At 42.7% G+C, this 72,089-nt stretch overlaps 1 protein-coding gene across 1 annotated transcript; it reads right to left on the bottom strand.

Annotated features, from left to right (window-relative positions):
* Positions 1–38,502: 38,502 nt before the first annotated feature.
* On the bottom strand, positions 38,503–67,328 carry EGLN3 (egl-9 family hypoxia inducible factor 3). The gene is made up of 5 exons (XM_060098175.1): positions 66,759–67,328; positions 43,924–44,043; positions 42,191–42,327; positions 40,340–40,413; positions 38,503–39,473 (listed from the first exon to the last, which is right to left on the bottom strand). The coding sequence occupies exons 1-5, from the start codon at positions 67,113–67,115 to the stop codon at positions 39,442–39,444; spliced, it is 720 nt and encodes a 239-aa protein (XP_059954158.1). The 5' UTR covers positions 67,116–67,328; the 3' UTR covers positions 38,503–39,441.
* Between the last annotated feature and the right edge of the window lie 4,761 nt (positions 67,329–72,089).

Raw genomic sequence — 72,089 nt, 5'->3', positions numbered from 1 at the left:
ATAATTAATGACACTGAGCATTTTTTCATGTGCCTGTTGGCCATCTGTATTTCTTCTTTGGGAAAATGTTTATTTCGTCTTCTGCCCATTTTTTAATCAGGTTCTTTGTTCTTTTTTGATGTTGAGTTGTATGAGCTGTTTATATATGTTGTATATTAACCAAGAAAGAGGAAGATGTAGAATCCAGGAAGCAAGGGATGCAGCTCAGGGAAGAAGCACTGGGAATGCCAGGTTAGTGGTAAAAGGAGATCTGCTCATCCAAGGATGACCACTGTTCTGCTGGCCTGTCCAGATGGGAGCCCATGGACAATGACTTTCGGGATGTCTGTCTCCAAGAAAAAAGTGATTACTTAAATATCTTCAGACACATTGAGAGGAGATTTATCCTTCTATTGGAGTGTTTAGAGGCTCATAGAAAATTAAAAGTAACAATTATTAACTCAAGGGAAAACAAAGTTATACAAGCATGAAAATGCAATCAGAGAATACTGCATGGCTTGGCTTGATTAACATTTCCATAGGCTTAATAATAATTGATCCTTGGGCTAATCAAAAGGCATGATATAAATTTGCTGAGAGGATGGGTAGAGGGTAAGTATGGGTATAATAGTAACGATTGGGGGAGTGGGAGCATTATATAAAATCATTTTAAAAGTGGGAAGCCAATAATATTCCAAACTTAAGTCAAGTAGGAAATAGCAGTGTAAACATGCCATCTAGAAATATGGGAGTAAATATCCAAAGAAACAGCTTTAAAGTAAAAAAATAATTACCTTTTGTAAATATGAATGTACTTTTTTTAGAGACTATCTGACTAAAACTATGTCAATATAATCAATTAAATATAGTTCTATTTTTAAAGAAAGCTTTAAAGGGAAACTGAGCAAGCTAGTATCTAGCTAGGAGAAAGGAAGACACTTCTGCTCAATCCTGTTATGTTTAAAGTAAAATGCTTGACCACAGAGCTTCCCATCCAGTGGGAGAGATGGACCCCAGCTTGGAATGGTGACTGTGAAAAATCAGAGAGGTCAATTTTTTTTTCAGCTGTAAACAAGAATTTGGATTTTATTTTATTTTAAATTTTTTTGGCTCTGTTGGGTCTTCGTTGCTGCGCTCGGGCTTTCTCTAGTGATGAGCAGGCGCTACTCTTCATTGCAGTCCACGAGCTTCTCACTGTGGTGGCTTCTCTTATTGTGGAGCACAGGCTCTAGGCATGCCAGCTTCAGTAGTTGTGGCTCACCAGCTCTAGAGTGAGGGCTCAGTAGTTGTGGCGCCCAGGCTTAGTTGCTCCACAGCATGTGGGATCTTCCCGGACCAGGGCTCAAACCCATGTGGCCTGCATTGTCAGGCGGATTCTTAACCACTGTGCCACCAGGGAAACCCCAGAATTTGGATTTTAGAAGGCTGATAGGGGAGAAAGAAAAAGAAAGAAAGAAAGCAACTCTGGAGAGAAAGAAGAGCATGAAAGAAGGAATGGCTTGGCAATGAGCATGACAAGTGGCCAGACCCTAAGGACTTCAGCCTGGCTGGACGAGTGTTGAGCTGTGGAGTAACATTAGGAAGTGGGGGGTTGGTGGGGGGTAGAGCCAGATTGCAGTCTACAGAGTTTGCCAACACCGGGTCTCTCAGCCAACACCTCATCTGTGGCTCCTGGATGCCAGTATCTCAGAGCCATGCACGGACCAGAAACTTAATCACTAAGCCTCTGAAATTAGATTATTGCAGACACCTAACCCCATCTTCCCTCATCCTTAAGTTTTTCATCGTCTCCTTGCCCCCAATGTGAGGAATTCATTATAAGACTCTCAAAATTCCAGCAGGATGAATTCTCAGCCTTCACACGTCTTCCACATCCAAGTCAGGACCCCGGTAGGGAAGGAGTAGACTTGGAATGGGGCTATCTGGGTAGAGAGGCTTAACAACTTGGAGCCCCCAATTTCCCAGAATCCTTTGGCCTGTAAAAGCAGCTCATTTCCTTTATTAGAGGATAATAATTACCCCTTGTCTGAAGATAATGCAGGGTCTTCTGCGGTGGCAGGTACCTTACAGGACAATGTTTGCCCTCCTCAGGATCTGCCCCATCCTGGACCGAGACTGGGGTCAAATGTGAGCATGGCCCAACGGGAGAAGTCCAGGCCTGCCGAGGGATTATACACTGAAGGAGCTGCAGGGACTAACAAAGATATACCAACAGGAAGGGGTAGAATTTGCCTGGACACAGATCTTGAAGGTCTTGAATCAAGGGGAGTAGAAAATAAAGCTGGATAATCACCAGTATGGGGGGACTCTTCCATGACACAAGACTTAACAACCTGGTAAGACCCCAGGGCTTTTCCTAATTCCCGGTTAGGATAGCTCTTAGAAGCCTGACCCACTTAAATGAAGAAGAGATACAAGAGCTACTGTGGCAGAGTATGGAGGGAGGCTTAAAAGGCTCAGAGGAATGGCCAAGCTGGAATGGATTTAGTATCATCCATATATCAGAAAACCCGCTATATTCCTTGGGAGAGCCCAGAGGTCATTCTGGTTATCACGACAATATGAAGTGTGCTGGGGAGGGAGTGTCACTGGCATCATTAAGAAGCTTCATAATTGCTGTCCTCTGTAAACTGTCCTCTATAGGTAGAAGGTGCTGCTTCAATACTGGACTCCTTATAAGCTATGGGGATCACAGAAGCCCAAAATAGCACAGGCCTGAGAGCAGCACTTACTTGCCAGAAGCTAGGGGGTCATGATTACCACCATGGGCAGCAAAGTCAGAATGGTAGCCAGTGGTAGCTGACCTTCAGGGTGCTGTAGGACATGGTGTCCACAGAAGCAAGATATATAAATAGCCAAGAGATTACTGCTTAATAATATTCAGCAATACCAAGAATGTATAAGCAGAAGGCTGAGGTCAGCTGTCCCAGTAGAAAGTCATGATCCTTTGCCCAATTTCCAAACCCAAGTCAGTTCTCAGATCCAGAATCCAATGATTGAAAGAGAGGAGACAGAAAAATTGGGGACAATTTGAGCATCCAAATAATGATAGTAAGGGATTATAACACTAAATAAAGTAAAAACCCATAGGGGCTACAATGATATAAATAAATAAGGGAGAAGGGAAAGCTCTTTCTTGCAGTAGAAAGCCAATAGAAGGAATAATGAAATCAGAAACCACCATTCAACAAGCACCTTGACTCAGGCAAGAATAACCAATGATAACTAAAACAGTGCATGAAAATTTGGTAAGAAAATAGGAGATAATATTCATATACTCTCAAGTAACACCCCCACGAGATACTTATTAATTGCAGAATGTAAAATAGTAATAATGGTAACCTGGCAGGTACCATTTTAGCCAAATCATCAAACTTAACATCACCAGGATGTTCAGTAGTAGTTCTGCCAAAAATGTGTAATTTGAATCTGATCATGAGGCAAACAAACCCACATTGAAGGACACGGTACAATATAATCCGGCCGTACTCTTCAAAAATGTCAATTTCGTGAAATACAAAGACAGATTTTGCAACTGTTGTAGATCAGTGGAGACAGAAATACGACAGCTGAGAGCAATGCTTGACCCTGGATATTCTTTTAATATAAAGGATGTTATTGAGACAATTGGTAAAATCTGAGTAAGGTCTATAGTTTAGGTAATAGTATTATATCAATGTGAATTTGGGGGTTTTGATCATTATACTATAGCTATTTAAGAGAATTCCTTGTTTTTAGAAAATATGCACTGAAGTATTTAGAAATAAAGGGGAATCATGCTGCAAATTAGTCTTAAACAGTTCGGAAAAAGGTATGTATATGTATGTATATACATACATACTACACACACACATCGAGCCACCAATCCATCCATCTACAGAGAAAAGGATATAGCAAATGTAGTAAAATGTTAACATATGGGGTATCTGGGTAAAAGATATCCAGGAATTCTTTGTACTGTTCTTACAACTTTTAAGTTTTAAATAACGTAAAGATTAAATATAGAGAGAGGAAAGGAAGCTTCAATACCACAAGTGTATATAGCAATGACTGCCAGAGTAGTCCCTGCCTGTGGTCATTTACCCAAATAACCATATATTGGGGGGAAGTCCAAGGTGACACTGATAACCAGAAAACCAAAGCACCACTCTGACCTCCTGTTAGAACAGAGGTACTTGATACCAGGTAATACTTGGATTTCTGAACCAATCCTACCCATCTCACAGGGGGTCTACTGGGTCCACGCAGCTTTCTAGTGGTCATTTCTCCAGTTCCTGAATGCATAAATGGAACGGACATACTTAATCACTTATTAAACTCTTGCATTGGACATTGGTTCCTTAAACAGTAGAGTAAAAGAACTGTAGTAGGAAAGGTCACATGAGAGCCCATGAAACTACCCCTACCTTTAGTCTAAATAATAAAAACCAAATTGCTTCCCAAGGGAATGAGAGAGATTAGGCCCACTCTTGGACTTAAATAATGCAGTGGCAATGGTGTGTATCCCCATTTATATTCTCATTTAATTTGCCTCCATGGCCCCTTACAAAAACCTGATGAATCATGGTGGATAGCAATGGACTAGTAAAAACTTAATCAAGTAGTAGCCTCAGTTGTAGTTATTGTGCCAGATGTGGTTAGCCTTACTAGAGAAGATTAACACAGGCTATAGAATGTGATCTTTAGCTCTTGATCTGGCAAATGCATTCTCTCCCATGCCTATCAGGAGGGAAGATCGAAGCAGGTTGCATTGCCATGTGATGGACAACAAGGTACATTCAAGATCTTGTCCCAGCTTATTACTTCTCTGTCACACCATAGTCCCAAAAGCAACTAAGAACGTCCAGACATTCTGCAGAACATCACATTGATCTACTATACTGATGATATCATGTTATCAGGCATTCGTGATGTCTTTATAAGGGCTCCACAGGGTGGGAAATAAATCCTACCAAGATTCAGAGTCCTTCTACTACAGTTTTTGGGTCCAATGCTCTGGAGCATTCCAGAATATTACCTCCAAAGGAAGGGCAATTTATTATACCTTGTACCTCCTACCACTAAAAGAAAGAAAACACAGTGCTTGATGGGCCCCTTTGGACTTTGTGGGTAGTATCACAACGTCCAGGGGAGTGGGACAAGTATTCTTGGGAATACTGCTCTGACTCATTTATCAAATGATTTTGAAGGCTTTCATTTCCGAATTGGGCCTCGAGTAAGAAAGGGATCAGTGGCAGGTTTAAACCATAGTATAAGCAACACTTGGGCCATACTATTAAGGCAGATTCAATAGTACTAGAGGTAGGAAAAGGTGTCTTGTGAAATTTCAGGCAAGCTATGAGAGTCACAGCACAGATCATTAGGGTTCTGCATGTATAGGGCGTACAGGGAATTAATTATACACCATTTGAGAAACAGCTCCTGGCATGTTAGAGATGGAGCATCTTATCATGGGACAGTAAGTAACCGTGTACTATAAATGCCCACATAGGTCAAGAAGCAATCCACCTATGAATAAAGTGGCACATCTGGGATCAGCCTCAAGCAGGTGCAGAGGTCACAAATAAGCTGCAAGAACAGGTAGCCCAGATTTCCAGCTCACCCAGCCCTACTGCACTGAAGCCTTTGCCTTGGCTCACACGTGTGACCTTATGGGGCCATTCCGTATGATCAGCTGACAAACAAAAGAGAAGGAAAACCTGAGTTGATTCTTGGGCTCAGACCCCTCCGGGATGAGAATTTGGGTCATCCCATCAAGTCATCTAGACAAGCAGAAATGGTAGCTGAGGGAGAGAAGAATCTAGGATCAATGGTAAAGGTTGGAGATGAGTATTAGTTGTGACTTCAGGACCAGCTTGCCATTAACTCTCCTCTTGTATGTTTTCCTAGAAACTGATCAACCAGAATACTAGAGAATCTATGCTTCAGTTAAAAGTGAATCAGAACAGGGTAGATTGTATTGATAATTGATGCTGACGGTGTCCCATCCAAATCTTTTTCTTTTTTTTTACTGGGTTGTACATATTCTCTCAGCTGCTATAAGTGTTGGCTAATAATAGCTCCCAGGCACCCTGCTATGGAAACTTGCCCTCAGCCAAGAGAAACCACCTTGCCCAGAAGGCTACAAAGCCAACCTCCATACTCATCAACATTGCCAAAGAAAAAGAGAGTATAGGATACAAGACAGTGTGATTTATACTCCAGACCATCTCTCTCACCATCCTCATGGATGGGTTACACTTTACTGGAAACTACATTCCTTGCTTTGCCTCTTTCCCTACCTTGTGGCACTCCCCTGCTCTTCTACAGATTTTTCTTCTGAAAACGACTCCTTAAATAAAAATACATGCACCTGAACTCTTGTCTCAGGATCTGCTTCTAGGGTAGCCAACCTAAGACATCTGTGATACCGATATGACTCAAATTTGAAAATCTGTGGACAGAGGGATTTTTTTTTCAAATTTTCTTTGTATTTCTATTGTTTTTTAATGTTTGAATTTTATTTTATTTATTTTTTATACAGCAGGTTATTATTAGTTATCTATTTTATACATATTAGTGTATACATGTCAATCCCAATCTCCCACTTCATCCCACCACCACCACCACCCGCCACTTTCCCCCTTTGGTGTCCATACGTTTGTTCAGACAGAGGGAATTTTTGCTACCAATTTTTGCTCAGATTTTACCTTAGTTAAGAAGTTAGCTGTTCAACAGCATTAGTTCATGCTTTCTCCCAGGGCTAGTGTATATTTTTAATGAGCTTAAAAACAAAAGAAGCCAAAGATGAGGTTGAACTCAATTAACATGCCAGGATTGCCATGAAAGTCACATCCTTGTGTATATCTGTGAGGTGACGGTGAGGAAAGGATTGGAGAATAGGGTGGGGGAGATCGCATGCTCCCTCCACGCCATCCTCTCCATCACACCCCATCACTTATATCCTGAAGCTCCTTTGAGTGTGTCCATCTCCTTATATTCAAGAGTTTCTAATAATATGACAAAAGCAGCACTTTAGATCAATTTGGCAATGAACCAAAATGGACTGGAGCTGACCAAGATGAGGAGAAGGAGACCTGTGGAGAGCCTGTTACAGAGATAAGAGTTAGATATGAGATGGTGAACGCCTACATTTTTATGGTGTCAACCTGAATGGAAAGGAAGGAATAGAAATGATATTTATTTTACCCTGAAGGTTCTCAGGCTCCACCATCCTGTGGATTCAATTAACATTGAAGCAACATTAATACCCCAAGTTCCCTGGATCATCACTGCCACCTGCTGGTGTAAATCTCATCTTCCCCATTCATTCCTGGACCCCCCAAAGGGACCTCTTAGGTGCTCCCATCCTTCTGCCTCAGCCTCCTCCTGGATGTAGGCTTCCTACACACCGCAGGAGGATCCTGCCTCAACACCATTGAACTGGGGCTCCCTGAGTGCTGACTGCTGTTCCCAAGGCTTCAGAACTCTTGAAGTGACAGAGTGCTCCTTGACTGCCAGCTGAAAGTACGCCAGAGCCACACTGTGCTTGAGCAGTGCTGAGGAGACAAACACTCTCCCCACCCATTTGTTCTTTGTGGAGACTTATGGCACACAGAGCCCCAATGAAGAGATTCATTAGAGTGGTTGATAATGTTGATTATATGCCACCGTCTCATTCACTGACTATTTCACATGTATATATGTTGACTAATCAACTAGATTGGACAGCCCTCCAGGGAATCTACTTTTTCTGTATATTCAATAGTGCCTAGAGTGGTACAACTGCATATTGGTCATGCTCAAAAAATCCTGGTTGAGTGATTAACCAATAAAGATGTGGCAAGATTCCCAAGTCATTGCTTAAAGAGAGGAAACTCCTTCATTCTCTACTGTGATAAGAGTGACCATAAGTGAAAGTAGAATCTATTAATTTGATCATACTATCTTCCGTTATTACTGGGGGCAATAGCCTGTGGGCACCCAAGACCTGTGACAGAGTTAAACTAGAAACAAAAACTATCTGAGACAGATGATCGATGCAACAGAATGACCTTTGGACCTGTAAGATTGAGGTAGGAGATAGATGGGCCCCTGGGCCAGACAGCTGGTGTTTGTCACGTGGAGTAAAATTGAAACTTTGTTCTCCCCCAGACACTCCAAGGACAAAGTTAGTGGCGGAAGATGAGCTCTGCTAAAGTAAAGAGATAAGGTGCCTGCTCCTGAGGTCAAGGAAAACTTCCCTGTCTGCACATGCGCAAGAAGGCTCCTTGGGGGTCAGAAAGGGAGGGGGCACCACCCCATAATGTGCGTGGACATGTACCCACAGGCCTCTACTGTGGCATCCACCTTAGCAAAAAGTTGCACGGGCATCTTGGGGAGCATTCTAGGACCAATCAGGTGTGAAAAAAGAAACAAGATAATTGGCCAAATGTAAACAAAGACCTGGAAGGACTGTCCTATGCAAGTGATTTAAATCACCTCTTTACTAAGATCCTCATTCAAGATGCCTGCATTCCTCTACGGGTGCGCATCTCCGCTTAGCTTCTAGCTTCTAACTTACCGCACTCCTCATTAGACAGAACACCTGTACCCTTTCTCTCTGGATGTGTATTTCTGCTTTGCTTCTGTCTTTTTATTATTATTATTTATTTATTTATTTATTTATTTATTTATTCGTTCATTCATTCATTTAGGCTGCTTTGGGTCTCCGTTGCTGCGTGCGGGTTTTCTCTAGTTGAGGCGAGCGGGTTGCGGTGCGGGCTTCTCATTGTGGTGGCTTCTCTTGTTGCGGAGCATGCACTCTAGGCTCATAGGCTTCAGTAGTTGTGGAGCCCGGGCTTAGTTGCTCCGCGGCATGTGGGATCTCCCCGGACCAGAGATCAAACCCGTGTCCCCTGCATTGGCAGGCATATTCTTAACCACTGTGCCACCAAGGAAGTCCCTTGCTTCTGTCTTAAATAAACTGTTTCTCTGTGTGCTCTCCCATACATTGTGCTGTGTCTCTAATAATAACTTTTGTACCTGTTTTTATACTTTTTGCCTCCTTGAAACATTCTTGCTTTCAAATGGGGGAGAGAGCCAGGGCCACTTTTCCTTCTAGCCTCTAGCCCCTGGTGGTCTAGCGGCTAGGATTCCTGGTTTTCATCCAGGCTGCCCAGGTTCGATTCCTGGGCAGGGAACTAAGGTCTCTTTAGGGCTGCTCACTGCTGTCCCTCCGAGATCAAGATTATACACTGGGGTCTTCCCTGGTTCATGCCCCGGTCCGGGAAGATCCCACATGCCGCGAAGCAACTAAGCCCGTGCGCCACAACTACCAAGCCCACACGCCACAACTACTGAGCCCGCGCAGCTAGAGCCTGTGCTCCACAACAAGAGAAGCCAACTACCAAGCCTGCACGCCACAACTACTGAGCCCGCGCACCTAGAGCCTGTGCTCCACAACAAGAGAAGCCACCGCAATGAAGAGTAGCCCTCGCTTGCTGCAACTAGAGAGAGCCCGCACGCAGCAAGGAACACCCAACGCAGCCATAAATTAATGAATTACTTAATTAATAGAGTAGGCCATGGGAAATAGAAAAGGGAAAGTTGCAGAGATGAATGTTGGCAGCACCTCCTCCCAGCCCTCAGACACCAGGGAAAGGTACCCCAAATCATGCTTTAAAACAAAAGAAAATTTCTCTGTGTACACACAAGCCCTAAGAGGGAAGTTAGTGGAAATACACTCTTTTTTTCCAGTGGCTGGTCCAGTAGCTCAGTTGGTGACAGCAAGTTGCTGAATGGTAACAACACTTCAGATTCATCACTTTGATAACTGTGATTTATAAAAGTAAATTTCTATTTGTCTTCCTCCTGTTCCTGGCACAGAGTTCCTAAAACCCTTGGAATTTCCAGTGAGGAGAGCAATCAAGGTAGCTGTTGTTATGGTAATGAGGTGACTCTCAGAAAGCACCTAAGGATGAGGGCTGGTAGCCAATAGAACCAACCAGGGGATTAGAGGGTTGAACTTTTAGTCCTACTGTCCTCACCGCCCATCCCCCAACTTCCTGGGAAGAGAGGGGCTAGAGATTGAGCTCAATCATCAATAGCCGATGATTTAATCAATTGTGCCTATGTAATGAAACCTCCATAAAAACCCAAAAGGAGAGGGTTCAGAGAGTTTCCTTGGTGGACTCACACATGGAGATGCTGGGAGAGAGCAGGGAAACTCAATGCCCCTTTCCCCACACATTGCCCTGTGCGCCTCTTCCCTCTGGCTATTTCTGAGTTATATCTTTTTATAATAAACCAGTAATCTAATAAGTAAACTGTTTCCCTTCCATGAACTACTGAAGCCAATTAATCAAATCCAAGGAGAGGGTTGTTGGAACTTCCCATCTACAGCTGAGGGGTCAGAAGCCCAAGTGACAGCCCAGACTTGCAACTGGTGACTGAATTGGAGGATGAGGGGAGAGAGTCTTGTAAGACTGAACCCTTAACCTGTGGGATCTGATGCTACTTCCAAGCAGACAGTGTCAGAATTAAGTTATAAGACACCCAGCTGGTATCAGAGAATTGCTTGGCCATGTGTTTAAAACACACACACACACACACATTGGAATTGTGGCAGAATCATAGCTGATGATGAAATCCAGCAGGACCCTGTGGGGCCCCTGCGTCCAAAGCCTTTCCGTGTCCCCCATTTCTTGTTTGTAGGAAATAGGCTTCATTCAGCCTCCGTGACCTTCCCTGAGTTCCAAAGGACAGGTTCAAACAGTTGCTAATCAGGGAAGGGAGGGGATGCCGAGACAAGGGAGGAGCAGTCAAGAAACAATAGTGTGTCTTGGGGCAGGGTCCTGGCTCCTTCTCAAGGAATATACATAACAATATTTTTGAGCTCTTCTGCAGAACGAAGGCCGGCACCCAGACGGAGGGGGGCCACTTCCGGCTGAGCACAAGATTCCTGGAACACCGCCCTGTTACCTCAGCACCAACCTATCGGAAGAAAGTCACACACCCTGCAGCCCTCACCCCAAATTTTGCCTATAAAAACTTTTTTCAGAAAACCAACGGGGAGTTCAAGGTTTTTAAGCTCTCCTTTCTCCTTGCTTGGTCCTGCAATAAACCTTTCTCTGCTCCAAACTCCGACGATGTTTTAGTTTATTTGGCCTCACTCTTCAACAGGCACACAAACTTTGTTCCATAACAATGATCAGAATTGGGATCAGAATCAGAATCATAAGCACTCATTTATGCAACTGGTATTAAGTGACTACTTGATAAAAGGTATTCAGCCAGGTTCTTTGTTTCCCCCAAAGATATATACAAAACCACGCAAAACAAAACATGCTCACTAATAGCTACAAAGGCAGTTTGTGATGAATTCCTTGAAATTCATAACATAATGGGAAATTAAGGCAAAGGATAAAATTGAAGTAGCACTGAATTTTGTCTCGAACAGATAAGGTTTTGGTAGGTAAAAGGACAGGAGAGTTAAGGTTTTTCCTCCTAAACCAGCTATATCTGTTTTTCAGATATACTGTAGCTGTTAGGTCAAGAGTCTGTAAAAGCGAACCCATCATCACTACAGGACTGACAATTCAAAAAGACAAATCCAGCTGATGGCGGACCAAAGATACCCTTGTGATACAAAAAAGTTATACAAAAGAAAGCAGACCAAAAACTGTGGGAATAAAAATTCAGAGCTGCGCAAGACAAAGTCTGGCAGCAAATCCACGCCTTCCACTGGTGCAGCACCAAACCCTGCATTGAGCCACCTTGGAAGCCCTTCGATTGAAGGGGAAGGCATTCAAGGCAGGAGGTTCGCACAGGCAGTTAAACGCAGAGGTTGCGCTCCCTTGATTTTGCAGCCTTAGAAAACTGGGCCATTCCATCACTACTAACAATGTAGGCAGAGGAGCAAAGACAAGAACGCTTTGCTTTTGAAGTTAAATCCCCACAGGAAAGCTGCTTTGTTCCATGTGGGTAGAAACAAAGAGTTGCAAGAAAATGGTCACATCCTCTAGCACTTTTATCTCCTTGCTGCCTAGACATTTTCATGTGGAGAGGGAAAATTCTCATGGAAGCCTGAGAATAAGCAGGCACCATGTCTTATGAGCTTGAATAACACTACCTCTGTGAGGTTTAGTAACATGGACTCTGAAGAGCTGCCCCCAACCAAGAAGTTCTGGAGAGTGTTCTTACCTCTTCAGGTCTTTTCATGTAGAAGTGTATATCCGGCTGCTTCTTGGGGCTTTCTCCTCAGGCTGCCAGGAGGAAGAGGAAAGTGGTATTATTGGAAGCCAAAGGAATATTGTGGTTTAAAAATAAGCATGAATAAGCTTAATAGCATCAGCTTCCATAGCCTTCTCACTCCAGCATCTCGACAGGACAGTCCCTGTTTCTGCTGGTGCCAATCCAGTGATGGCAGCACAGCTGGCTTCCACCATCATGGGCTCCTCCAGCTTCCAGAAGGAGCTTCCTAATCTTAAGCCAGAATTTGCCTCTCAGGGATTCTGAGAAAACAGCAATAAGAGAAAGGAGAGGAAAAGGGACAGTTGAATAGAAAAATATTTCACTGAGCAGAAATAAGAAGAATTCACTAACTACCTAACATCAGAGCAGTACTTAAAAAAAAGGGGGGGGTCACAGGGGAGCCTAAATCCAAAATACATGTATCTGGAGATACTGTGGAGAATTTCTGATTTTCAAATCAGGTAGACTTGAAACCAAGCAGGACCATGTGGGGCTCCTGGACATGGAAGCCTTTCCATGTCCCCCATTCCTTGTTTGTAGGGAACAGACTCCAGCCTCCATGACCTTCCCGGAGTCCCAAAGGGGAGATTCAAACAGTTGCTAATCAGGGAAGGGAGGGGATGCAGAGACAAGGGAGGAACAGCCAGGAAACAAGAGTGCAGCCTTGGGGCAGGGTCCTGGTTCTGCCTCAAGGGATGTACATAACAATGTCTTTGAGCTCTCTACAGAACTAAAACCCCCAACAAATGGAGTTAGCATTCTTCATTCCAGAGAAGACCACCAGAGGCCAGATTAAAGGAACCAGAGAAGCTCATTAGGAGATTACCTGAGACCAGAGTAAAGGAGTGCAGGCCCTGTGCACACCCTAATCTTATCAGCGACCTTGCCCTTGAACTATTGCTACAAAAACTCCACCAAATCCTCCCAGGTGGGGACACACAGTTATCGAGGGCAGGAGCCCGCTGTGTCCCCTTTTGCCTGGTAAAGCAATAAAGCTATTCTTTTCTGCTTCACCCAAAACACTGTCTCTGAGATGAGATTTGGCTCGGCATCAGTGCATAGAGGCTGGGTTTTCAGCATCAGACTAAAAAGTGTAGAAAATTAACAAATATGGTTTAATAGACATCTATAGGTACACAAATAACACCGTATTCCTTAGAAAATAGAAATTTTCAAATGCTCCTGGGACAAAATTTGTTTAGGCATTAGATTACTAAAATACTTTTAAGATTATAATATGCAATAAAAACTGAAATAAGTAAAAAAACATAGTGTATATATACACACAAATAGTGTGTGTACATATATATATAATATATATGTACACACACACACTAAAAACTTGAAAATTTTAACAAATTTTCAAACAACCAAAAACAACCTGAAGTTAGAGGTTATTCAGCAATAATGAAAAACTTACTAAGCATAAGCATTTAATTGTAACTTGTGTGTCAAACACTAACCACTTTACACTTAATCTTCATAATAACACTAAGAGGTAGATGCCCTGATCTCCATTTTCCAGGTGAGGAAACTGAGGCACATAGATGTCAAAAAGCTTGCCTAAGATTATATAGATAGTTAGTGGCAGAAGCAGAATTTGAACTAGGCAGCCTGGTTCTAAAGCATACATCCTTAACCACTATACCATGTAATTTCATATAAAAACACATGGGCATGGCCAAAGCCATAAAGAGGAAAATTCATACCTTTTATTTATTTCATACCTTAATAGCTTTTCTTTTGAATTTTATTTTTTATACAGCAGGTTCTTATTAGCTATCTATTTTATACGTATTAGTGTATACATGTCAATCCCCATCTCCCAATTCATCCCACCACCACCACCACTTCCCCCACCAGTTTCCCGCCTTGGTGTCCATACGTTTGTTCTCTACAGCTGTGTTTCTACTTCTGCCCTGCAAACCGGTTCATCTGTACCATTTTTCTAGGTTCCACATATATGCATTAATATACGATATTTGTTTTTCTGTTTCTGACTTACTTCACTCTGAATGACAGTCTCTAGATCCATCCACCTCTCTACAAATGACCCAGTTTCGTTCCTTTTTATGGCTGAGTAATATTCTATTGTTTATATGTACCACATCCTCTTTATCCATTTGTCTGTCGATGGGCATGTAGGTTGCTTCCATGACCTGGCTATTGTAAATAATGCTGCAATGAACATTGTCATACCCTTAATAGCTTTTTATATTAAAAAAATAAGTTATTTAACACAAGATTGCAACATGGTGGCAGACTTTAGTAAATGATCTTCTTGTCTCCTCCTGCACTAAAAACTAGGGCATGGAGTGGGAGAAGGAAAAAAAAAATGGAAATGGTATTACGTTGGCCAAGGATTTACCAGTGTCTATGTGGATGATGTTTAGGTAAGACATGCAGACCTGTGTATATACATTGACACAAGCTAAGAATTGGTGTGAATCATGGCTCTGACTAGCAATGCCACAAGTATTACAACATCTGTGCATATTGAGTTAAAATTAGTTCTGTGCATATTGAGTCAAAATTGAGTTCTAAGTGATTACGTCTCTAATGACTTTGATTACAGAAACTTGCTAAATTGCTATAAATGGGGACCTCTAGGATAAAGTGTTTAAGAGCCCAGGCTGTGGCGTCAGATCTCAGCTTCAGGCTATGGCTTGGCCACCTGATAGCTTTTTGACCTTGGTGGGAAAACAATAGCCACCACTGACTCTATCATTTCCTGGGGTTGCTGTAAGAACTAATTATAAAACACTTGATATGGTGCCTAGCACAGAACGGCTGGAAAACAAGAAACGGTTATTTGCCTACCAAAACCTGACAAACACCCATCTTCCAAAAGTTAAAGTAGGCAGAAATACTTTGTCAGAAGAAATCATAAGACTTCAGATTCTCTGTAGTAATGGGCTAGGATATTTGGACAAGCCCTCTTGAAAACAAAACACACACACACACACACACACACACACACACACACACACACACACAAAACCACTAAGGGAATTACCTGGCGGTCCAGTGGTTAGGACTTGGTGTTTTCATTGCCCAGGGCCCCGGGTTTGATCCCTGGCTGGGGAACTAGGATCCCACAAGCCATGCAGCACAGCCAAAACCACACTCCGCAAAACAACAAACAAACAAGAACAACAAACAAACACTAAAATCTCTGGGTAAAGTGTTAAAAAATAAAAGAAAAGCAGACATATTTCTTAAAAGTAAGAGGAGCTAACACCATAGTTAGAAATAACCAGAACAAAAGGAACTCCAGAGATAAATGAGCGCAGAAGCCACTTTTGTCCTGAGGGGATCTGCCACTCCCACTAGACTTGAACATGCATGTGAATGACTTTTGGCTGCAAATGGTACACAAATCAAAGCTCAGACTCATACCAGGTGGGATGTCTAGCAGGACACTCTCCCCTCAGTAAGCCTGGGGCCCAAAGGTGAGGATGAACCAAAGGAATGGAGGTTTTCTGTGAGATCTTGCATCCTAAATGGACCCAGACATAAAGTCTTAAACTAAGATTAGGGTGGTCCTGGATTAGGATTGTTTTCTGGTGCCAAGCAGAAGCAAACTGAAGCAGAAGCTCTCTGGAGGACCTGTAGCTGTGTTCTAGTTCTCCACTTCTTCCTAGAGATAGTTCCAAGTACAATAGTCCAGAATCAATGATGAAGATGCACGTTAAAGATGTTACCATGAAGGAGAAAAGCAGAATCAGGCATGTGTGCATGTGCACACATGGACACAAACAGATCTACAAAGGATTCAGACTGATGATAAAAGAATTCTGCTTATTATGCTTAGTGAAATATATAAGATATGCTCCATCTGCAGGGAACAGGAGACTTTTACCAAGTGATCTTGCAAGTGAGAAAGAGAATCAAATAGAACTTCTAGAATTTAAAAATGTGATAACTAAAGTTAACTCAGTGGATAAGTTAATAGCAAATCAAGCACGTTCATGAATAGGGATAAAAATCAAAAAGAGTTATCCAGAATGTAGCCCGAAGAGACAAACAGAAAATGCAGAAAAGCTGGTAGGAAATAGGAAGTACAGATGTGAGATCAAGGGTATTCAGTTGGGATCAAACACATTTGAAGAGATGGTGGCTGAGAATTTACCAAACCAATCCAGATTCAAGAATTTCAATGAACTCCAATCGGAATAAATAAAAATAAGTCCACACTTACACACATCATATGAAAACTGATGATAAGCAAACACAAGGAAGATAACCCTTAAATGAAGTCCAAGAAAAAGCAACAGATTTTCTTAAAAGGAGTGTCGAACTAACAGTAACAAGAGAGAAAACAGTAGAATGATCTTTCCTTTTTGTATGTTGAAGATTGCTGTTAAGCTAGAATTCCATTTCCAGTTGAAGTATTTCTAGAAAGAAGGTGAAATAAAGACACTTTTAGAAAACAAAAACAGAATTTATCACCCAAGTAAAGGAAAATCTAACAGATGATCTTTAGGTAGCACATATGACCCAAAGTGAAGATCAGAGATGTGAGAAGGATTTGTGAATTCATCTAAATAAACACTGAATGCATAAACTAGGTCATGCGGGTTTTATATAGAAAGGACATTGCATTTTCCAGAAGGAGGGTAGTTACCAATTAACTTTAAACATTGATACATGTTGTAATTTTTAGGATAAGATCTAAAAGGGATTTTAAAAAGAATGTATAATGTCTAACCTCGTAGAGGAAAAATGGAATTATAAAATAATTTAAGAGATGTATGAAAGAAAAGCGTGCAACAAGATAGGGTAAGTACAGGGCCTCCCTGGTGGCGCAAGTGGTTGAGAGTCCGCCTGCCGATGCAGGGGATACGGGTTCGTGCCCCGGTCTGGGAGGATCCCATATGCCGCGGAGCGGCTGGGCCCGTGAGCCATGGCCGCTGAGCCTGCGCGTCCGGAGCCTGCGCGTCCGGAGCCTGTGCTCCGCAACGGGGGAGGCCACAACAGTGAGAGGCCCGCATACCGCAAAAAAAAAAAAAAAAGATAGGGTAAGTACAGAGCACAAAATAAGATGTCAGATTTAAGCCCAAATCAATTAAATTCATATTTTAATAGATTTGAAATGTAAGAATAAAAGAATAAAGAAAATCCCTATGAGTTGACATAGGGTGATTTTCAGGATATATTCTTAAGTGAAAAAGCAAGATGCAAAAATTATGTCACATTTTGTGTGAGAAAAAAATAAGAATACACGCACTTATTATTGCAAAATTAAACAGAAAGGACAAATGAGAAATAAAATCAGTGGCCAACAAGGGTGTGGAGGTTGGTATCCACAGGGTGGGAGGGATAGAGAAGGGAATGAGACTTTTAAGCAGAACTTTTTATAGAATTTTGACTTTTGAACCATGTTAATCTTTTATATATTCAAAAAATAAATTGAAACAAGAAATGAGGAAAATTCTAACATTGAAGGCAGATAGAAACAAAACCATATCACACTGATACATAATTACCCAGAAGGAAAAAGAAAAAATTTCTGACCACAGTACTCTGACAATACACACCCAATGTAATATAGTTCAGTCTTAGAACAAAAAGAAATCTTAAACTTAAGTTTGTTGTTGATGAATCAATTATGAAACATTTTTAGATTACTGCATGACTGAGCAAATATACTGTTGGGAACCCAGGTTCTCATTGTGGGAGGAGTGAAGTACAAATAGCCAGTGTGGGCAGGACAGAAAAAACCCTGTGGTGTTAGGATGAAAATGGAGACATCGTCAGTATGAACTTGAGATTTCTTAAGCTCTTTCCACGGAAAGGGCCTGGAAGCAATCACATCTTTGTACCAAGGAGCACACCTAGCATCCAGATCTTAGTTTTGAATACTATTCCCCACTACAAAGGAACAGCAGGACGTCTTGGAGAAATGCCTGACTTCAGGAGGGAGACAGGGAAAGTAAAAAGGAAGCCTGGAAGATCTGGTAGCAGAGAGTAAAAAAGTGCTCAAAACTTATGGGAACTATCAAAAACACACAGGATCCCGTGACTCAGAAACTTAAAGGAGCTCACAATGGCCAAATATGGGAGAATTTAAACTTCAAAACAGTGACAGGAATAGATTGTAATGCTGAATAAAAATAATTCATAAATCCACACTGGTTCTAAAATCCCTTTCCTTTAAAAAGGATGGGGCGAGAGGAGCAAAGGGAAAGTTTTCCTTAGAGCAGGTACCAACTAACTGGTGTAGGAGGAATAACAGAAATAGAAAATCATTATGTTACATTAGTAGAAATCACCAGCGGATGATAAAATATGGGGTAAGAGATTGTTAGGGAGCAGAATGTGGAGAAATTTGACAGACACCCACCTTAACCAAGTGTTCAAACCTAGTATCAGTAATAATGGAACCGTGTCATGGACCCCTCACACACCACACTGAGGGGAACACGGCATGGGGCACCCCTGACAAAAAAAAATGTTTACCTGGGCCTGATTGTGAAGAGGGGAAGAGTCAGACAGATGCAAATATGCAGAAGGATGTGCTGCAAAATAACTGAGGTGGATCCTTTAAAAAGGAGAAAAGAGAGAAGAAAAGGAAAAAGGAAAGAGAGAAAAAAAAGAAAAAAACCCAAAAGGCTAGGGACTTGTTCTACCTACAGAGAAAACTAAGTGTGGTTCATGACCCTTAACTGGGTCCTCGGTGGAAGAAAAATTGTTAAATACTTTACTGGGACACCTGGGCATATCTGAATGTGGACTGTATATTAAATGATAATATTGCATTAATGTTAAATTTTGGAGAGGATAATTATACTGTGGTAGGAGACTGTCCCTGTTCTTAAGAGATAAAGGCTCAACTCTCATCCAGTTAGATGTGTGTGTGTATGTATACATATATAAATACATACATGTAAAAATGAATGATATACATATGCATTTGTATATACACATATTCACAGAGTGTAACAAAGTGTTAATAATTGGTGAATCGAATTGATGTTTATTATTCTTGTGAGTTTTCTGTAGACTTGAACTTTTTAAAAATAAAGGTTGGGGAAAATTTAACGAAGATTTATTTATCTAAAAGACAAATATTGTTATACTAGGTAAAGGGAGAAAATCCAACTAGTATATGCAGTGTAAAAGCTACATTTAAACCTAAATATACTAAAAGATTGAAAATAAAGAAGATTAAAAAAAGAAAGCTCAGGTGGCTCTATAAATATCAGACAAAACCAATTTTAAACAAAAAGCATTACCAGAAAAAAAAGAGTTGTCTCATGATTTTTCAAAAAGTTCAATTCACAAAGAAGTGATTAAAAAATCCCTAAAACGTTTACATCGAATGAGGTCTTCAACATATAAACCAAAACTGATACAACCACAAGAAGAAATAGAAAAATCTACATTCATAGTGAAAGATTTTAACTTAAATCTCTGTAATTGATAGACTAAGTGGCCACAGTAGAATTCAAACAAGAGAGGAAAAAAATCCAGACATGCAAGGACCCAAAGTTTAGCAGCCACAAACACCTTCTGAAATACTAAAGGATATCTCTTGCTAAAGAAAAAAAAAAAGAATCCAAAAGGAAGACATGGAGTACCAAAAACAATGGCAATCAAGAAAGCAATTAAACAGATTGGTTCAAGATGGCAGACTAGAAGGACGTGCTCTCACTACCTCTTGCAAGAGCACCAGAATCACAACTAATTGCTGAACATTCATTAACAGGAAGACACTGGAACTCACCAGAAAGGATACCCCATATCCAAAGACAAAGGAGAAGCCTCAGTGAGATGGTAGGAGGGGCGCAATCACAATAAAATCAAATCCCGTAACTGCTGGATGGGTGACTCACAAAGTGGAGAACACTTATAGCATAGAAGTCCACCCACTGGAGTGAAGGTCCTGAGCCCCACATCAGGCTTCCCAACCTGGGGGTCCAGCAACGGGAGGAGGAATTCCTAGAGAATCAGACTTTGAAGGCTAGTGGGATTTGATTGCAGGACTTCAGCAGGACTGGGGGAAACAGAGACTCCACTCTTGGAGGGCACACCAAGTAGTGTGTGCATCAGGACATGGGAAGGAGCACTGACCCCAGGGGAGACTGAACCAAACCTACCTGTTAGTGTTGGGGGGGGGTCTCCTGCAGAGGTGGGGGGTGGCTGTGTCTCACTGTAAGGACAAGGACACTGGAAGCAGAAGTTCTGGGAAGTACTCCTTGGCGTGAGCCCTCCCAGAGTCGGCCATTAGCCCCACCAAAGAGCCCAGGTAGGCTCCAGTGTTGGGTCATCTCAGGCCAAACAACCAACAGGGAGGGAACCCAGCCCCATCAATCAGCAGACAAGTGGATTAAAGTTTTACTGAGCTCTGCCCACCAGAGCAACAGCCAGCTTTACCCACCACCAATCCCTCTCACATCAGGAAACTTGCTCAACCCTCTTAGACAGCCTCATCCAGCAGAGGGCAGACAGCAGAAGCAAGAAGAACTACAATCCTGCAGCCAGTGGAACAAAAACCACATTCACAGAAAGAGAGACAAGATGAAAAGGCAGAGGGCTATGTACCAGATGAAGGAACAAGAAAAAAACCCAGAAAAACAACCAAACAAAGTGGAGATATGCAACCTTCCAGAAAAAGAATTCAGAATAATGATAGTGAAGATGATCCAGGACCTCGGAAAAAAACAATGGAGGCAAAGATCGAGAAGATGCAAGAAATGTTTAACAAAGACCTAGGAGAATTAAAGAACAAACAAACAGAGATGAACCATACAATAACTGAACTGAAAAATACACTAGAAGGAATCAATAGCAGAATAACTGAGGCAGAAGAACGGATAAGTGACCTGGAAGACAGAATGGTGGAATTCACTGCTGCAGAACAGAATAAAGAACAAAGAATGAAAAGAAATGAAGACTGCTGAACAGACGTCTGGGACAACATTAAATGCAACAACATTCACATTATAGGGGTCCCAGAAGGAGAAGAGAGAGAGAAAGGACCCCAGAAGATATTTGAAGAGATCATAGTCAAAAACTTCCCTAACATGGGAAAGGAAATAGCCACCCAAGTCCAGGAAGCACAGAGAGTCCCAGGCAGGATAAACCCAAGGAGAAACATGCCGAGACACATAGTAATCAAACTGGCAAAAATTAAAGACAAAGAAAAATTATTGAATGCAGCAAGGGAAAAAAGACAACATACAAGGGAACTCCCATAAGGTTAACAGCTGACTTCTCAGCAGAAACTCTACAAGCCAGAAGGGAGTGGCATGATATACTTAAAGTGATGAAAGGGAAGAACCTACAACCAAGATTACTCTACCCAGCAAGGATCTCATTCAGATTCGATGGAGAAATCAAAAGCTTTACAGACAAGCAAAAGCTAAGAGAATTCAGCACCACCAAACCGGCTTTACAACAAATGCTAAAGGAACTTTTCTAAGTGGGAAACACAAGAGAAGAAAAGGACCTAAAAAAAAAAAAAAAAAAAAAACCCAAAACAATTAAGAAAATCATAATAGGAACATACATATGATAATTACCTTAAACGTGAATGGATTAAATGCTCCAACCAAAAGACACAGGGTCGCAGAATGGATACAAAAATAAGACCCATATATATGCTGTCTACAAGAGACCCACTTCAACCTAGAGACACATACAGACTGAAAGTGAGGGGATGGAAAAAGATATTCCATGCAAATGGAAATCAAAATAAAGCTGGAGTAGCAATACTCATATCAGATAAAATAGACTTTATTTTTTTTATTTTTTATTTTTTTTTATAAAATAGACTTTAAAATAAAGAATGTTACAAGAGACAAGGAAGGACACTACATAATGATCAAGGGATCAATCCAAGAAGAAGATATAAGAATTATAAATATATATGCTCCCCACATAGGAGCACCACAATACATAAGGCAACTGCTAACAGCTATAAGAGAGGAAATCGACAGTAACACAATAATAGTGGGGGACTTTAACACCTCACTTACACCAATGGACGGATCATCCAAACAGAAAATTACTAAGGAAACACAAGCTTTAAATGACACAATAGACCAGATAGATTTAATTGATAGTTATAGGACATTCCATCCAAAAAGAGCAGATTACACTTTCTTCTCAAGTGCGCATGGAACATTCTCCAGGATAGATCACATCTTGGGTCACAAATCAAGCCTCAGTAAATTTAAGAAAATTGAAACCATATCAAGCATCTTTTCTGATCACAATGCTATGAGATTAGAAATCAATTACAGGGAAAAAATATACAAAAAACACAAACACATGGATGCTAAACAATATGTTACTAAATAACCAAGAGATCACTGTAGAAATCAAAGAGGAAATCAAAAGATACCTAGAGACAAATGACAATGAAAACACGAAGATCCAGAACCTATGGGATGCAGCAAAAGCAGTTCTAAGAGGGAAATTTATAACAATACAAGCCTACCTCAAGAAATAAGAAAATCCTCAAATAAACAATCTAACCTTACACGTAAAGGAACTAGAGAAAGAAGAACAAACAAAACCCAAAGTTAGAAGGAAAGAAATCATAAAGATCAGAGCAGAAATAAATGAAATAGAAACAACGAAAACAATAGCAAAGATCAATAAAACTAAAAGCTGGTTCTTTGAGAAGATAAACAAAATCGATAAACCATTACCCAGACTCATCAAGAAAATCAGGGAGAGGACTCAATCAATAAAACTAGAAATGAAAAAGGAGAAGTTACAACAGACACCACAGAAATACAAAGCATCCTAAGAGACTACTACAAGCAACTCTATGCCAATAAAATGGACAACCTGGAAGAAATGGACAAATTCTTAGAAAGGTATAACCTTCCAAGACTGAACCAGGAAGAAATAGAAAATATGAACAGACCAATCACAAGTAATGAAATTGAAATTGTGATTAAAAATCTTCCAACAAATAAAAGTCCAGGACCAGATGGCTTCACAGGGGAATTCTATGAAACATGTAGAGAAGAGCTAACACCCATCCTTCTCAAACACTTCCAAGAATTGCAGAGGAAGGAACACTCCGAAACTCATTCTATGAGGCCACAATCACCCTAATACCAAAACCAGACAAAGATACTACAAAAAAAGAAAATTACGGGCCAATATCACTGATGAATATAGATGCAAAAATCCTCAACAAAATACTAGCAAACAGAATCCAACAGCACATTAAAAGGATCATACACCATGATCAAGTGGGATTTATCCCAGGGATGCAAGGATTCTTCAATATATGCAAATCAATCAATGTGATACACCATATTAACAAACTGAAGAAGAAAAACAACATGATCATCTCAATAGATGCAGAAAAAGTTTTTGGAAAAATTCAACACCCATTTATGATAAAAACTCTCCAGAAAGTGGGCAAAGAGGGAACGTACCTCAACATAATAAAGATCATATATGACAAACCCATAGCAAATATCATTCTCAATTGTGAAAAACTGAAAGCATTTCCTCTAAGATCAGGAACAAGACAAGGATGTCCACTCTCACCACGATTATTCAACATAGTTTTGGAAGTCCTAGCCACGGCAATCAGAGAGGAAAAAAAATAAAAGGAATACAAATTGGAAAAGAAGAAGCAAAACTGTCACTGTTTCCAGATGACATGATACTATACATAGAGAATCCTAAAGATGCCACCAGAAAACTACTAGAGTTAATCAATGAATTTGGTAAAGTTGCAGGATACAAAATTAATACACAGAAATCTCTTGCATTCCTATACAGTAATGATGAAAAATCTGAAAGAGAAATTAAGGAAATACTCCCATTTACCACTGCAACAAAAAGAATAAACACCTAGGAGTTAACCTACCTAGGGAGACAAAAGACCTGTATGCAGAAAACTGTAAGACACTGATGAAAGAAATTAAAGATGATACAAACAGATAGATATACCATGTTCTTGGATTGGAAGAACAACATTGTGAAAATGACTATACTACACAAAGCAATCTACAGATTCAATGAAATCCCTATCAAATTACCAGTGGCATTTTTTTTACAGAACTAGAACAAAAAGTCTTAAAATTTGTATGGAGACACTAAAGACCCCAAATAGCCAAAGCAGTCTTGAGGGAAAAAAATGGAGCTGGAGGAATCAGACTCCCTGTCTTCAGATGATACTACAAAGCTAGAGTAATCAAGACATTATGGTACTGGCACAAAAACAGAGATATAGATCAACAGAACAGGATAGAAAGCCCAGAGATAAACCCACACACGTATGGTCAACTAATCTATGACAAAGCAGGCAAGAATATACGATGGAGAAGAGACAGTCTCTTCAATAAGTGGTGCTGGGAAAACTGGACAGATACATGAAAAATAATGAAATTAAAACACTCCCTAACACCATACACAAAAATAAACTGAAAATGGATTAGAGACCTAAATGTAAGACTGGACACTATAATAAAACTCTTGAGGAAAACATAGGAAGAACACTCTTTGACATAAATCACAGCAAGATCTTTTCTGATCCACCTCCTAGAGTAATGGAAATATAAACAAATGGGCCCTAATGAAACTTCAAAGCTTTTGCAAAGCAAAGGAAACTACAAACAAGACAAAAAGACAACCCTCAGAATGGGAGAAAATATTTGCTAATGAATCAACGGACAAAGGATTAATCTCCAAAATATATAAACAGCTCATGCAGCTCAATATCAAAAAAACAAACAACCCAATCTAAAAATGGGCAGAAGACCTTAGCCATTTCTCCAAAGAAGACATACAGATGGCCAAGAAGCACATGAAAAGCTGCTCAACATCACTAATTATTAGAGAAATGCAAATCAAAACTACAATGAGGGGGCTTCCCTGGTGGCGCAGTGGTTGAGAGTCCGCCTGCCAATTCAGGGGACATGGGTTCGTGCCCCGGTCCGGGAAGATCCCACATGCCGCAGAGTGGCTGGGCCCATGAGCCATGGCCGCTGAGCCTGCGCGTCAGGAGCCTGTGCTCCACAACGGAAGAGACCACAACAGTGAGAGGTCCGCGTACCCCCCCCACAAAAAAAAAAAAAAAAAACTACAATGAGGTATCACCTCACACCATTTAGAATGGGCATCATCAGAAAATCTACAAACAATAAATGCTGGAGAGGGTGTGGAGAAAAGGGAACCCTCTTGCACTGTTGGTGGGAATGTAAATTGATACAGCCACTATGGAGAACAGTATGGAGGTTCCTTAAAAAACTAAAAATAGAATTACGATATGACCCAGCAATCCCATTACTGGGCATATACCCAGAGAAAACCATAATTCAAAAGGACACATGCATCTCAATGTTCATTGCAGCACTATTTACAATAGCCAGGTCATGGAAGCAACCTAAATACCCATCGACAGATGAATGGATAAAGAAGATGTGGTATATATATACAATGGAGTATTACTCAGCCATAAAAAGGAACGAAATTGGGTCATTTGTAGAGACGTGGATGGAGCTAGAGACTGTCACTGAAGTAAGTCAAAAAGAGAAAAACAAATATTGTATATTAATGCATATATGTGGAACCTAGAAAAATGGTACAGATGAACTGGTTTGCAGGGCAGAAATTGAGACACAGATGTAGAGAACTAATGTATGGACACCAACGGGGGAAAGCGGCAGGGGGCGGTGGGGTGGAGGTGGGATGAATTGGGAGACTGGGATTGACATATATACACTAATATGTATAAAATGGATAACTAATAAGAACCTGCTGTATAAAAAAATTAAATTAAATTTAAAAAATCAATTAAACAACAATGAAAAAGAAATTCTCCAGAAACTCTTTATTACAGGGAAAAATAATAACCCTAAAAATATTATGAGATTATCTTAATATGAGAGTTAGATGGAACAGAGGAAGGAGGAAGTGAAAGCATGCAAACATTATCTTGTACAAGAGGAAGCTATAGATTCTGGTTACCTCTAGAACACAGAAAAATATTTATATACACATCAAAAATTTAATGTTAGCTAGTAGAAAAACACTTTATTGTTTCGAAACCACCAGAGTAAAAAACAAAAACAAAAGCATACAAGAAATTGATCAAAAACAGGAAAGGAACAAAACAAACAAAAAACAAGCATGGTAAAACAACGTGTCAATCCAACACATGACAGTAACAGATGCCTTGCATGAGGGAAAGCAAAGCTATGGCTATGAGCTATTTACAAGAGATACTCCTAAAATAAAATGACAGCAAAAAATTGAACATAAAGGGATGAAAAAAAACATATCAGAAAATGCTAACTAAAAGAAAATGTGTAACATAATATTAATCTGACAAAATAGCATACAAGGAAACAATTGCTAAGAGACAACAGTGAGGGATGTTTTTATTTTTAAAAAATTACAATCCACAGAAATCATAAGAGTGACAAACAGCTGTCCATTATCCCCAGAATTTCAAAGTACATAAAGCAAAAAGCCTTGTAAAAATATAAGAAGAGGAAAATCCATAACCACAGTAGGTCTAACACCCTTAAAATCCACTCCTATATATTCTGCAGGTTTCTCCTGATAGATTAGCAAAGTCTTACAGTGTGTGTAGTGTGTAAGTTGTTTCTTCCCAGATGTTAGTATATCCCTATCCCTGGAGCATGCAGAGAATTGACCCTAGTTACAGGGCTAATGGTAACAAGGGCTGGTTTGGGTGGGTCTTGAGGAGAACAAGCATCCCCTTTCAAAGCATCTGCCCCAGATGAGGTTAGCATGGGGTTTTCAAGCAAAGGAAAGCTAGTCTCTTCAGATACCAGAGGGCAAGATAGTTTCACTGGCAAGGGAATCCTGGGGTGACTTGGGGTTTCAAGATTGTTAGTTTTAACAGAATCTAACAAGATGTTTCTCTTCCAAGTTTCAGAATCCCATTCTTTCCTAATCAGTGCCCTAAACTTTAACATAAGAAACTTGGCATCACTGTGAATTTAGCAATCATAATTCAACAACCCACCCAATTAAATTTTGTATAACATTTCAGCGATTATCAGCCCTGTGGCTATAAGAAATAATCCTTGTAAGGGCTTAAGAGAAGCTCTGTGACACTCTATAGTCAGACCATGACTTGAGCTGAGAGTTAAAGGACCTGACCTTGTCATTTTCTCTCCGTAAATACTCTAGTACCCTCAGCACAATCCATCCCATATCGCAGTCCTCGTTGTTATCATGACTGCCATTAACAGTCAGTCCAGCAGTTGCTTGGGACTCCAAGGCATTTGCTTCCACTGATATTGCACCATAACGAACCACAGGTGATAGCCGGATTAACTGTGGTGCCGCTACATTTCCACCATCCCATTTCCCACTGGCAAGGAGCTGAGCACTGCACTTAAGCCCAGACAAATCCCCAAATACTATTCATGTGTGTGGTTGCAGGGGGGAGGGGGACATCTATCTACTGGGACCACTTCCGCTATCAACTCTTTGATAGTCAGGGTCCAGACAGAGACAGAAACTACATAGGAATTTGAATATTTGCAACCATATGGGGATGGTTAATATAAAGAACTATTTACAGGGAGTACACACTAATAAAGAAAGAATACCCGGGCTTCCCTGGTGGCACAGTGGTTGAGAGTCTGCCTGCCGATGCAGCAGACGCGGGTTCGTGCCCCGGTCAGGGAAGATCCCACATGCCGCGGAGCGGCTGGGCCCGTGAGCCATGGCCGCTGAGCCTGCGCGTCCGGAGCCTGTGCTCCGCAACGGGAGAGGCCACAACAGTGAGAGGCCCGCGTACCACCCCCCCCACCAAAAAAGAAAGAAAGAATACCCTAGGACTGAGGAATAGCCAAGGAAAGAACCAACTTTCCTAGGCTGAGATTCAGATCTCCTTCCAGAGACAAGGCTGCAGCCCACTACAAGGTGGAGAAGCTCTAGATGCCCGGGGCCAAAGCTGGTCCAAAATGGCGGCCAGGTGTCACAGGCGGAGCACAGGGGCTGGGGACTAGCATTACAACTCGGTAGAGGGCGAGCACCACTCAGTGTCCTACACTTAACGCTGGCAACCATGGGGCACACTGAAAACTGGAAGGCACTCCTTTCCTCCTACAATGTCCCTCCAGCACCCTCTACTGACAAATTTAGCACTGTTCCGGATGGCAGAGAGTCTGGCTCCATTATCAAGGCAATGAAGGGTGGGATGGAGCTGAGAGGTAGTAAATTGGCAACCATCTAACTAACTTGCTGTCCATTGCACCTCCTTTTCCTTCAACCAGTCCCACAGCTGTGGGGGCTCTTTACCTGGCACAGTGCCCTGAACCCTCATTCCCAAAGGGGCTGACAGCATTCCCTGCCCATTTGTGCTGTTTTTTTCACCCCAAAAGCAACACTATTGACCCAAGAATGTCAAACCCGAGTGGCTCACCTTTGTAGCTAGAGTCTCCTTCCTTGTTCTCAGAGCGGTACATTTTCCGAGCTTGGAAACACTACAGCGAGAACTAGTCGTGGGTCCACACCTTGGGCGAGTGTATAACCACACTTCCTACCCTGTGGGCAGTGGACACTGAGTCTGGCTCAAGCGTGGTGACTGGTTTTGCAGGAAAGAAAGGCAGAACTGGTGACGAGCGGGGAGAAATCCAACCTTCTGAGGGAGGGTGAGCTGAGCTTTAAGTGCCTCCAAGCCCGAGCTTGGCTGTTTGTTTAGAAAAGGAACAGCAGCTGTGAAGGAACTCAGCCCTCACGGGTGGTTAAAGGTCACGAACGCGGCTCCTTCAAGAGATGGGGGCGTGGCTAACGCAGCCTCCAAATACCTATTTATGGCTCCCTCACCTGCACGCACACTAATGAGGGAAGGAGAAACACGTGGCTGAGGTTAGGGCAAATAGTACTGGGACCCACAGTAAACAGAGTCTGTTTGTTTTGTTTTTTTTTTAAGACGCAGCTAGACGTAATCTAATAGGGAAAGAAATGGCCGTGCTGTGGTTATTCTCCGTGAGGGTGAAACTTCAGAATATTGTGACTTTCATTTGTCTAGGTCACCCCCAAGACCAGGCTCCTTTGTGGGTTTAGAGATGTGAGCTAACTTGTCCAGCTGTAAGTGCTCAGGCAGGGTCAGCCGCTACTCACCCACCGCTTCCCTCTTACCAATGAGTCGTGAAACAGGAGGCAGAGCCCCCCTTGGGGGACGTTGTAAAATGAGAAGTGCCTCCAGCTGCTGCCTCCCAGCAGGTGCCACACCTGCACCCCTCCTCCACGCTCCCCGAGCCCGGCCTCTCCTCCGTGGCCTGACTGAACCCTGGTTCCTGCAGCCCTAGCTCTCAGATCCTGGATGGCAAACGGCGAATCTGCTTCACAAGTGAGTGCACGTGTGAAGAGGCCAATCAACAGCCTACCACCATTTTGGTATATTTTTAGTAAAACAGCTTTCACCTTTTGTTTAAGTGTCAGCTGGAATTACTTCAGTTGTTTATCACAAAACCCGAAGGAGCCCACATTGGCTCTGTGTGATCCGGAGGGGCCTGCCCTGCCCAGTGCCCTTCTGAGAGAAACAGCCCTAAGCAGCCCTATAGGGATTCTACCCCACCCCCTCCATCCATAACCCTCATGAACACCTGCCCCCAGGGCAGTCAGTCCAGATTTCTGGTCTGGCCCCAAAAGATGAGCTTTGCAAATCATACTCTTTCCTTGGGAATTGGAAAACTGAAAGCAGCTGGAATGTTCCGTAAGTGGAAAGTCACATAGCAGGAAAGTTGTATAACTAGGGTGTCAGGAAACTCTTCAGCTGAGAGAGAGTGGAAGAGAAAGAAAGAGAGAGAGAGTTTCCTCATTTCTGACTGCTCTCATGGCTCCTGCGCTAGTCCAGTGAGCCTTGCCCTGTTTGTGGGCTGTTCTTGGACACCCACGACATTTCCTCTGGAACCCAGACCCCACCAGAGCACCTCCTGGAGGATGAGCATGGGGGCCCTCATTTAGCAGCAGACCTTGGAACAAAATCCCGGCCTCCAGACCAAACGGATGGGTCTGCCCTCAAAAGCAAGGGTGGCCCTGAAAATTCTTGACAGTTGTGTGGCCGAGGTTCCACTCGTCAGAAGGGAGGTCTGGCCCTTCAGATGCCAGTAGGTGTGTGCTGGTTGCCAGCCGAAGTCAGGTGAGTCATGGGAGTTGGAGGGAGGCCATCGAGAATGGCTTCACGCCCTTCCGTAAATGAAATACTGTCTTAAAAGCTCACTGTAAATTATCAGGGTGGCACAGTCTACAAATTGCTCCCATCCAGGCTTGGCTCTGCAAGCCTCACTCCCTGTTTGATGGGGCCAGAGAGGAGTGGAGTGGGGCCCTTAGGAAAGACAAGGGAATCGCCCCTGGTCTGGCATGCAAACCAAATCCACAGGTGGAGCTAAAAAAGTCACTTCAAATTTTGGTTGCTCTGCATGCACATGAGTTAGCATGAGTAAGGATGTGGCCATCAGAGAAGTGAGAAAATCTCTCTCTGAAGCTCTTGGGGGAGATTTTGTAGGTCCCTGTAAATAAATACAGTGCTGGTGGCCATGGTAAAAAGCACAAGCACACAGCCTCCAGTAGAGGAGGGGGGCAACTCACTCCTTCAAACAGGCCCTTGGGGAGCACTCAGGCTTTCTCAGTGATGTCCAAACATTTTTACACACCCCCAGCGAAATTCATAAAAATAAGTACCCCCTGCATATTTGAAGGCTGATATCTGGTTTTCATCTTAAGCTTAAACAGTTGCAAAGAATACAACTTCCAGTAAAGATTGACATTTTAACATAAAACTCTTCCGTTACTCTCTTAAATGTAAAAATAAAACTAGACCATGAGATAGAATGACTGGAAGGTGAGGTGGAGGAACACTAAGAGTGGAGATCCTCTTTAGGGAACCGGGATCTACATGACCCATCATCATCCACACAGAACGGTGGGAGCAGACCACTCTAGGCAGAAGGAACAACTGCAAAGGCCCTGAGGCAGAAACAAACTTGACTTGTTTGAAAAACAGAAAAATGCTAGTGTAGTGAGAGATAGGCTGTGAGGGGGAGGTGGGGCTGGATCATGTAGAACTCCGGATACTATTGTGTTGATCTCTTCATTTTGCCTCTCCACATCCTCTACTGTTATGGCCCTGTTCTGAGCCACAAAAGCCTGACCTGACCTGTGTCTCTGTCAGTGGGCAGTTGACTGGTGACTTCTACATGTGCTTATACAAGAGTGCACTCCAGCAGTTCTGACGAGGGAAAAGCAAGAGGGTGGGATGTTTACTACCCCAGCTCCCTTCTTGCAGGGTCCCATGGGCAGGCTGGGTTCCTTCAGCAAAGGTCCCAGCTCCTGTCAGGGAGCCTCTTTGTTTCTGGTTACCGTTTCCTTCCCTTTCCTTCCTGCAAGCCTTGGTGCCTGGGGTGGTACCACCTGCTTTGGAACGTTGGGTACTGCGCTGTCTCTTATGGTTTCCCTACCTGCTCCCCACCTTGGTGAAAAGTCCTTTTATTTAACTCTCCTCCAATGACCCTAATTTGTAGGTGTCAGCTGGGACCCTGGCTGTATTCCATGATTAAGTGGTCCCATTTTATTAGTAGTATTCTTAAGTCCTTTGATAATTGTCTTCCATCCTGTGAAGCTACATCACAGACCTTTTGGGGTTTTTTTTAGCTTTTGTTTCCAAGCGCCTATTACAGTGTTATAGGAAAAGCATAGTGACCGTATACATAATGCACAACAGCGCCAAGAGATACTTGAGAGACAACTGCTCCATGGAGAACAAAATGCAGTTGGAGGCCATGAAGTTCAAGTCTGGAACAGCATTCCCATGCACAATCCTCTCTGGGGAACGCAAACTCCACTGCCCTCCCCAGGTTCAAAACTTCCACTTCCCCCTAGTGTTAGCTGGAAAACTTTTAGCCATAACCATATTTAGTCATATCTGGGGAGGGGGGTCAAAAGTCAAAAAGAAGAAAAAGAATGTATATATGCTTACGTAGCTAAGGTCACAGTTACTTCTAACACACTTGTCTGGGAAAGCCTCAGTCAGAGGGCTCAGGACGAAAAAACAAACCAAGCCAAATAAAACCTTTCCCTTCAGTCGGGTGGACACTAGCCGCTTTCATTCATCTCAATCCAAGAATCACTCTGTCAAGTCATGGCTTTATCACACTGTGGAAGCCTTAGGTGGCTGCAAGGCCACTGCCGATGGGAGACTCCACGCTAATCACTGCAAGTCACAGCTGTCTTGTTTTTTTTTCTTTTTGATAAATTTATTTATTTTATTATTTATTTTTCGCTGCGTTGGGTCTTCATTGCTGCGCGTGGGCTTTCTCTAGTTGCGGCGAGCGGGGGCTACTCTTCATTGTGGTGCACGGGTTTCTCATTGCGGTGGTCTCTCCTGTTGCGGAGCACGGGCTCTAGGCTCACAGGCCCCAGCAGTTGTGGTACGCGGGCTCTAGGCGCCCGGGCTTCAGTAGTTGTGGCACGTGGGCTTCAGTAGTTGTGACACGCAAGCTCAGTAGTTATGGCTCGCAGGCTCTAGAGCGCAGGCTCAGTAGTTGTGGTGCACGGGCTTAGTTGCTCCACAGCATGTGGGATCCTCCCAGACCAGGGCTCGAACCCATGTCCCCTGCATTGGCAAGCAGATTCTTAACCACTGCGCCACCAGGGAAGCCCTGTCTTGTTTTTTAAAGCATGTTTCCTTCATCAAGATCATATTAATTTACTGACAAAAGGAAATCTACAGACAGACAGCCCAGAGAGGAAGCAGGAGGTAAAAGTGGATTGTCCAGTTGAAAACAGGACCCTGTGCCGAGGAAAAGTTTCCCTGACGTTGGTAGCTAAGCCAAAAACTTTGGTGCAATACATTGTACCCAGACATTTTGCTCCCACCTACTGAGAAAGCCAGAAAAGGCCAAGAAGTGCATAGGGCCCATGAAAATAAGAAGCAAAGAAGAAAGGATGTAGAGGTTGGTTAAAAATAAAATTTATCAGATGAGAATTGAGTCCTGAGAATGTTATCTCTTCCCACAGGAGGATGGAAAAAAAAAAATCTGCATGTCAAGGAGAACATAGGCCACAGGATGAATAAGCATAAAAATAGGAGGAAATGACCAAGCAAACGTGCCAATCCTGCGGGAGGAGGGCTTTTCAGGAGGTGCTGACCTTCCAGGACAGGCGTCACCCTCCAGGGATACAGAAGAAACTGGCCGAGGGGCTGATTCTGGTGGAGAGAGACATTTTGTTTCCCTCTATACCTTTTTCAAACTGTTTGCTTTCCGTCCCCACCCCCATGTGCATTTGTTACCTTTTCAGAAAAATAATAGGTCTTTGGCAAACACTCTAGGGGAATTCCTACTTCTCAGCATTTTTATGGCAGGTAACCTTGTCCCAGTGAATTTTTCAAAATCCAGAGAGTTAGCAAATGCTTAAACTGGGTTGAGGATGAAGGAAGCTGGCAGCAAGCAGCCAGCCCTTGGCTGCTAGGAACCCACCCCCAACCAAACCCCCACCCCACCCTCAATAGCTTATCTTGAGATCTGCCATGAATTTGGGCTGCTCTCAAAGCTCTCTTCAAAACAGGCCTACCACACCCAGACCCCATTCCCATTTAACTGCTATTACAAATGATAAATGAAGTCCCAAATCTTCTACCTTATGACGGATCCTGAGATCTGCCATGAATTTGGGCTGCTCCCAAAGCTCTCTTCAAAACAGGGCTACCACACCCAGACCCCATTCCCATTTAACTGCTATTACAAATGATAAATGAAGTCCCAAATCTTCTACCTTATGATGGATCCGCCGGCATCCGTCATAAGGGATATGCCGTTTTTCCTTCAAGAAATAGGCACAAAACAAAGACAACCTATTGAATTAATTTTTAGTGACCCAGTGTAAATAATGAATTTTGTTCCACAACTGATCTTAAATCTGTATGCAAAATTGTGACAATAAAACACAACTGCCATTCTCTATCTGAGATGTTTCTCTAACCTTAAAAAAAGAATCGCAGAACGGTCTTATAAAATTTCTGAAAAATCTCAGTACTTCGGAGCACGAGCAGCAACTTCTTCCAAAAAAGCTGACTTTTCTAAGTACTAAGTTTATCAAAGGTCAAACAAACAGAATACAAGAAAGAAATCTGGGCTTCCCTGGTGGCGCAGTGGTTGAGAGTCCGCCTGCCGATGCAGGGAACACGGGTTCGTGCCCCGGTCCGGGAAGATCCCACATGCCGCGGAGCGGCTGGGCCCATGAGCCATGGCCGTTGAGCCTGCGTGTCCAGAGCCTGTGCTCCGCAACAGGAGAGGCCACAACAGTGACGGGCCCACGTACCACAAAAACAAACAAACAAACAAAAAACAAAAAAGAAAGAAATCTGGTGCTTTTTCAACACTCATCGTCTTTCGGGGTATTTAACTAAGCAAAAGAGCTGTGTGTTTAAAGAAATTAAAATGACATCCTTCTATAAGCCACCTTAAAATGATTAGATAAGAGACTGTCGGGCTTCCCTGGTGGCGCAGTGGTTGAGAGTCCGCCTGCCGATGCAGGGCACGCGGGTTCGTGCCCCGGTCCGGGAGGATCCCACGTGCCGCGGAGCGGCTGGGTCCGTGGGCCGTGGCCGCTGGGCCTGCGCGTCCGGAGCCTGTGCTCCGCGGCGGGAGGGGCCACAGCAGTGAGAGGTCCGCATACTGCAAAAAAAAAAAAAAAAAGAGACTGTCCAAGTGCTTTGGAGAAATAAAAATGTTTCTAAATCTCCACTCAATGTCACTTAGAGGTGATGACAAGAATTCCCTAAGATGACAGAGCCTTGCCTAGCCTCCTCTCTTGGTTTCCATGTATCAGATGGAGAATTGTCAGTAATAGAACCACACGGACATCTCAGCCTTAAGCCCAAACTGGAAAGTTAGGTGTATTTAAAAAAAAAAAAAGTTTTCTTTCCTCCTCTCAGAGGGCATCAACATAGGGACATGAGGGCAGCAGCTTGGACGCTGTCCAAATGTCCCCATGCACTGTGGCCTGCTGGGAGGCCTCCAAACCGCACCCAGGAAGTCCCAATCTGTTTTTCTTCCAGATGGCCCACAATGCGTAACTCTGCTCTATGGGGAATGGCACGCTCCATACAGCTCATGCCCATGGTTAGCCGGGAGGCCAATGTTGCCCATACTTCCTCCACGATCCTGGGAGGCATGCAGCAAAGATCCCATTGCAAAGACAAGGGAGTATTCAACTATGACATTGATGTTTTCTGCTCATGTGGTTTCTACTGAATAACTGACATTCCTTTAGAATACTGGGCATGAGACCCTTGCTGATAACCCAAACCTCATGTAAAGATATCAGGCGGCAAGCACTTAAAGATTCCCCTCTTCCAACTCGACTCATTCCTGCTTTTGTCTGGCATCTCCTCTGCAGGAAGGAGACACCAAAGACAGCAAATACCGAGGAGCTGGAAGTCTTGAGTGTGCTACTCCTTCCCCATGTAATGTCTGACAAGGCATCTAATTGCTCTGAGTTCGTTTCCTCATCTGAAAAGAGGAAGAGCTGTCTCAAAGCTGCAAAGAATAAACATGTGAGGGCACGTAGCACAAGCCTGGCATAGAGCTATTCTCTGAGTATGCAGAGCCATCTTACCGACTGCACTACATCAGGACACGAACCTCTGACCTTGGCCTTGCAAATGTAAAGAAGATAAGCCACAGTGAGTCCAGGATCTCAAAGGATCTAACCTATCAACAAGGAAAGACAGCAACATATTAAAAAATCACTTTTGGATGGGCGTAGAGTCGATCTGAAGCCAGACTGGGTCTTAAACATAAACCAGCATATATTAGCCAAGAGTTCAACTATAACCAGCTACACCTTGAAAAGAACTATTTATTTCCATTCTGTTTTGACAATAGTCTCTAACCACCTGGCTAACCAGTACTCTTTTCATGCCATTCAAGAGTCAAGACTGAAGCTAAGTCAATTTTGTATTACTTTTATTTAAAATAACTTTACCAAGTACATTCCTTGGGCTTGTCCTCATAGTTGATCAAATATAAAAGTACCTGACATGTCCAAACCCCTATTTTATATAAACTGCTGACCCAGCATAGCATTTCCCATCACTGCTTCCTAAATCACAGGAAATTTCAAGACTGTAGGGCCAAAAGAAATTAGGATGACCCAGCCTCTAAAAAACCTGAACTATTTAAAGAAGAAAACCAAAATCATATCTGAATGGATAATTCATGATCCAGACAGCCCAGCATTTAATTGGTATTAACTACTCTATGAAAGGCCTGTTTAATGCACTTAGGTAACACTTTTTATTGCCATGAAATTGGATCTTTGGTTCAAAATTTAATCTCCTGCCAAGGACTCTGCACTATGTAGGTGACGTAACACTGAGGTAGGCTCTTAACATGTCATTGCCAGGAATATAAAAGAAATTGATCCGATTATTTGCTAAAAAATGTTTCTTCATCAGGGCTAAATCGTCCCCTAAGTGTGCTGTCACAGAGAGGAGCAAAAAGCAGTCACTATTAGTTGTATTTTTCAGGACTCAAATTCAGCCATGAAAAACATCAGTGCATTAAAAATTGATTTGACATATAGTTTATTAGGTCATAGGACCTTTGTCTGGAAGGAATAAGCAAAGCCTACGAGGTCTGATCTTCTGGCAAGTCAAAATATTGATTAAAATGAAAGATACAAGACATACTATTGGAACGACATGATATTCCTTCAGAATATCATCATTATCATTCTCATGACATTAGTAATCATGAAAAAAACTTAGCTACTGGGCTTCCCTGGTAGTGCAATGGTTGAAAGTCCGCCTGCCGATGCAGGGGACGCAGGTTCATGTCCCGGTCCGGGAGGATCCCACATGCCACGGAGCGGCTGGGCCCGTGAGCCATGGCCGCTGAGCCTGCGCGTCCGGAGCCTGTGAAAACAAACTTAGCTACCATTTTAGGGAATATAAAATCCCTAATAAATAACCTTCTTTCATTCTCTCTTGCTGAAGTTTTTTGAAATTGTTCTGAAGGAGGAATGTAGTCTGTCCTATCTGAAGCTACTCTTATGTTACTCCCACAGTCCCTGGACACAGACGGCAGAATCCCCTTGGTTCAATCTTCAGATTCATTGTGGTCAATGACCTCTTCAAACAGGCAAACAGATAGGAGAGGACACTGTGACCAAAGCTTTCTAGCTTTCTTAGCCTAAATTTACAAGTCGACAATAAGAGAAAGACGTATGTGCAAAAATTCTAGCGAGCCCTTCCTGCCCAAGATGGAGGAAATGAATCAAACCATTAAAACGCGACGACAGGGGCTTCCCTGGTGGTGCAGTGGTTGGGAGTCTGCCTGCCAATGCAGGGGACACGGGTTCGAGCCCTGGTCTGGGAAGATCCCATGTGCCGCAAAGCAACTAAGCCCGTGAGCCACAACTACCGAGCCCATGTGCCAAAACTACTGAAGCCCGGGCGCCTAGAGCCCGTGCTCCACAACAAGAGAAGCCACCGCAGTGAGAAGCCCTCGCACTGCAACAAAGAGCAGCCCCCGCTTGCCGCCACTAGAGAAAAGCCCGCGCACAGCAACAGAGACCTAACGCAGCCAAAACAAAATAAATAAAATAATTAAAAAACGCTACAGCAGGAGAGTGAGTTTATTCAACAAGTATTTACTGAGCCCTTACTATGTGCCAGGCACTATTTTAGGTGCTGGGAATACATTCCATTGATTAAAAACATAAAAAAATCCCTGTCTTCATTGTGCTTACACCCTAGAGGAAGGATGCCAGACAATGAACATAATAAATAAGTAAATTACATAGTAAGTTAGGAGGTGATGAGTACTACAGAAAAAAAACAGAGCAGTCGTGAGAATGAAGACAAGTCTTATCTGGAAATTTTCCAAACCAGACACACACACACAAAAATATGCTTCTTTCTTGGAAAGTCTATGTATCTGTCAGTGACCAAAGAAAATATTTCTGGCCCCTTAATGTTCATGGGATTTTCAAGCAAGAAATTACAGGGATTTAAAAAATATGAAAATGGAGTTGAAAACTAAGAAAAGTAACTTGCATAAAACAGGAGCTCAATGGAGAGTTCTTGAGGCAGCGGAATCTGTGCTTACTGTAGGAGCAGAGCTTCCCACAGTTCTAGCAAATTCCATGATTCTGGCCACACTGCCAACCACAGTGGATCTGAAGAGTCAAATCTGTTGAAAAGAGGCTACTAGAGTCAGAAAATGTGGAAGAACTCAAGCAGCTTTTCAGGATTTTTTGTTTTATTTCCATTTCCTTTTTAAAATACAGTGCCCTAGTTTTTGTGATTTTCTTATTTTGTTAAAGAAGAAGGGTGAGCTCATTAGAAAGGAAAACTGAAAAACAGGAATGCCCACATTTCCAACTCCATCTCCAATCTCAAATCGTTCAAGATGCACACGTTTAATGTATATCAGTAGACCCAGGTCTTTTGATGCCATCATCAGAGGTTGTTGGCTCCAAACTACCAGGAAGATGTTTTTCCCCTTTGATTTAAATTCAAATTTCACTTCAACAAAGCAACCAGAACAATTAATGAATTAGGTTCTCTAAGTCAGAAGTGAAAATAGAAAATAAATGGTGTTGTCATCTTTGATCAGAAAGTCATATTTTCAGCAAAATGGGGCAGAGGCAGCAAGTCCAGTTTGCAGGACCAGGAAAAAGGAGTGTCCACCCACAGGATACTTAGAAATTGATGACTATGACAACAGCCCTTTCTAGAGGTAATAACGTCATTAAGTTGTGATAATCCTCCAGAAACCCCAACAGCCCTGGATTAAGAACATCTGGAAATTGTTCAGATGACACAAATTTCTGTTTCCTGCTGTTAGGGCTTCAGTGATGCCTCTCTGTGGCATCTGTCACCGTCTAACTTCTTTGCAAACCTCCTCCTTTCAAATCAGGAAGTGTACATAAAGTGCAAGTAAGATTCAGTCCCTCGCCTGTGCTTCCAGGTTCTTGCTTTGATACCCAGGATTACCAAATCTGACAATTAAACCGCTGGCCAGCTAGGTCGTCTGCAGGTATTTCTGGAGTTAGCAAATGAGTTCATCTGGCAAAGAGAGTGTCTGAAGGTAGATGGAGTCTTGGCAAGAAAACACAAAGTACCGTACGCAAGACAGGGATGTGAATGATGCAAGCAATAGGGGGGTTCTCATCACCGAGTCACTGAAGAAGTGGCCTTCTTTGGATCTCAACTCTTAAAAGTGAATTCAGGAACTGTTACTAAAATGAATGAGGCCAGCGGATTTCAGATCAGGGTCAGTCCTCAGTGAGGGCAGGTTCAGTTTTCCCTGGGTTGAGAAGAGAAAAGAAAATGAAGAGGGTAAGGAACCAGATCTGATGACTTTCATGTCACAAACGTCACCCCAAAAGCCTCCAGCAAACACTTCCCATCTTACAGAACAAAGTTGAGCAGAGTGCCTCCTGACAGGGCTTAGCAAAATGTGTTTTCTTTGGGATTTGCTAGGTAGACAGTCCAAATGGATCATGGGTTAGGCAATGTTACATACATCTTTAAGATTTCTTAGATTAATTTTTCTTGATTAATATGCCCATAAGCACTGTGACTCTTCAAGAAAGAGATACAGTATGTAACATTTCCCACATTTGGGGACCAGGAATTTTACCTTCCTGCAAACTAACTTGGCTTTCAATACAATGTATTTTGGGAAACGCTGCCTTACAATACTGGTTGGAGGGGACAGGAATGACCTTACGTCATATTCAGTTTATATTACATGAGCCCAGTTTTTTTAATGAGAGTCATAGTCCCGTACCAATATAACAAATAAACCATCGTTGTTGGGATCCACTGTATTTCCTTTGCAATGTGCCAAAATCATGGGCAAAATTTAACGTTATGTTTGACGGACAAACATTAATGATCAAAAGTTAACTATTTCCCATCTATTATAAACTGTCACACAATCAGTGGACAGTCACAGGGGATGTCCTTTGCATTTTTTCTGATTTTTCCAGCAGAGCTAAGGCCAAATTTTCAGAATTAAGCCCACCAGGCTGTCATCATATATATATGCAGTCTTGCATATATATATGGCTGAGACTGAACAGAGTATATTAGAATATACATAAAAATCTCAAATAAAAGTCAAGGATTGACTTGATCAAAAGTCACAGAAAATTATCAAACACATACTAGTTAAATTCCTGAATTTCTTTTTGGCTTCTGCCCTTTCTTCAGCATCAAAGTACCAAACAGTCATGGCATATCTGTGAAAGATAAGTAGATATTAGAAAAGAGGTTTAAAAATACTACCAAAAAAAAAATACTATAAATTTCACGTAACAGTCATTTGTAAAGCCAACATTTGAAATTTTTCCTATTATCAGAGGTCCATCCCAATTTTAATTTAAAATAAACTTCTCTGGTTTCAAGTCTATTTAAAGGTAATAAAACATTTAAGGAATTCCATGTATGCTCCAGGCATTATCCTGGACGATGGGAATTCAAATAGTCATGTGAATACATCAGCCTCTTTCTCAGGGAGCCCAGGCTCTAGCAGGCAGGAAAGGCAATTTGACAAATAATGTAACAGGTCAAGATGATCTACACAGAAAGGGCTAGAAGGGAGTCATTCTGCTAAAGACTGAGAGACCTAAGTTGATGGGGAAAGCACAAAGGAGTGAAGCTTTGAAGAATAACTTATCAAATGACAGGACACTTAAAACTCCTGGCTTTTTTCTTTAGTTTTGGACATTGGGGCAAAGATGCAATGGAATACTAATGGCCTCAAGCTTTCTACTGCGTCCCATCTATGGGACAGACTATAATAGGAGTAATTTCATGCATGAGTTTTCAAAAAGTTTCATTTTATTATTATTATTAGTTAATGGAATTTCTATAGCACTTGATTTTTTCCAAAGGCTTCCCATCAACATACGCTAATGTTTCCCCTGTGACCCTGGTCATAAAGGAACTGGGGAAGAACGAGGGAATTCTGCACAAATGACAGGGTCCAATTATTGTACAACATTAAACAAGCCACGAGCAGGCTTTGGTGGCAGAATCAGTTACCTGCTCACCCAGGGCACATCCCAATTTGATATTTCATATGAAAATCTATGTGGGGCTCAGATCTGTGATTTCTGGAAGGGGCCACATAAACCTTAAGCTCTTAACACCTGTGATTTTGATTTAATCAGTCTTGTTAAGGTTTAGTCATTATCTTTCTACCCAACCTCTCTCCTCCCTGCGCCCAACTGCTATTCCCAATTCAGGCTGCACCCCACAGAGCTCCAATGCCACCTGGTTTACAGCTTTGGCCATAAAACAAAGGCAAATGAGAGGCAGAATCTGAAATTAAGATTATATCAAGAGTTTCCAGATTAATACTAAACAATACTAAATTGTTCAGTTACTCTGAAAATCTCCCCATGCATGATCTAAAGAAAGAAGTCTGAAAAATCCAATTGTTGGGACATGATGGGTGCAGTAAGCCCAATCTAATTTTAAGCTCAGGAAAGGGTAAAAAGGAAAAGAAACCAAAACAAATTCCTCTTTCTTTTTTTTTTTTCCTTTTAAATTTGTATTGGAGTATAGTTGATTTACAACGTTGTGTTACAAATTCCTCTTTCTTTTCTCGAGGTTCTTTCTCTGCTTGCAACTGGCAACTTGTAAACTCATCCAGAGCTAACCAGACAGAATTCCTGTTATGTGGCAGCCAACATTCTCTAGGGGTGGTTCAACATTAGGTTTTTTTTAAAGGGGGGTGGAGGAAGAAAGGAGAGAAGAGAAAAATGCTCTGGGAAATTTGGAATCCAAGATGCTCACCTAATGGAAAACAATTTGTTCATAGTTCAAACTGATGTTAGGTTTGTGTACTAAAGAACCCCAAATTTCTCCTTTAATTTTTATTGACTTCAAACAGGTTTGCTATCAGCTTTGGGGGGTGGTTGGTCCCTCATCTGCATAGAACACAAGTTTAGAGAATTCTCTGAGGGTTTGTACACGAAGCTTCTCAAGAGGAATCGTGGCCCTGGCTGTTACCTGGTTGCATAGGAAGGCTGGACTTCATGTGGGTTCCTGCGGTCTGACCAGAAGAACAAGAGTCTGTCAAAAATGGGCTCCACATCCGCTATGAACGACTTCCCTTCTGGAAATATCCGCAGGACCCCACCATGTAGCTGAGGGCCACAAAGAAGGTAGATTATTTCCTCACACATAGTTCATTATCAATGATATTTCAGCCTCATCTAGAAACAAAGCCATCTTCCAACCACCACTCCAAGCGTATATTACTCCCAAAGTTTTACTTCAGCCTCCTCCTTTGTATTAAATGTTATTTCAAATTTGGCTAGACATATCTCCTTATTCACCTCCCACCAAATGAAGCCTTCCCACCCTCACAATCACGGAGTCCATGGATACACCATGGAGTACTACTAGGTCAAATCATACAGAATTGCCAATATTCGACTGTTTCTGACCTATAACCACCTCCCGCCCCTCCCCCCGGCAATTTCATATAGTTCAGTCTAATATTAACAGCTCCCTATGATAGGGACCACACATAACCTCCCCTTCAATTAGAATTTACAGCTTTCTTTTGAGCTCCCCTATCTCCTATCTGATTTCATCAGTTGGAAGTTACATGCTCTTTTCTCTGAACTCTCAGACGACCTTATCTTTCATGACATATATCACTCTCTTCCTTGAATTACTTTTTTTTACATGTACACCCAAGCTGTCCTACTAGAATAACCATGTCAAGGTAGAATTCAGACCTCACACGTCGACGTTTCCTCACAGCACAATGCCCGGCACTAGCAGGCACTCAAATATGTTTTGAATGATTTCATACTTTGTGATTTATCATCACTGATCTGACAACTTTACCCTCTTGCCGATAACACTACCTTTCAAGATTTTAAAGGACAACTAAGGGATATATTTCAGTCACATTACCAATAGGGAGATGATAAAAACCTTGTCACTAATTCACTGGTTTCCCAGGTTTAGTTTTTCTGACCCCAGATAAAATATCCTTGCTTTATGACAGCAAGTATCTGGCCTAATGAATAGCGAAAGGAGATACAGAAGGTTCAAAAGCCAAATAAGCCTGAAAAGTTCTCCAACTTCTCAGACTCCTAAATCATCCCTAGCTTTCAGAAAGCATACAAATTCCAGACAAATGTTTGTCAGTGTGGAACCAGACTTCATATCTCTATCTATATATATGTTCAAAAATATAAAAATAAGCCATAAAACCTTTGGCATTTACAAACCATAGTAAACCATGGCAAGAGGCCACCAGGGAGACATTTTACTCCAAGAGGGAGGACTGTGTGGGAAACCTCACTTGGGGATAGTTTAATATCCTACAGTTCTATTTTTGTGAAATTCTCTCAGTGTTGCTCCTGGCAGGGAAAAGTATATATCTTATTCCACATTGAGAATCAAGAATCCTATCAGCTCTGGATTAGACTAAAGAAATTGATCCCCATTCCTAAAATTATAAATTATTTTCTCTTCATCAACCATCAAATTATAACCTATAACCTAATAATGGCCCTACCCACCCACCCCCATCAAATCAACTTCATATCTATTATTTTCATCTCATCAACTTTAGTACTAACACCGTAAGAGGAAAAAAGAAAAAATATGAAATAGAAAGGACTCATCAGTGGGGATTATGAACTGCAAACTTTCCTCTAAGTCATCTGAATTATTTTCCTATAGTTCCTAACCCCTCACTCTACTCCCATGAATCCAAGTACCTTGGCATCCCAGTTCTTATTCAGATAGTAGATGCAGGTGATGCAGCGGCCGTCACCACTGGGGTTGTCCACATGTCGAACATAACCTGTTCCATTTCCTGGGTAGCAAGCCACCATCGCCTATGGAGAAATCCCAAGGAAGCTGGTTAACAAAGCTGAACCAATCTTCTGCCACCAGTGAACAGCTGAGTAACACAGTCTCCTTGGGTGCCACATGACATAGGTGACTGTTGGCTTCTTAACTTCACGTACAGTACATGAATTTGGACTCTTCAGCATATATGATTAACGGCCAAGTTATACCTTATGGCTCAGCCCAGTGGAAAGTAGTTCAACAATATTCCCACAACTCTAGAACATTTTGAACAGTATCTATGGTTGTAGTTAGGATGCCCCGCCTTTCTTCAATCTTTCTTTTTGAAAAAGCAGGTTCTGGGTTCCCACCCTAGAGCCACAAAATCATAATCACTAGGTTTGGAGTTTAGGGATTATGCATTATTGACAAGTGCCCCTGAATCACTGAATTGCCCACTGTCTTAATCAATGGCTAAAGATACCTGCATTTACAAAGAGACAGGAACCAATGACGAAGGAGAAAAAGGTTAGGCTTGCTCAATAAAATGCTTAGGACAGAAAGAAGAGGGGAGGGTCGATGGAAGCTGTGTCCCGACTTGTCGGCACAGATGACCGTCAGATCCAGTTCACAGAAAAAGCCACAGACACATCTTAATGCATTTTTCAATGCTTGTCTTCTTCCTACTGACAATTATCAAATTAAATGATAACCTGAAATTCTCTTCCTTTTGCCCAAGCGCTACCTGTATCGGTCAGGTGGAGAAATAAAGCAGGAAGCCAAACTAAAAATCCTACTAAAGATTACTATTAGGGAATTACTACGAAGAGAGTAACAAATCTCTAATTGTTCCCTGGAAAATTTATAGCATAGAGTAGAAAAAATTAGACAAAGTGTAAAAAGCCAGTTCTTTTCACAGGACACTGCCTTATTTCTAAAATATCTTTGTAGGGATGAGATACATGCAGGGAAGATATTGGTAACATAAGATGAGAAAAAGGATATTTTTTCTGTTTCGTTTGCTGACGTATTCTTCGTGTCTAGAACAGTTCCTGATGCACAGAAGGTATCTGATTAAATTTAATTTTTTTCTTGGAGGGGAGGGGGATACCGCGGGGCTTGTGGATCTTAATTCCCCAACCAGGGATTGAACCCAGGCCCTCAGCAGCGACAGCACGGAGTCCTAACCACTGGACCGCCAGGGAATTCCCTTTTTGTGTTTTGTTTTGTTTTAAAATTCGATAAATAAATGAATGAATAGCAAACAGCTCTTTCCTCTAAACAGTAAGCTTACTTTCTGCCTAGATCAATAGAGATTTTTGTCATTCTAAAGCATATCCTCAAACATACATGTAGCGATCCAGTTCACATTTTCCTTCATAAATGGCAAGACTGTTTCATTGGTAAGATAACCAGTCAGGTAGAGCCCAAACTAATAACACTAGTGGCTCAATGAATCAGCTTCAAAACCAAGGGTGTCAAGTCACTCCCAGTGGTAACACGAAGACATGAACTAGGCATGTACTTGAAAGGCTTCTTGCATACTAGAACAAAAATAAGGCTGAGGGCTTCCCTGGTGGCGCAGTGGTTGAGAGTCCGCCTGCCGATGCAGGGGACACGGGTTCGTGCCCCGGTCTGGGAAGATCCCACATGCCACGGAGCGGCTAGGCCCGTGGGCCATGGCCGCTGAGCCGGCGCGTCTGGAGCCTGTGCTCCGCAGCGGGAGAGGCCACGACAGTGAGAGGCCCGCGTAACGCAAAAAAAAAAAAAAAATAATAATAATAATAAGGCTGAATAGTAACTTGGCTTTACACTGATCTTAAGGCTTAAATCACCATATCTCTCAAACGTTATATCCCTATGCGGCTAGCAATCCCCATATCCTGCCTTTGAATGTCTGTCTAAAATGTCAATGCAATGTCATCTTAGAGCTGAAGTTAGGCTGTTAGCTTGAACATCTTTCAGAGGTGGAATTCTGAGGCTACTGCAAGCGAGATTTAACAAATGTTGGTACCACCAAGCAAAGGATGGCTTGGGGAAAGGTGATTGGTAGCAGACAGAAATGATGAGTCTAGCTGGGGAAGAAGAGATAAATGAAGTCGCCTATAATGACTAGGGAATTACCCATCCCTGGAAGCAGCTATTAGGATTATAAGAGCCACCACTGAGCCAATAATGAAAGTCACTTAAGCCACAAACAATTATAGGCTGAATTCCCTACCAACTCAGCCTCTCCCCACTGTGAAGCTCTGAAAAGAAGAAAAAGTACTCCATCAATGCTACATAATCAGGCAGAAACAGAGACACAGATGTAGAGAACAAACGTATGGGCACCAAGGGGGGAAAGTGGGTGGGGGGAGGTGGTGGTGGTGGGATGAATTGGGAGATTGAGATTGACATGTATACACTAAAATGCATAAGATAGATAACTAATAAGAACCTGCTGTATAAAAAATAAATAAAATACAATTCAAAAAAATGCTACATAATCTTATAGTCTTAAACAGCTCTACTCGAAGGAAAAGGTCAGTGGTCTGGATGTCTGCCATCTAATTTACTCTGTAACTAATCATGTGATCCCAGGCTTGGTTTCTTTCCTGTAAAAAATGGCTTGGGTTACCCAGCCTCTGATGGTCCAAGAAGATCTCAGACTCTATCGAAGCATCAACCCCAGAAGCAGCAACAGAGTTCTTCACGGCATTAGGAAGTGCTTAACTGCCTCAGGACTCAGCTTAGATTAAATACTGATAAAAAGAGATACAAACTCACAAAAGTACATCCTTTTGTATGTACTGCTGCGTCTATAAAACCCATGCATAGAGAAGGAGCTGGCACATTCCAGGGGACTCATCATTAGGACAAAACTCCTAAGTGTCAGCAAAGTATCTGATTGCTTAAGGGAGAGAAATATAGAGAATTTTTCTGGCCAGAGTGAATCTTCACCTTCTCTCCTGGTTCCTGAAACCATAGCATCAAGTTCAAAACAATGCAAGCAAATCATTGTGAGCCTCAGTGGGCCTGTTGAAACTACACAGGCCAATTTTATCAGTGTTTTCTGGACAAGAGCCATAGGAGATGGGTCTTGGCTTGGGCACATTCCCAGTATCTGTTGGGTTTTGACACAGTCTAAAACCAGGAGGCTAAGGATGCGCTGAGAAGCAAGGCTCACTTCAATAACATCATGCGTTTCTGTGCCAAATCATGCACGGGGCAGAAACAAACCCCGGAAACTGATCAGTTAGGTCTACAGAGCTGCTATCCAAACCTCATCAAGCCAGGAAGGGATTTAGAGTGTACAGAGGAGGAGAACGCGCCAGGACAATGAGAACATCACCAGAGTACTTCAATGATCACGTGACAAACACGCTGCGCAATAACACTGACACCCATCAGGAGGAAGTCTCACTTATCACCGACTTTTTATCTGCCAGAACTTGCAGACTAGATTAATATTTGAAATTTATACAAGTTTAATAACATGTTAGTGTGACCTGCAATAGCACATACAATTTAGTCCTATACTTCTATTCTTGGATGGGCAGATAAATCCACATGTCCCCTTATGTATTCACCATCCCTTCCTATGGCCCCATCGTGGACACCCCCCACCCCCTGCACTATCCCCAGAGGCTTCTCCATAGCTCTGTAGCAAAAGGAAATGAGTGGAGAGGGGTGAAACCCTCCCAGGCTCCCAAACTGGCTCTAGACCAGAGATATGTGCTCTGGATACCTAGGCGGCCACGTTCAGGCAGTAAATGTGTAAGTAAGGATTCTTTGAAAATGTACACAGACATATAGAAATTTTTTTTTTTTTTTTTTTTTTTTGCGGTACGCGGGCCTCTCCCGTTGCGGAGCACAGGCTCCAGACGCGCAGGCTCAACGGCCATGTCTCACGGGCCCAGCCGCTCTGCGGCATGTGGGATCTTCCTGGACCGGAGCACAAACCCGTGTCCCCTGCATCGGCAGGCGGACTCTCAACCACTGCACCACCAGGGAAGCCCCAGACATATAGAACTTTGACAGCCAAACCCAAGTAATAAAATCGGCTCCCCAAATGCCACAGGTGGAAAAGAAAACAGTTTCTGTTAAGGGGTATTACTGAGTTGGCTTCATAAAAAGCCATATCTCATCAATCCCAAAGGTAAAGTTGAAAAAGCAAAGTCCAGGATTTCCATCCTAGTGCCTAAACAGAATGTTCTTAATTGAAACCAGTTTGATCGCATATATACACCATTTCAAAAAACTGGCATCATTGACCTCCACTGTCTCTTCATGGGTGGGAAGGGGATACATCTGTCCCATCCCAGCCTCCACTCAGATTCACCACTTCTCTAAAAGCAATCAACAACATAGATGTTTTACAGAAACGTATTTTACATCACTCATGACTTCAGCGTCAGTCACTAGTATGACTTGATCTTAAAAAGAGAGTGACGGGGGCTTCCCTGGTGGCGCAGTGGTTGAGAGTCCGCCTGCCAATGCAGGGGACACGGATTCGTGCCCCGGTCCGGGAAGATCCCACATGCCGCGGAGCGGCTGGGCCCGTGAGCCATGGCTGCTGAGCCTGTGCGTCCGGAGCCTGTGTTCCGCAACGGGAGAGGCCACAACAGTGAGAGGCCCGCGTACCGCAAAAAAAAAAAAAAAAAAAAAAAGAGAGTGACGTTTTACATAAAGTTTAACTCAGCAAATTAAAATAGTAATCAAGTCTCATTTTATTTACCAAATTTGCAATAAATATGAATCCATTTTTAAAAATTTGTCAAGAATAGCATAACTTCAAAGCTGCCAAGCTGAGTGACCTTTAAACTGGTATTTTGGTCCACGGCCAAATGCTAGGCCCCTCTAACTGTGAAGCAGAAATACCAGACAATCTTGGTAAGGATTTGTTTTGAATTACGAACGGTCCCTAGCAGAGCATATTTTAATAAAATGTAACCTAAGCGCAGAATAACCTGTACTTATCCTCTTCACACCTCAGTTTTCTCATCTGAAAAATGGGTTTATGAGGATTGAAGGTGATAATCCATGTAAAACAGTGCAAGGCTTGGCACACACTAAATGCTGCTTAATGTCAACTATTTTTAAAACTGATGATGTGCATGTTTTTGTCTTCCCCTCCACTGGGGCTTCAGAATGTCTCCCCTTCAGGGATCCGATCCTACCTAAGTGCTTTGTAGCTTCGAACCCGGGGCTGGCAAAGTCATATAGCCTGTGGCACTTGCAAGTAACATAAAAAATTGAAGCCAACCAGGTATAGATGTGTCAAAACTCTAGAGTGTGTACTATGCTACCTATAACTAGGGAATTTTCTAACCTTGGCAATGAGGGGCCGGTGTTACAAAATCTTCAGATTTTAGGACAGTAGCAGGGAACTGAACCGGATTTGTATGTAAACTCTCCTGTACATTTTTTATCCTGATTGTTAAATCAGGGCCACAAAAAAACATATCAGACTGGATTTTGAGATCACTGTCTGAGGCTCTCCTAAGAGATCAAGCTACTCTGTGTTACTTCCTGAGCTACAAGGAGTCACCTTCCCCATTTCTCTTTACCAGGCTCAGATGTATCCTTCATCCTTCAGTGCCATCCACATTGCACAGGCCTCTGCCAAACCTCTCTCCCCTTAAGTCCTTCCCCCATGTCCGCTCTGGATATAGCAGTGGGGGCCCAGGATCCCTCCTCTCTTTACCATAAAATACTAACCACATAGAGTATTAGATGTGTAAAGACTTGAAAAGAAATACACAAGGCCATGCACTTTGTTTAGCTTGGAAAAACAGCTAAGCAAATGTAATAGCTGAAGCTTTCTGGCCAGAAGTGGGTCCAATTTATATTACCTAAATCGGACAAAAATCATGTGATATCACTTACATGTGGAATCTTAAAAAATGATACAAATGAACTTATTTACCCAACAGAGATAGACTCATAGACATAGAAAACAAACTTATGGTTACCAAAGGGGAAGGGGTGGGGGATAAATTAGGAGTTTAGGATTAAAATATACACACGACTATATATAAAATAGATAACCATCAAGGATGCACTGCATAGCACAGAGAACTATACTCAATATCTTGTAAGGACCTATAATGGAAAAGAGTCTAAAAAAGAATACGTGTGTGAGTGTGTGTGTGTGTGCGTGTGTGTGTGTATATAAGGGAATCACTTTGCTGTACACCTGAAACTAACATAATATTGTAAATCAACTATATTTCAATAAAAATTAAAAATATACATATATTTCCTAAATCACTTAAATTCCTACAATACAATATTTATAATGCATCTTTACAACATAGTTGCAACTATGCAAAGCTTTCTTCAACAGTTTCAAGAAAATGTCACTAAACAAGAGTTCACCTTGCGGCCAGTCTCTTACAAAAAAGCAAGCTCTCAGTGTGACGATGAACAGCTCATAAGCAGAAAAAGTGCTTTAGAGTCTTTATATTCATTCTCACGCATCTAGATTGGCATAAAGAAATTAGCTGGAGATAATATAGGCACTTTAAGGAAACAAGTATGCAAACTGTCACTAGTTATCTTGGCATCTTGCTTGTGACCTGTCTTGTTAGTTAAGAGCAAGCCTAGCTAGTTCCTTCCTCCTAGTGCCCTAGTTAAAGACTGATGTAACGAAATGAGGGAGAAATGGGAAATATGCTCTTGGTGGGCAATAGCAAGAACTGTGTCCAGCTACCACGTTCCCCTTCCCAAAGTTTCAGCATCTGACCATACAATTCAGAAGATTCAGCACATAAGACAGTCAATATCCATCAGGGAAATAATCTTGAAAACGAACCCCAAGTTATTCACTAAAATGTCTTCTACTATTCTATTTCTATCCTGGGAACGTCTGCCTTCCTCATGCGCCCTAAATCCACACGAAAAATTCCTCTCCCTGAACCCACGTACCCAGAACTCTGCTACATATAACCTCACCTCCAATTTAGAACAATAATCATTATGCTCCCATACCTGAACTTTGCTGAAATGCAGGAGCTTCAGTAATTCTGAAAATGAAAAATCAGAAGTTATTGATATAAGCAACTCTCAGTTGCTCTGGTGAAGTAGGCCTGCTGGTTCCTCCTGATCAGGCAAGAGCATCCTGCCTAGAAGGGCAGGGAATTTACCATATTCACTTGAAAACCTGTCCTCGGGGAGACCTTTTTCATCAATGCCCCTCTTTACTATGAACTTGGTCCTAACTTTGGGATCATTCAACCAACTATCAACAACTATCAAGACTCTGAAACCTTCTACTCAGTTCTCTTAGCTTCTTGAGATTCTTACATTAAAGCGCTGGGCTCCCACACCCACCCTCAGAAATATGCATAGATGTGCACACACGCACACACACACACACACAAGCATGCATAAGGTCACAAAGGATTCACGGGCTTGTAAGGTCTAACTGAACTAGATCAAGATTCTATTTCAGGGGATCCTGTACTTCGTGCATGAACCTGAGTAAATCACCCTGAACTTGAATGAATCGCCCTTCCCCAGAAGCCACTGAAATTCTCAGGGGCCAGGAGTTTAAGAGACTATTGTCACTCCTTTTCGAATTCTGCTTAATTCCTCTCCTTGGAGGGGATTCAAGCAGAGTCCTGCAATTAAGCACAGTAAACAGGCCCCGGAACATCGACACAGCAATACAGGCTGTTTGGGTTTGGGAAGGCGGCCCTTCCCGCAGAGGCCTGGCTCCCGGCCAGCGGGGTGACGGCTGAGTGACAGGGCTACGTGCGCTGCGTGAGGGTGGCAGCCAGCCCACACCCGAGCACACAGCCCGGCAGCCCGCGGAGGGAACCGGCACGGGAAAGCCCTCCCCCATCACTACCCCAGTCACCAGAGAAATGTACTCAAGTAAGGGCTTCCTTGCAATTATGAAATCCGCAAAAGTCAGCCAGGCCCTGGGTTGAGGACATTAACACAGGCATTTAACCACATCCATTCCGCTACCTTTCCTCAAATCGTTAACAAGTGCCATTTCCTGAAGACCCATGAAGCCAGGGAGCACTTTAGGGTGGCAATATACACAAATTCTCTCACTTAATTTCCAGGTTAAGGGGAAGATGAGCAGCGGTCACCTGCCCTGAGTCACCCTGCCCACAAGTCTTTGGTAGAAGCCATTAACCCTGGAAGCTATCATATTGACCTAGAAGTTACCTTATTCTTATAGAAAAACAAATTCATGAGTAATCCTTAAGGCAATATGGGGGTAGGGACGTTTAACTTCCTTTGATGTGAGAAACAGACTTATCAGTAAATAAAACTTTACATGTAGCTCTCTAAAGGCTTGAGCCGAATAGAAAAAAAAAGAATGTCTGTGACCACAGGATTGTCAGAGAATTAAATACGGGCGGCTTTAAATTCTCATCTGGAATGAATCCTAAAATACTTGAGGGAAGCCATGATAACTTAAATACAGTTGGTAAGACAAGATTTTATTGAGTAATATACAAAAATATATAGTTACCAATCAAAACATGTCAAGAAAAATGCCTCGAAGCAATGTTCTTACGAGAAACCAGGAAACACTTTACTTGCAATTCCCAGTCGCTCTGAGGAGTCTTAACGTGGGACAAGGTAACTATGTTGGAAAAAGAAAAAGTTAAAGAACTTTCTAGGAAACCAGATCTTATACTCACATTTGGATTTCAGCACTTGGAAAAATATATCTGCTGAATGAAAGGAATGACACACAGCAAGTCAGAACTAGAACTCATGAAACTCGGGAGGCACATTTATTTACTGAACAAACATGTGTACGTGCCTGACACTGTTCTATGTGCCTCCCAAATATTACCTCATTCAATATTCATAACAGCTCCATGAGGCAGGAACCATTATTATCTCCATTTAACAAATGAGGAAACCGAGACACGAGGAGTTTAGGTAGCCGGCCTTTTGGAAGCCAGTTAGTCTGGCCTCAGAGAGTGAGCTCACGCTTTACCGGCGCAGCTTATCCTTTGTCTAACATTAACCGGTTCACCTCTTTTTTTGAGAGAACTAAGATCTTCGGTTCTTCTTGAAGTATTTGACTTCTTCTCACCCTCGCCTATCACCCTTGCCATAATGATAGAAAATCACAAAATGCAAAAAGAAAGAAAGAAAAAAAGAGTGTCCTTGGTATTGAGTCTGTGAACTAAAAGCTCCAGGGCAGTGAAGGGGGTAGGGGGTAGGGTGCAGGTGGGGTTGTATTTCAACAAAAGCCGAGAGCAAAGGAAACTGATTCAGTCCTGCAGCAAAACACTAGGTGTCCAAGTTGCCTTTGATTGGTTATTCCCACTGCAGGACAAACTCAAGCCAACTCTAAGCTCTGTAGCCCCATATCTGACTGGGATGCAGTTGGTCAGCAATCAGTCTTCTCCCCAGGCTGCTCTTCCCCTTACCTCGGGGTCTGTGGAAGGAAGTCAGCCTCTCCAGGACCTTTCCTTTTAGCTCAGGTGAACACCAGCCAAGGTTTTCAGACTTTTTCAAAGTCAGAAAGCAAATGACCAATTAAGAAAAAACTTTAAAGGAAATACAAAGTATATTTCCCTTGGGAAGGCACCTGGTAAACTCCAAAGGAATCCCAGGGATGAGACAAATTTTCCTTACTCAGGTGCAAAGCTTATTCAGGAGACTCTTAACTCCACTACTACCACATTAATTAGAATTCACTGAGTATAGAACTTTCTAATATCAAGTGAATTAGTATACGCTGGATACAGACCCACTATGGCTTACAGGAGGGGTGAGATCTAGAGGACCACTCAGACACGTGAAAAGTAAAAGGCTCTTCTGAGAGAAATGTATAAACTACTTTGGGGGACTTCCCTGGTAGCGCAGTGGTTGAGAGTCCGCCTGCCGACAAACAAAAAACAAACAAACAAAAAAACAAACTACTTTGGGGAGCGGCAAGGGGACTAGAAATAAAGGAGTTGCCTGGCTCTGAGTCTAGGGGGCAGCGATGGTGAATATAATTGTACCTATGTCCCTTCAAGATGGGGCTCCAAGAGAAGCCCCATTTTACAAACGTGGAAACTGAGAGAGACAAAAAGTGACTTACGGGACATTATAGAACTAAGCATGGTCTTCCCACTGCTAAACACTGCTTCTAAAATATCAGGAAAAAGTTGTTCACTGAAAACAGGTGCAATTATTTCCAGAGTGACCATGAATGAAATTGTCTTCCTTCAAGATAACACAACAAAGGATTCTCAGATGATTATCATGGCTTATCAAATAGAGGCTCAAACTATATTAACTGGGAAATCAAAGCCCTCCATGCAGAAGTAGGAAAAGGCAAGTGCCAGCTACTCTCCAATCTCTACCTAGTAAAACCTCTGATTACAGTCAAGCTGGATTCGTTTTTCGGCTTTGCTTCCCCAAAGAGTCCCACACCTCAGCCATCTTACCCTAAAGGGTCAGAAACAACCCTAGGCTTCTGTGTGGTGTTCAGTTAGCACAGAATAGATACTCAACACTGACACAATCATCTGCTCTTTTCCAGTTGGTTCTCACCCCAAATCACTACGATGCTTTCTTGTTCTCCCTGGTGCCTTGAGCTTGCATTCCTTGCCAGGCTGTAGGATACAGGGGAGCAATACTGCACAGATATTAACAAAGATTGTTCCCCTCCATTCAACGCAACAGGAGAGAATCAGTTCCAAATTATACTCCAATTCTGGTTCTGGAAAATTAACTTTTATTAGAAAAAATAATAGAAAAATTGTGTGTGTTGTGTGTGTGTGTGTGTGTGTGTGTGTGTACTTAACATGTTAATGTGTTTTGCTCAAAATTTTTCCAAATGAAACAAAAAACACTTGCATTTTTTAGTTTTAGTGATGAATAAGCTCAGATCCAATCAACTGATTGAACGCCTATTTTCTCACTGATAGAGAAACTCTAGGAAGATAGAGCACCATCCCCATCTAGCCTCCTCATATTCATTTTATTCAGTGGTTCTCAAACTTCAGCCTGTATGAGAATTGCCTGGAGGACGTGTGAGCTTCTGATTCACTAGGTTTGGGGAGAAGCTCAAGAACATGCATTTGCAGCACGTTCCCAGGGGATGATGCTGCTGCTGTGGCAAAGCAAGAGTTTTTGTGCAACGCCTCACCCTAAATAATAAAAGGTCAAGGGGAATTAGAATTAGTCACCTGCACTAGTTAACTTGGAGAACAGGAGGTAGTGGGTAGAGCAGGAAGTGAGAAGAATTCCTATAGGGCAGTTTCTGGCACAGCCTTTGCATCGTGATTCCTGAAACTGGCAGGAAACATTCCAATTACAACTCTGTAGCATTGCTGAGGATTACTGTCCTGTCAGCGCTGGGGTGTGACTGTGGATAGAGTCAGATCTCTTCTTCAGGAATCCAATCAGAGGCACGGAAAGCACCTAATTGCCCTCTCAAATAAAATTATAGTCTCAATTTTCATTGAATTCCTTATCATATGGAGGTAGATTTATATTATTGTACCCATGTTATAGATGAGAGTGAGGCTCAGAGAACTGACTTGCCAAAGATCACAGTGAGACAAAATAAAATGTAAAATGTCCACCCCAGTGCCTAATAAGGTACTGACCAAATTAAGTTCAAATATAAAAATAAAAATCGACCTTGTTCCTAAAGAAGTGGAGATTAAGGTCCTGAAATGCTGCCTGCCAGGGTCTGAGCAAGGACCAGAAGCCAGGCTCCTAGCCTCGTGGTCCCGGGCTTCTCTGAGGCAGACCTCTAAGTATGAGCTGCCAGGATCTGATGTGACTTGGAACTTTCTAGGGCCAAGCATAGAGGATCAGAACTAAGAAAAAAAAAACCTTACAAAGCCAAAGTCCCTCCTTTGAGATGGTCCCTCACAGCCTGTTAATGTAATAGTTAAACCCTTTAGCATCAAATTAGGGAAGAAGTTGTAAAACCTTTCTTTCTCTTTTTTCTTTTTTGGCATAACAAAATATTTATAGCACGAATGGATAAAGAAGTTGTGGTACATATATACAATGGAATGTGGTACATATATACTCAGCCATTAAAAGGAACGAAATTGAGTCATTTGTTGAGACGTGGATGGATCTAGACACTGTCATACAGAGTGAAGTAAGTCAGAAAGAGAAAAACAAATATCGTATGTTAATGCATGTATGTGGAACCTAGAAAAATGGTACAGATGAACCGGTTTGCAGGGTAGAAGCTGAGACACAGATGTAGAGAACAAATGTACGGACACCAAGGGGGAAAAACCACGGTGGGGTGGGGATGGTGGTGTGCTGAACTGGGAGACTGGGATTGACATGTGTACACTGATGTGTATAAAACTGATGACTAATAAGAACCTGCAGTATAAAAAACCAAACAAACAAATAAACAAACCATACTAAACTTTCTTTGGGTTATTTGTATGGAAATATGTTAATATAAATGTTTCAGACATTACATGAAATTTCTAAAATATATATATATATATATATTTATAGCTTTTTTTTTTGACACCCTGACATCCTTAAAATCGAAGTTCCTTTTAAAGATGAAATTAAGTCAACAGTAAAGGACTATTGGAGGCACTAAAAATATATATCAAGCTTAATAGTCTCTGCCTTCAAAGAATTTGAATAGGTAAATGAGGGGCAGGCAGGGTAAGCAGCAAAGAAATAAATGTACTGGGGTGGCCCGGGTTGAGCCACCCACAGAGTTCTAGGAAGCAGAAGGGAACTTCACGGAGAAGGCAGGAGGAAGGATTTTTGAGGAGAAGACAATGGGGAAACTTGGTTTGCCTGGCAAATCCGTTTCTAGCACTTCAGGGATCAGGAGGGAAGGAAGGCTGTCAGTGGGAGATTAAATGTAGAAAGGTCAGATGGGGTCAGACGTGGAGGGCCTTAAATGGCACGTTAAATTCACAGCATATACCGTGGACAATGGGGAGAGAGCACAGTTGGGTGTGTTTTTGTTTTTGTTTTTTTAAGCATGGAGACTGCTTGATTAACGTTGGGTTTTATACTGCTTAACACTGGCAAAGCTCATTAAAATGGATCACAAGGGTTTCCCTGGTGGCGCAGTGGTTGAGAGTCCGCCTGCCGATGCAGGGGACACGGGTTCGTGCCCCGGTCCAGGAAGATCCCACATGCTGTGGAGTGGCTGGGCCCGTGGGCCATGGCCGCTGAGCCTGCGTGCCCAGCGCCTGTGCTCCGCAACGGTAGAGGCCACAGCAGTGAGAGGCCCGCGTACCAAAAAAAAAAAAAAAAAAAAAGTGGATCACAAGGAGAACAAGAACCAAGGGCAGGTGATTTCTTTCTTTTCTTTTTTTTTTTTTTTTTTGCAGTACGCGGGCCTCTCACTGTTGTGGCCTCTCCCGTTGCAGAGCACAGGCTCCGGACGCGCAGGCTCAACGGCCATGGCTCACGGGCCCAGCCGCTCCGCGGCATGTGGGATCCTCCCGGACCGGGACACGAACCCGTGTGCCCTGCATCGGCAGGCGGACTCTCAACCACTGCGCCACCAGGGAAGCCCAAGGTAGGTGATTTCTGATTAAAGTAGGTATCTTTAAAATACTTCCCTCCTCAAGGATTTCTACTGTGAAAGAGAAAAAAAGTTAGTTTTTTAAAAAAAGACAAAACTTAAGGTTCCACAGGGAGCCTAAAAAAAACCCTCAAAAAGCCAAAACAGCACAAAATAGCCAAATTTTGACCAATAATATTGCACATTCCTGAATGAACCTTCAACGTTTAAAACAGTTTTGTTTATCTACTCCAAACAATCAAATTAAACTGCAAAACAATATAAATAGGAAAGAAGCCATCCAAAAAAAAAAAAAAAGACTCACTGCCAACTTTGTGTGGGGTATTGAGATTTCTAAGTAATAGTCCCTCAGGTTTGACTAGACAGATAAGTAGAACTGGGAGGGGATGTGGAGGGAGGGGCACAGGCAGGATCTGTGATCTATTTGTCTGGAGAACACAGAGCAAGCTCCCCCCAGATGTTCAGACTGTTTAAAACAGTGCCTCTTTACTTCCAAGCAATGCTCAGAAAGAAGAGTATTATCCTGAATACTTCAAAACAACTTCCAGTTGCCCTAAGAGAACCAAAGCTAGATGTCACTGACACCTGGAATTGTGTTTTTCCATTTGTCTTCTTTTTTTTTTTTTTTCTTTTTGCAGTATGCGGGCCTCTCACTGTTGTGGCCTCTCCCGTTGCGGAGCACAGGCTCCGGATGCGCAGGCCCAGCGGCCATGGCTCACGGGCCCAGCCGCTCCGCGGCATATGGGATCCTCCCAGACCGGGGCACGAACCCGTATCCCCTGCATCGGCAGGCGGACTCCCAACCACTGCGCCACCAGGGAGGCCCTCCATTTGTCTTCTTCCCACTGGCAAATAATCAAGACTACTATCATATTCTTTGAATCTCTGTATTTTGGAATTATTTTTATATGGTGATATTATTTTGGCTTCATTTTGGAAACAAAAATAAGAGTTAATATGAGATAGGTACATTTACTCCAGAACTTGAGAAACGGTGATCATTGCATCTCCTAAAGAATGAAAAATTGGTTTGACTAAAAATAGAACTATCATATGACCCAGCAATTCCACTCCTGGGTATATGTCCAAAGAAAATGAAAACACTACTTTGAAAAGATACATGAACCTCAATGTTCATAGCAGCATTCTTTACAACAGCCAATATATGGAAGCAACCCAACTGTCCATCCACAGATGAATGGATAAAGAAGATGTGGTATATATACAACGGAATACTACTCGGCCATAACAATGAACGAAATTTTGCCATTTGCAGCAACATGGATGGACTTGGAGGGGATTATGCTAAGTGAGATAAGTCAGATGGAAAAAGACAAATACCGTATGAATCACTTGTATGTGAAACCTAAAAAATACAACAAATGGACAAATATAACAAAACAGAAGCAGATTCACAGATACAGAGAACAAACTAGTGGTCACCAGCGGGGAGGGGGGCAGGGCCAAAATGGTAGTGGGGGAGTAGGAGGTACAAACTATTGGGTGTAAGACAGGTTCAAGGACACATTGTACAACACGGGGAATACAGCCAATATTTCGTAGTAACTGTAAATGGAAAGTAACCTTTAAAAATTGTATAAAAATAAAGGGCTTCCCTGGTGGCACAGTGGTTGAGAGTCCGCCTGCTGACGCAGGGGACATGGGTTCGTGCCCCGGTCCGGGAAGATCCCACATGCCACGGAGTGGCTGGGCCCGTGAGCCATGGCCGCTGAGCCTGCGCGTCAGGAGCCTGTGCTCCACAACGGGAGAGGCCACAACAGTGAGAGGCCCGCTTACTGCAAAAAAAAAAAAAAAATTGTATAAAAATAAAAAATTAGGGCCTCCCTGGTGGCGCAAGTGGTTGAGAGTCCGCCTGCCGATGCAGGGGATACGGGTTCGTGCCCCGGTCTGGGAGGATCCCATATGCCGCGGAGCAGCTGGGCCCGTGAGCCATGGCCGCTGAGCCTGCGCGTCCGGAGCCTGTGCTCCGCAACGGGAGAGGCCACAACAGTGAGAGGCCCGCATACCGCAAAAAATAAATAAATAAATAAATAAAATTAAAAATTAAAAATTAAAAATTAAAATTAAATTGGTTTGACTTAGGAGGTATTAACATTGTACTGAACATGGAGGACACTCAGTAAGCAGGAACCAAATGAAACCAACACAAGATGTGAAAGCCTGCATTACACAGCAGCAAACCCATGGGTCTGTAAGGCTGGGACTGGGCAGAGGCAGGGGGTAAAAAATATGACACTCAGTCACTACCAGCTCACCAGAAACAAGAATAGGGACTCACCTACAAATCAATATGAAAAGAAGATACAAAATTAAGGTAAGAGCCATATTGGTTTAAGATTGAAATAATCGAGGGAAACAGGGTACAAATTTCTATGTATAAAGAACCAAGCTAACTAATCTTGCTTGGCAAACAGGCACATAGTTCTGAATCTGAGCCAAATCAACGGCTCCTGGCAATCTGCCAAAGCCAAATTCCTTAGTCTGGCATCATAAAATGATTTGTCTGTCGAATTTACAATTCCAGCGTCTCTGGATTCAGCTACCCACTGGGCACCCCTGGCAGTTGCCTAGCAGAATACATCTGAATTATCATTACTGTCAGAACATGTGCATTTGACAAACATTGGAGAAAAATGACACTCATTTCTTAGAGCAATATTATTTAACAGCTACAAAGTGCTGCTGCAAAGGAATTATCAAGTCTGTAGCTATAATAATTTACAAAGAGTTAATAACCTTCTCCGTAGTGCTAACCTGCAAGCTGCTCCTTGGTGTTCAGTAGACATGGGTCAAACTGTCATTTAATTTACTGGAGGCCACAAAGGTGAGTCAAAATCAGAGGTCTTGCCAAACTGAGCAAACATGGTCCAAAGGCGAGATGCCCTCTGAACTTTATCCTCAAGTGCTAGGATGCTTCTCAGATGCGCCCTGCTTATCATGGGTTAAACTCCACCCCCAGTTTTAAGCTCATCAGAGAAGTCTCCCAGACACGATGCATTTTCAGTATAGAGTTGTAACACGCAACTCCAAGACTGCTTGTTATTTATAAAATCTGAAATTTTTCTAGCCAGAGTTGGGAATCAGGGAAGAATTTACAAATTTTGCTTGAGCTGAGTAAGGTCAGAAAGGGAAATAATTCATGACACCCACAAGATGAATGCACAGATTGGCTACTTAATTCCCACCTAAGGATGGGTGCTAATCAATTTTAAGTCAGAATTATACTTAAAAATTATAAACCACTGGCCACCTGAATTTTAAAACCTATTTTCCACATAAATAATTCTGAAAATGGTGAACATATTCTAATTTCTTCAAAAAAAGAGCCAGATGGACAAATGAGATAAGCAACTGTTTTAAGATATTCCTGGTAAATTAAAGACCATGATTGATTTTAAGAGGCTACATCCTAGCCCTAGTTTTCTTGAGCTTAAAATAGTTAATAAAGTAGAGCAACTTTTTTCTTTTCCTTAAAAAAAAAAAAAATTCCCAAATAAGACACTAATGCAGCTGACTTAACCTACCGACCGTGTCTCCCTGTCCACCTGACTTATGAAGCAACCCCAACCAAGGTGGCCCCTTCTCTATTAAAGCACTTTGCTCAAGCCCAAGACCTACTCCAATCTCTTCTCAAGGGCCTATGCAAGACCTCATCTCTCCAAATACGAAAACCACCTAATTGCTGAATGATTGAGGAATTGGACAAATGTAATTTCTGATACCTCCCTAGCTCCAAAAACCTTTATTATTGAAGTCCTAATAGTTTTGGTCACTTATTTTAGTCACTTCATGTTAAGTAAAGAGAGAAATTGGACAAAGCCCAAAGAACAGAAACAAAAATGACTTATCAGTGTAAAACTGGTCTGTTTAACCAGAAAAAGAGAAAACAAAGTTGGTGACAACCACTTCACGCCACTCAACTTTCAGCTTACTTCTTTAGGTGCTTTTATCATCCCTTTCCACCTCCTTTCTCCCATCCATGTACAGATCTACCGCAGTTCAAGGCATTTAATGATTTGTGAAAGAATAAATTAAATTGATACCCCCTGATTTCCCGCTTCACTGCAAGCAGACAAGGTCGTGGTGGAGTGGCCAGTGGCCCAAAATTGAACAAAAGAAATTATAAAGGAGGGCCTCCCTGGTGGCGCAGTGGTTGAGAGTCCGCCTGCCGATGCAGGGGATGCGGGTTCGTGCCCCGGTCTGGGAGGATCCCATATGCCGCGGAGCGGCTGGGCCCGTGAGCCATGGCCGCTGGGCCTGCGCGTCCGGAGCCTGTGCTCCGCAACGGGGGAGGCCACAACAGTGAGAGGCCCACATAACGCAAAAAGGAAAAAAAAAAAAAAAGAAATTATAAAGGAAACACACATATGCACCTTCTTTTCTTTGTTCCCAAGTGTCATTCAACAAAATAGACAAAGAACACTATGAAAACTCACCCTATGGAGAAACTTGCTTCACTGTCACTGAGGCTGTACAAAACCTTTTATTAAGAATCCTCACATCCTTATAGAAAGATGTTCCAGTGCTTCAAACTCAGTGCCTCCTCCCCCTAAAATACCTTATTTTTTAAAATTAATTAATTAATTTTTGGCTGCGTTGGGTCTTCATTGCTGTGCGTGGGCTTTCTCTAGTTGCAGCGAGCGGGGTCTACTCTTTGTTGTGGTGCACAGGCTTCTCATTACGGTGGCTTCTCTTGTTGCAGAGCACGGGCTCTAGAGCGCACGGGCTTCAGTAGATGCGGCGCGTGGGCTTCAGTAGATGCGGCGCGTGGGCTTCAGTAGATGCGGCGCGTGGGCTTAGTCGCTACGCGGCATGTGGGATCTTCCCGGACCAGGGCTCGAACCCGTGTCGCCTGCATTGGCAGGCGGATTCTTAACCACTGCGCCACCAGGGAAGCTCTAAAATACCTTATTCACAGATAAATTTTTAAGATTTTAATTGCAGAGACACCATGTATGATGCCTAGTCCCCAAACCCCATGCTCTAAGAACTGCACCTCTCATGGGCCCTGGCAACTGTATTTGTGATGTATGATTCCACATGCCCTCCCAAACCATCCCCACCCAAGGTTGACAGGTCCTCTCTCAGGGGATGAAAACAGGGATTCTAGAATGTTAGTCAAGTCTCTGTTGAACTCAAACTGAGGCTGAGATGGCCACTGTGGGATAGCCATCTTGAGCCGTGCGCATGGAAAAGCAGCAAAAGCTGCATAGAAGGTAGAGAGGGCTAGAAATAAAGAGTACAAGCAGAGAAGCAAAGATGGAGGCCACAGAGCACCAGAGAAAAGAACTAACACACCAGCTCTCCTGGAAGTTAAGGACTTTCTAGTTCCTAGTTCATGGCTTCAGGCTTCTGTGAACCCGTTGCATTTCCTGCACTTGGGTCCTGAGAGAGATCCTGATCTTTGAAATTCATTACCCCAGGTTTGTCTAAAGTAGTTTACAACCATGCTAAGCTCCATCGAGTCATGAATATTCCTGATATCACAGGAGAAGGAAGGGTCAAAACTTCTTGCTCTAGCAGCAAAGGAACAAATCCACCATTTGTAACATATTTTCTGTTATCTACAACTTACTGCTGTTTCATCATTTCTCTGTACAGTTTCCAGGGGAGGACTGACCTGCTGATTCATAACACAACCCCCGTAACCCTATCATCCACAGCTACTCCAGTTGGGGAGCCTAACAACCAAGCTGGTTAACAAATGCTTTTCCTGCAAATAACAGTAGGAAAACATTAGCACAGCATTCCATTCTCTTCTTCAAATGTACTTAACTGACCCACTTCAATGTTTGGGTTTTGTCTTTTTTCTTTTTTAAGCTTGAGAATAATCAAGTGTGGGCTAGAGGATCCTACAGTTCAAAAGTACACGTGAATGTAAGCTCTAGGGGGCAGGGATGATGCCTGTCCACCTTTGTCTCCCCACCCCTGCACAGTACCCCATGCTGAGTGAACATTTGCTGAGGGAAGGAAAGGAGGGTAAGTAGGAACCTAAGAGTCAAAAACACAAACTCTGGGCTCAGACAGACCTGGGTTAGACTCCCAAATCTCTCCTTAGAACATTTATGAAGGCTCAGAATTCTGCTAAGAATTTTATGTACACTGTCTTATTTCATGCTCCTTCCCCCGCCAAAGCTTTAAGGTATTCTCTCTCATTTCACACTTGGTAAAAAAAACTGTGCAACTTACCTGTGGCCACAAGGTTAGTCACCCCAAGTCCAAGACCCTAACCCCTATGACAAACTGCATTTACTGCTGACTTCGTGTCCTTGGACAAATGATTTAATTACTCAATTTGCCAAAGATTATGGTTCTGAAGACTGTCAGACGGTGTCTGAAAAGTGCTTAGCACAGTACCAGACGGAGCCAACGGCTCATTAAAAGGTAGTTATTATTATTAGAGTTACTAACTTCTGCTGCAGGCAGAAGCACTCTGGGTTCTATAAATTACACATTCTCTGGAAAACAGCCATGTCCAAGATCTAGGCAGCCAAAGCAAAAGGAGCAAATGAGGACCAATATTTATCTTGGATATGATCTAAGTTCTCCAATAGGGAGTAACAGATAAGAAATCTTTTCATAGCCTGAAAGCAATGATTGTGCTTGAAGTTAGGGGGCACCATACTGCTGTATATCATAGAAACATCTGCCCCAGAGTCTTCAGCACCCTTGGATTTTTCTCCAACAAAGCGGAGGTAGATAAATTCTGATCAGTTAACACCTTTTGTGGCAGGGAGGGGAACACTTTAATATTTCTTTCCATACCCTTCCACAATTTCAATTTTAGGTCCACTATATTCCTATTCTATTTCCAATGCCTCTGCAATTGTTTCATTGAGATAAAGAGAATTATTACCTTCTTCAATGACCTTTAAAAGTTCAGGGAAAAAAGTATTTCATTAGGATTAACAAGCATAACACCAAGAAATGTAAAGTACCTAAAAAAAAACTGGTCTAAAATATGTAAATGTATATATTGGCAACTGTTGAAAATGGGTGGTAGGAGCTCATTATACTAGCCTCTCTACATTTATATATGTTTGAAATTTTCCATAATAAAAAGTTACAAATAAATGTTTAAAATAAATGTACAAATTCTACCTTTTAATAATTTAGTTTTTACTGAATACCTGCTTCGAGGATGGAGCAGGAAACTGGGTCTATATCACTACTCTGGGAAACAGCACAGAGTAAGGCACTCAGTTGAGGGAAGAGAAGTAAATAAGGTTAAATTAAGGTGGAACTAATATAAATCATATAGAAATAGAATGTGTTTCTACAATGCTTTAATAATGAACTTCAAGTAAGAGACCCAGGGCTAAAAGACATCACTAAGGAGACTTCTTTATACAAACAAACCAAACTTTTTTTTTTTTTTGAGTACGCACAATAATTGTTTGCTCAAGCCTGGTTTACATTTGGTTTCAGCTGGCCAAGGAATATCCCAATTTGGAGGTGATTTTTCTAAAGGGCAGAAATAAAGAACTTTCTGCCAAACCGCTAAAGGAAAGCTGGAAATCAAAGTATGGGCAGATGCCTCTTCAGTGGACAAAAGATGAATTTTCTCTTTTCAATTCACAGTCACCTTCTGAAAGGGTTAACTGAAAAGTTATTTGTTCTACCCAGATGATAATCCATAATTGAAACATCATATCTAGAGATCTTTTATTTTTCCTTACCCAGACGTACACAGTGTTTTTCATTCAATTTGTGGAGTTAAATTCTAGCCTAAAACCCTACCATTGTCCATTAAGTCAAAGCTAAAATAAGAACAAAAACCAATAAAAACTTAACTTTCAAATGTAAGTGACCTCTTTCTATCAACGAATTCTGATCTCCCTCCCGCAGAGCAAATTCTGTTCCTAGAGTGCTAGGGGTGAATTTCCTAACACCAAAATTTAAAAGAAACTCTAAAAAACTGATAAGGAGCCACCTGCTGTTCTAGGTTGAAGCTATGTACACCTCTTCAACACTGAGGATAGCTGGTCCCCTCCTGACCCCATCCCAAAGGCGCGGTCATTTACAAAACAAGTGCAAAACCAAAACTAATCAAGACAAATGGCTTTCTACTCCATCACCAAAACGATGCAACAAGAGTAAAGAAACACCTTACCATCAATCTTCTCCAGAGTCCGGCTAACTGAATTTTCCCCTAATCAAAGTAAAATTTAGGAAGCAGCATTTTCTTCTAAGATTTACTTTATTTGCATTCTATTAAAAACAGTGCTTTCAGATATTCTAACCATGTCCTCCTGGCTTGAAAGGTATACAGCAATCTCTTCTCTATTCCACTCGCCCAATCCAACCCCTTCATTTCTATACACTTCCAGTCTTTACCACTTGCCAGTGTGACAGAGTAGTGCATAGGTGAATGTTCACCTTCCTTCTCACGCTAGTTATGTTTTGCCTCACTGTGTTAAAGTAAAACTTGTCTACAGTTCCGAGTGCCCCTTGACCAGTCCACAATAAAAGAGGTAAACAATCACTCTCAGAACTGCCCTGAAAAACTGGCTGGATTATCATTTGTAGAAAAGACTGAGTAACTCGACTGTCCCAACGTAACGTACACGCACCAACATCATGGTACTCCGTGTTCCCGTATTTCTGCCAATCTACCTGTAAATGTTTCCAAGAAAAATTACCACCCGGGGAGTGACTGCTGGCCATTTGAACAAAAACATGGTTTCTTTCCAGAGGTACTTGACTACCCTCTTCTGATCACTTAACTGGCTGTTCTCAGTGGATTTCCCCAGCAATTGATAGTTAGGAAAGGGGGCTGGGGCTCAGCACCAGGAGAGAATTTTCAACTGAAGTGGATGATCAAATAATGTCCTGGGCGCAGAAAGCCAAGGGCAGCACTAGAAAGTGATGATGACGAGCCTTACTCCTTCACAGGTCAAACTCTTCCCACACCTGCCAAACTCCACAAAGCAAATGCCACACTGTGAAATCACACTCTGGAATCCCCTCTGAACACAGTGAAGGGCTGACGGGCAATATTAGGTGACTTGAAAGTGGACATTTAAGATCATGAGTTCGCGTGTCTCGGACCATACATAATGTTTCTAATAATCTGTCCCAACGTGGGGCGGGGGAGTGGGAGGTGTAGGGGCAACCAGGCGGACTTCTTGCTTCTTGGTTAAAAACTAAAGTTCGCTTGCAGCCCTGCGAAGGCGACAGACAACGGACTCCGAACGTCCCCAGTCCCCGCGGGCTGCAGCAGCGGCCGGGCACCCGCGCGCGTCCTACCTTGGACCTTTCCTTGACGTAGTATTTGCCCAGCCGGCTCCCGCAATACAGGACCAGCCTGTCGATGAGGGACAAGAGGAAGCTGATGGCCTCGCAGCCTTCCTCGTTGCCCCCGATCCACGTGATCTGGTCGCCCCGCAGGTGCCGCTTGGAGATGCCGGCGCGGGGCCCGGCCAGCTGGCCGTCCCGCAGGGCCCCGTTGCAGTGCAGCTGCTTGACTCGCTCCAGGACACAGTCGCCCACCACCTCGCCCAGGAAGTTGTCCAGGTAGCAGAAGCCGACCTCGTGCAGACAGGGCACGATATACTCCAGGGCGATCTTCTCCAGATCCAGCCTCATGATATGTCCTAGGGGCATCTCGCCCGCAGAGCCGAGCTCGGGGACCCCCAGCGTGCACCCGGAGAGAGAGCGACCTGCGAGCGCGCTCAGCCGAGGCGCAGGGAGAGTGGCCCGGAGTTCAGCTACCTGCGACGGCCACGGTCCCCGAGACACAGCGGCGCCAGGGAGAGGGGAAAGTTGCTCGCAACTCTGGAGAGGAGGGATCTCGTTCAGGGACCAGCGGGAGTTGTGCGGGGCTCCACGACTCAGCGCCGGACTGGCCCAGCGAGGAGTCGGAGGGCCCCTTTTGGAATCGCGGAGCCACCACTGGCGCGGCGGCGGCCCCAGGCGGGGAGAAGCTGAGGTCCAGCCCCTGAGCAGGCCGACTCCGCGCGTCACGGGCCCCGCCCAGGCTCCGCCCCAGGACCGCCTCCGGGACAGCCCTTCCCCCCACCCCCGGCCCGTCACCCCGCAGGGTTTACCCCTTGCCCAAGGAGCTCGGCGAGCCCGGCTCCAGCCTCCCTTGTTTGTGACCAGGAGAGGGGCTGGAGAACAGACGGCATTTTTAGAATGCTATCGATTTGCATATTGTTTTGCATAAAATCCCATAATAAACTTGAAAACCTGCATCCCAACTCTGAAAATGCAAATGGATTAACAGCACAGTTTACTGCCACATTCTAGGCTGGTCACCTCCCAGGCTTTTGAATAAAATAATAAACCCAGGAACAAACAAATATTTTAGCAATGATCTCGTTTTAGCTTTACCTAGTACCTTATTCCCCTTTCCTCTGCTGTTTGACCCAGGTCGGGAGGTGCAAAGACACTGAGAGACTGGGAGGAATCCAATTTTAAAGAAAATTAACAAGCATCTCCCTGACCCCTACTATGTTCAAGGCCCCATGAGCTCAATGAAGGGGGGTGTGAACAATGAAGAAATACTGGGTCATATCTCACTGAATCCTAAAAATACTGTATTTTTCTTTGCTGAATGTTTTCATCCACTTATTTTTCAAGCTTCTTACTAAAATATGATGTTCTGAAAGTCTGCCTTCAAAATTCACCACATGCTCATGTAGCAGCTAACACAGGTATGTCCCACAAGACTTTTTACTTATCCAAAGGTAAGCTGATTGCTTAATGATTTTTTTTTTTTATTCCCTTTCCTACCGAACACCAGAGAACAGACTCCGGAGAAAAAGATTCATAAATTGCGTGCAAAGCCATTTCTACATTTTTAATTTTATGTAAGTTTGCACTTGGGTTCTTCATGTAGGTTGAACAAAAGAATGTACAGTTCTCACATTAAGTTGTAAGTTACAGTGCATTAGGTCTTATATAAAGTTGAACAACAAAAAAATGGGTAAGCTGTTTCTGTGTTTTAGTTTAAATAAACTGAGTAAAAGATAAAAGTACAATTAACATTTGTGAAGAAGAAGAAGGAGAATGTACGGGTTTTTCAGGTATCATTTTGTACACAATCCCCCACAGCGTTTACATTTTTATTCTCCTGCCCATAGCCCTCTCTTTTCTTCATCTGAGAGGAGAAATATGAAAGGAGAAATGGAGTGAAGTCTGGGTCAAGAACAAAGAGCAGAACAGGAAAGGCATGCTGCTGCTACTGATGGAAAGAAGCAGACAGAGGCGCATGGTCATCAAGTAAGAACCTGAAGAAGTGGTCCATGAGAAACTTGGTGAAACTCCTAGTTATACAGGGAAGAGGACCTCTGCCGAGATGGCGATAGTGGGCACCCTTGGTATGACCTTTCGGCAGGAGATGCACCAACTGGGGTAACGGCTTGATTGGTCAGCATCGAGGAGCTGCCGTCTAAATTCCCACAGCAGCTCCTGGATGACAGGAGCCCATCATCCTTGGACCCCCAGCACGTAGCACATAGTAAGTGCCTAATAAATAGGTACCGGGAACCTGGTGTCTGACCCTGAGCCATGGCAACCTCCACATGGGATTGCGGCATGTCTGGGCTTGTACAAAGCCTGCCCAAGGGTCTATTTGCATGAAGGGACAGGGTTGGGGGCGGGTAGCTTCTCCAGAGAGAAGTCACTGGGAGAGTGTCAGGCAGAGCATCCTGGCTCAGAGCAAAACCTCAAGGGCCAGTCAGGCATTCTGTAGGATATTTGTCTCCTGGCTTTGCCTCCCTATCCAGCCATGGTGGATGTTCAGGGACTGGGGACTGTTCATTTACTGCAAGGAGTAAAATGGAGCTGCAATACCAAAAGAGAGGAAGGTCCTTCCCCAACTTGTGCTGGAACCCTGCATAGCCACAATACCTTGGCCCATCCAGTGATCTCCTTCGGGGGCATCATGGATAACAAGTAACCAGGAGAAGAACCGTCTGAGGCCGCCTGAATGTGGGCCCTGGTAGGCAGTGGCTTGTGTTTTTTGCAGCTTCGGGGTTTGTTGTAGACCTCAGAAGTAGATATCCTTGAATTTAAAAGGGGGGAAATGACAGACTTGGTAGCTGGCTGAAAATTTTCTGAAGGTTCTTTGGAAATACACCTGACACTCCTAGGAATAATTAGGGGATTTACAGAGGACCAGAAATCCGCAGTAGAAGGTGGAGGGGGTAGTGGTCAATAACATACACAAAATTACATCCCCACCTCCCAGAATGCACATGTGGACCCAGGACTTTAAATCCCAGGACTGGTAAATTTGGCTCACTATTCAAATAATATTTCCATAATTTTAGAATAAAGTTACAACTAGTTTAGGTGTAACCAGAGCAATAGTCTATGAGCAAGTTTTAGTGACTGTAATCTTTAAATTGTTCTAGATTACTTTGGTTGCAAAGCATGGGCAGCTTAGAAAGGTATTCTACGTAAGAACCATCCCTTAGAAGAACCAGGGACTGGTTCTTGCCTACTTGGCAAGGGCACCTATTAATCAATCAAGGGCCTCCTAATCAACTCGGGGCTGCCAACACTGCATTTGGCAGAGCAGCCTTAGATACAGTGACTGGCAAAAAGCACAGTGTGTGATTACACTGAGGGGTGCAGACAGGCTGGAGCCATGCACAGGCTCAGAGGAGTCTGAACATCAGAGTGGCAAACACCAAGATAATGGTTCAAGTGCATTTGTTCTAGTTATTTGCCCATTAATTTGCATCATTATCACAATAAATATTAAAATACTTTTCCTGTTAATAACTAAAATTAATTTCCCTGTAATTTAATTTCAATAAATTGTCTTCCAATGTATATCTGCAGTACAGACGCAGTCATTTTTCAAGCATGTGGATGAGAGAGGGTAAAAGAAGGAAGCTGAATTTCTTTGCCTTGGAATTTGAATCGGAAGGGATCCTGGTGGTCCAACTTCATTTTCCTACTGATGAGGAAACCAGGGCCCAGAGGGGCTGGACATTAGGTAACTTCCCTAAGAAAGGAATCTCTGGTCAGTGGAAGAGGAAGCCTGGAATGCTCTTGTGTTCTCAACCACAACAAGAGAGCACTCAGCTCTTGTCCTGTTTATGTACGTATGTGGGTTTTTTTGTTTTTGTTTTTGTTTTGGATGAGGTAAAATTCCAAAAATAGTGTGCAATTCAGTGGCATTTAGTACATTTACAGTATTGTGCAACCACCACCTCTCTCCAGTTCCAAAACATTTTCACCATTCCAACAGAAAACCCTGTATCCAGTAAGCAGTTACTTCCCACTTCCCCAGCCCCTGGCAACCACCAATCTGCTTCTAGTATCTATGGATTCACCTTTTCTGGATATTCCCTATAAGTGGAGTCATAGGATATGTAACCTTGTATGTCTGGCGTATTTCACTTAGTATAATGTTTTCCAGGTCCATTCATGTTGTACCATGTATTGTTCCTTTTTATGGCTAATATTCCATTGCATGGATATATGACATTTATCTATCCATCATAAGCCAATGGACATTTGGGTTGTTTCCACCTTTTGGTTATTGTGAGTAATGCTGTTATGAGCATGTATGTGTAAGTACCTGAGTGCCTGCTTTCAGTTCTCTTGGGTATATACCTAGGAGTGGAATTGCTGGGTCATATAGTAATTTTACATTTAATTTTTTGAGGAACTGCCACACTGTTTTACACAGCAGCTGCACCATTTTACATTTTTACTGGTAATTTGGGAGAGTTCCATCACATCCTTTTTTATTTCTGATGAAAACCATCTACATTTCTTTCACCCCTTCAACATCTTTCTGTGCCAGAGTTTCCCTCCCTCCAAGCTGGCATCTGAATATTCTTTTCTGTGTTTTTGCCATGCCATATTATCAAGAGGTTTATCATTACATTGAATGGCTTTAATGTGGGCAAGGATGATCTTATTTTTTGATTTATCAAACACTATTTTTAACACCATATATTCCAGGCACTGTGCTAAAAGTATTACAAACACTACTTCTATGAATTCTTCTAACACCACCAAGGAATTATTATTTTCACTATTGTGAAGATGACAAAAATGAGGAGTAGAGAGGCTAAGGAACTTGTCCAAGTGAGAGAGCAGAACAATGCTGGGCAAAATCTAAGAGATTCCAAATGAGATAAGATTGGGGGTGGGGTGGGGATCATTTTGAGCCACTTGCTTGACATAGCAACGTTTTTGCCCTTAAGTACTCTATTTTATTATAAACCTTAATTATAGCACGTTCACCTGCAATGACCATTTTAACTCTTGGTTTCCTTACTGATACTTAGTGTAGAAGGACAATAAGCAAAATTTACCACGAATTATTTAGTTGACTACATTGGGAGTAACATTCCAAGCTACAAATTAGGATTTGCTCCTTGCTCCGTTCCAATTATGGCGCAGTGTTTCCAGGAATCCCACATAAATTCAGCGATGTACAGTCTGTTGAGAGTAGTCGTCAGTAATGAGCCACACCTCAGTCCACCGGATTGGATTGCGAGACTCACCCCTCAGGACACAAGTTGTCCATTTCATTTAAATGGAGCTGGTGAAACAAGAGGAGAGTGCCTGAAGGGAACTTATGCTTGAGCTCACTGCTATGAATTGGGT

This window comes from Mesoplodon densirostris, chromosome 4 (assembly GCF_025265405.1).
Source record: "Mesoplodon densirostris isolate mMesDen1 chromosome 4, mMesDen1 primary haplotype, whole genome shotgun sequence".
In the NCBI taxonomy this organism is placed as follows: domain Eukaryota; kingdom Metazoa; phylum Chordata; class Mammalia; order Artiodactyla; family Ziphiidae; genus Mesoplodon; species Mesoplodon densirostris.
The sequence above is the reverse complement of the archived record's forward strand: the minus strand, read 5'-3'. Positions and strand labels throughout refer to the sequence as shown.

Coding starts and splice junctions, on each gene's coding strand:
- EGLN3 (XM_060098175.1), bottom strand. CDS start 67,115: ATGCCCCTAGGACATATCATGAGGCTGGATCTGGAGAAGATCGCCCTG. Junction 44,044..66,758: donor ACGTCAAGGAAAGGTCCAAG/GTAGGACGCGCG, acceptor ATTTCTCCATAG/GCGATGGTGGCTTGCTACCC. Junction 42,328..43,923: donor ATAAGAACTGGGATGCCAAG/GTACTTGGATTC, acceptor TGTGGCCCTCAG/CTACATGGTGGGGTCCTGCG.